Genomic DNA, 72,089 nt, shown 5'->3' with positions numbered 1-72,089 from the left:
TAAAGGAAAACACCACAATAAACCATAAAATTTGGGGTCGAGCTTCGAACCTTTTAAATTCTTTTACAAAAAACTAAGGTGTATTCTTTTTATAATTTGTAAATTTTCATATCCCCAAATTTCAGAACCATAGAGTAAAATAGATTCAATCATAGCATAAAAAAGTTTTATTTGAAGATCAACAGGAATGTTCTGGATTCTAATATTTTTATAAATACTAGACAAAGCTCTTTGAGCTTGTTTAACAAGCTTTTGTCTGGATTTTGTAAATTGGCATTGTACTTGGAATATAATCCTAGATAGGAAAAAGTATCTATGTAATTTCTATATTTTCGTCTTGTAATCTGAATTGAAAATTAATATTACATTTCCGTTTACAAAACATCATAATTTTTGTCTTCTCTACATTAACTTTTAATTTCCAATAATTACAGTATTGTTGAAAAATATTTAGTGCGTTCCGAATAGATTAAACAAACAATCTTGTTAATTAATTACAGCTAATTAATCATTTCGTGAAAAAATAAATTTAAAGTTTGACATATTTAAATATTTTTATCTGATATGTTAGTCTTACTCGCATCTTGACCTAATCCATGGGAGAGGATGGCTAGTTATGACTTAAATTTGAGCAGATGGCGGACTTATTTTTGTTTATTTTAAATTTTTTTATTAATTTAAATTTTCCACTGCTTGTTTCTGATTATAGTTTTCTCTGGTCATACATAATTCGGAACCAAAAATATTTTTGACTTGAAACCTTTCAAAATGCCCGATAGATCTTCAAGGATTCATGAAACAAATTATTAAATTTCGCCCAAAAATAATTACGACTATGTGATATCACAACACAATATAAAATGAAATATTCAATCTATATAGCACATTACCCCCACCCCCTGCATTAAGATTAGTTTTAAAATAGAATTGTATATATTTGTCTGGATAACAAAAATAATGAGAAAAATGTTAATAAACAATAAATCAAGGTACCAGCTTCGACTGCATTCAATATGGAAAATCTCATTTACAAAATTTCTTCTAAAGTGTTTCATTACAATGTTAAAAAAGGGGGTATAAAACAGTATGTTTTAAAAAAGGAACATGTTTTGGTTTCTCAATTTTAACACTCATTCTTTAGCGTTTTATATGAACAAAAAATTGATTATGTGTTATTTTCATTTTGCAGCCAAACATAATTATGCCGTTCGCAACATTTGAAACATACAGCTATTTCTGCTTCATTATAAAATGGCAAACCCTAAACATGATATAGAATCACATAAAGAAATGCGCCCAGCAGAACATGTAGGTAGTTAGTCAGACATTTCATTGCGGTATTTTTTTTTTGGTTAAAAGATGGCTTAAAATTCTTCTTTTCTATTATTCTCATTAACATATTCAGATCTTTTTTTTTACTTTTATAGTTATAGTGGTTACAATTATGATTCCATGACGGAATTAAATACTTAACTACAGTTTAACTAATTATAAAACGCAAACAAATAAAAACGGGAATAAGAGATGCAAGTTTTAACTCCATAAATTAAAACATTGTAAAAATTGTCCACACTCAAAAATCTTCTTCTTGAACTCTACAATGAGTAAATGATTTTATTTTGTAAGATTGTGCAAAGGTGTATTCGGAAAAAAACAGCCCTTGACGTTTGAAAAAACTTTTACTCAATACACATGCATATATAACGATACTAAAGAAGGAGGGAGATGCACCGATTAACAATTGGATACAAAAATACAAAATGTAAATACAAAAAGGATAACATCATACAAAGATGTCTTTCCCAATTTTTAAAATCTTATTTGTCAATCCAAATATGGTTGTATCTGTTTTCATTAAAATCAAGTCTTGTAAAAGGATTTTTATGGTGATGAATTTCTTTTGATAAAATGTAACGAAATGTACCAAATCTAAGTTTAATCCATCACATGTAAAGGTACCTTATATGTTTTTATTTTAACTTTTATAGAGAACCACTGTTTATTAGACTAAGACGCCATCACCCCACTTGTAATAAATATGATGTAACCATTTATTATTATTATTGTTTTTATTTTCGCCGTAGTTACTTTTTTGTTAATACTTCTAATTTTGATTTTAAGAAAGATAAGACATGGTACACCTGGTCATTATGCTTCCATTTGAATTGTCAACTTTTTTTCTGAATAAACTTCCAATGGTTGATTCTAAGATATATTTCTAGGTTTTCTTGAATAAAACTTTGAATAAATTCTGATTTTTTACTGTCATCAATCTCAAATTTAACTAACTATATATGTGTATAGACCAGGTGCACCGGTAGGGTAAGCGTCGTCTGCTTTTCTAGAAACACCCACCGAGTTGCTCATAAAAAGTCAAGTCCGGGATAGACAAACGAGGAAAGGAAAACTATGACCCGTTGAATAAATCAGTTTTCATGGTGCTGATGGATACACCATAACGATCCACGAGTTCATGATGACGACCATAAAACTTCTGTAGTGATGATTTCAATTTTGTAGCAACATAACCCTGTCCCAGAAGCCTATTTGTTCGAGTTCTAGCGCGATACAAAAAGTCTGCGTAGTTTCGGCAAGCTCTGGCATAACGTTCGAGTTGTGATATTAACACTCCATACGCAGGAGCCGAAGTATAACATAGAAACATAACTTACAGGTGGTTATATACAGATATATGATAGCTTACATCTCAATTAAAATTAAAATTAAAATATGGAATAATTCAAAATTGCCTTTTCACTTTACTATATATATTCAGATCTCAGAGACAATAGGAAAGATAACGATTTTGGAATCTATGCCCATGACAGAATATATTATTTTCAAAGCACACTTATAACAAGGAATAAAAATGCAGCTATATTAGCGCTACATGTTAAACACTGACTTATTGTTTTAACACACAGTAATGATTTGCAAATTGATTCAAAATTTAAGTACATAAAAGAAAAAATCGTCTTTCCCCAAATTTGTAGATATCATCTACAGAATATCCAAATATGGTTATAACGAATTTCATGTCAACAATTATTGCAAAAGGTAAGTTTATGGTAAAGACATACTTTTGATAGGAATGTCCTATATATGTAAACTGTCTGAAACATGAATGTCCCAAAATCGTTCGATTGAGTGGGTGTACTAGTAAGTTTGCATTTGAGTGGGTATTCTTGAAAGTCTGCATTTGAGTGGGTGTTCCAGTACGTCTGCATTTGAGTGAGTGTTATAGAAGTCTGGCATATTCGCGCTTATCAAGACATAATATTTATGATATCGTGATGCATTACGATACATTCAACTACGATAACGTAGAGTACAAGTAGCTCCGTCCCCATAGGCAAAGCCTAAAATAATGATAAAATGTAACAAAATGTATCAAATTTAAGCTCAGTCCGTGAAAATGTGAAAGAGTAATCAAGGGAACCCAGGTTAGAACGGTAATCAAAAGAATGTAATCCAGGGACAAAGACCAGACATAGAAAACAGACATACATAAAAAAGAACATAAAGTAACTAAAATCAACAAAGTAACAAAAGTAAATGAGCAACTCGGACTAAAAACTGGGAGTATGGACCAGGTGCACCGGTAGGGTAAGAGTCCTCTGCTTTTCTAGAAACACCCGCCGAGTTGCTCATAAAAAGTCAAGTCCGGGGTAGACAAACAAGGTATATTATATTCTTTGACTTCCATGGAGACCCTCTGTTATACAGATGCGTCGTCCCTGTTTACTTATAAATAATTATGTGACCATCTCTTAACACTTATGTTTTTTTTTATTTGTTAACAAAAGAGTAACTATGGCGATAGTTTTATCGCCATAGTTACTCTTTTGTTAACAAATCTGTTTTTTTGATACCAAGAAATACAAAACACGATACATTAGGTCATCATGCTCATTTTAAAGGTTGAGTTTTAAATATAAACTTTCAATTGTAGATTTTAACTAGTTCAAATCACTTCCTATGAAATCACATGGAGCTAATTATTACTAACACCACTCTCAAGTCATGTGCTTAAATCTTAACTAGATACATGTTTGTTACTTATTTGTGATTCTTTTAGAAGTATTCTTTTTACTATTAATATAATATGCAAATTAGTTTTAAGATTTTTCATGTCCAGTGTGGGACATGCAAGGATTTACGTATTGAATATTGTGATTCAACTGATTAATTGACAAAAAAAAAATATAATCTATTAAAGTTATATATATATATAAAAGTGGTTAAAATGAGACATATACTAATCCATAATTGTCTTATGAGAAACTACATAAAAGTTTCTGTAATGTATTTAGTACCCTAACGAGATGTAATTTCTTGTAAACAAAAATAAACAGAAGTCAGTATTTGAAAGAGGAATTAGTTATGTCAAAGACATAAGATTAATAAATATTAAACCAGCAAACCAATAGACAAAAAGAACACTGACAATACTTCAACGTAAAAAAGATTAAACAATAGGTTTTGTTTAAGTGTGTAGTGTAGGGAAATCAGGGGAAGCAGGATTCATACAGCAATGAAAATAATCCAAGGATATCGAGGAAAAAATAGACACACACAACAAAAACATGAAATAGCCATAATAACGCAAATACGTGAATGAGCAACCCCGACTTCACTAAAAACTGTGAGCATGGAACAGGTGCGCCGGAAAGGTAAGCGTCCTCTGCGTTTTCAGAAACATCCGTCCAGCGTCAGGATTGGACGATAGAGGAAAGGACAACCATGAAATGGTGAACAAATCGGTTCTCATGTAGAAAATCTGACTAAACTTTTTTACCGTGACTATTAATGAGTTGAGAATTTTAGAACATACTTATTAAAAACCCGAAATCTTTTGTGTAAAGACATTTTATGATAGAATTGAACATAAACGTTAATTTTGAACGTTTTTTTAGATATCAAACCTATATACTCGGTAAATACAACAAGTTAATTTTGCATGTTTCATTAGAAAACAATAAGACATTACTTATTTAATTTCATATCTCATCATTTGTTTATGTTCTTACTAGAACCCAACCACATGACATGGATACAGCTTATGACTACATGCCACGGAATTGGTTAATGTAGTTTTATACGTTACGATGACCACTGCGTGTCTTTGAATGTATTGTTTTTTTTAAACTTGTTAGTTTCAATAGGGCTCTTTATTCAATTAAGTGTTCAGTTTCACTTTTTTCTAGATTTTAACTACGACATTTATGATCCTTTAGTTAGTGAAATCCTACAATTTGTCTAATTAGTAATCCCGATCATTGAAGCCTGTAAGTTGATGTTTATCCCTTGGAATTGTAAGCCACCAGTCCTTCCCGCTGGATAGACACACTCCGCTTAATCTGACAATTCTATCCTTTCTTAATCGTATTCAGTTAACCCGTTACATAAGACGAGTGACGAACGACATCCTTTTGTTAAAGTTTATGACGACCAGTTATTTACCCAACACTCAAGGCAATAAGACAAGACGAAACATTAGAATTATCTGTTTATTGTACGATTCTACATATCATTAATGGTTTACAAATCCAATCAATTCTGTCAAATTATTTTATGGCAATGGATGTCGCAATTTGCTTTTTGGTTTGATTTAACATTTAGGTTTTTACTGTCATTTCACTTTGTCTCCAACGTTAAACGATATATAAGTAAAAAAAAAAAGACTTTCGAAGCTTAAATACATTACAAATAAATTTTAATATACTAGTGTAAGTATATAAGTAGAATTTTATAACACGTTTGAGATTGATTTAAAAATTGTTTTTGAAGCAGGTGATTCCAAAAGTTCTGAACGGTGGTTTTGTTTTTGTAATTTGAAACTATGTTTCATATTTCATTAACGATTTAATTTGGTGATCTTTTCAAACTAAAGTTAATATCGGTAACAAATTACTACATGAATCAAGGGAGATACACCAGAATTACAATACCAAAGACAATACCAAAACGTGAAAACAGGAATTAGAGACGATCACAATACACACTTCATATTTTTAAAATGTTTTCCACAAAATGCAACGATCTTGTATATAACAGTCTTTATCAATATCAGACAGACGATGATTCCTGTAAAAATCATTAAATTCACCTTCATTTCTTTTTCACAAACCGATACAGACCACATAATCAGTAACAGTTTATCTTTTGGTTGTTACACTTTTGAAATAGAAAAGTTTTGGATGCGCTACTATTCTTTATTTTGCTGATTTAAGAGGGAAAAAGGTGTATTATTTTCTCCAAAATACGAATCTGTACGAATCTGGACTACAAAAATATGACGTATGTTGATCGAAAAAGCACTGTTTGTTCGGTGGGGTTTTTCTGCACCTTATATAGACTCTGCCATCGACAGTATCTGCATTTTATATGATTATGGTACTTGAAGTTCTCATGGAAGCAATTGTTCATTAAAACCGGCCGAAATTGACGCTAATTTAAAATGTGATGGTTGTCATTGACGGAGCAGGATATGCTTACCTATCAGAAGCATCTGGCATCTTTTGTGGGAGTTCATATTGCAAGTTTTTTTTTTTTGCCTTTTTTGCTTTTCTTGTTCTTCTGTTTTTACAGATAATTGTATTTAATTCCATTTTCTACAGTTTGTATGTGGTGGGTTTGTCATATCAGTTTCCGCGTTTTGCCAATAGTTTTTGGAATCTAGTGTTTATGACTTGCCCATCGGTTTATATGATGTAGATAATAGAATAAACACACACAAAGCATGTGATTCCGTAGGATAAACTCGGCCCGCTCCGCGAGTGGCACGTTAATAAAATCCGGCAAGCACCAAGTTAGGTGGGTTTTATTGAACAAAAGCTCATTTGACAATTTCTAATTTTAGAAGATCTTACATTTTTTTTCAGAAACCAATATATGTATTGCACCAGAACTTAAAGCAAATAGTCTTCCTATTTCCTAATGTATTAAGTAAATGTCTGTCCTTTGTTAGGTATTATAATTACACATATCTTCAACCTTGTTGTTGACATTTTAGCAGGATCGGGTAGCCTTAAAAGAAATGAAGCATACTCTTTGACAACATAATAGGAATCAGGGTCGGGCGACCACTCCAGGCTAAAACACTCTACTATAGCCAACATTCTCTCAAGTACTTTAACAAAATTAGTTATATGTGAAGACATTACCTGCACTCTATTATGAAGAGGTACTACTAAGACGTCATCTTCCTGTCTGAATACGGGTAAACATTAACAGGAAATAGAATTCCAAACTTATCAAGAGAACAAGGTGATAATATTTATTTCATCATATTGAAAGAAAACACTCCAGCCACTCGATTCTACCACCAGCGGCAATCAATATGAAGTCGTCAGTAGTCGAAGATGTCTGCAAAAATAAGGGTCAATGTGTCTTTCAATTTGGATAAAAATATTACAGTTAAAGACAGTTTGTTTCTATTTTTCACTCACCGAGGAGTCGTAATTCGATTGTTCCATTTTACTTCGATAATTGATTTGTGGAAAAGAGAACACAATGAAGCATGTTTTACACGTGTTCGGAGTCATAACGGGTTTAAAATATGTATTTACTTTGATACAACAAAATACCAATATAGCATTAGAGATGGCTGATAAGTGGACTGTTGTCCACCCTTTGCAATTTTATAATATACTCAATGTGATTTGTTCAAAGGAATAGAAAAATAATATATAAAAAAGTACACAAAGACTTATTTTCATTATTTAATGAAAATCAGATTGAATAGCATAGATCCCTTGAGAAAAACGTAAATTTTAAGTAGTCATTTTCTGTAATCTTATTAAGGACAGTTGGGCTTCAAAATTCTCAATAAAAATCTCCGGCAACTTTGGAAGGTCATTGAAGTCTACTAGTAAGAGTCTAGACGCTTCAAGGGGACTTTTACCTATCAATAGTTTGTGATTCTAATTATTTTTGAAAATTCATTTTGTTATTTGTCATTTTCAAATTAATGGGGAAAATAGTGAATTTAATTTAAAAATGACCGTAACATATAATGTGCATTATTTTCAAAATACTTTCCATGCATCCATATCTCACGTAAGGACATTTTATTTACTTAAAGTAGTATATACCTTTTCGTTACTCTTTATATACAGTTTGCCCCCGAGGGATAGCTATATTGACATCTTTGTTTACAACTGTTATTAAACTGATTTTACGGAAAACAAGAACAGTCAGAGAATGGTAATTACTGTATTTCAGATTTTGATTAAGACACTCTCATTTACTTGTGACAAATCGAAACCTTATACAATCGATGAATTAGAAACGATGCCCGGAGTTGAAGCCGTAGTATACGGATTAATCTTGATTCTTGCAGTAGCAGGAAGATAGAGGAAAACCTACAAGTTGATTAAAGACGCAGAAAACAAGTTTCTTACATACTGTCAACTATTTTTGGTATTAACTTTCGGGTGATCAAGACACAATTGATGGTTTCTTGTAATTTAATGACATCTTTGACTTGTGGGTTTATTTCTTATGGGGTTTCTTTTCAACGCTGCACAAAAATTAATTTATGTTTTTGTCAACAGGATTCTCCTTGTTTTCATCAGATGGAGACTTATCTTTATCTTAAGTATTCTCTAACATACGACATCCGGTTTGGTATGACATTGATAAAAATTCTAGAAGATCATGAATGTTATCTGAATGTAAAATCCATTACTGTGTACCAAAAAATAAGAAAAAGCTTTAAAGAGTAAAGAGAGGAAAAATATTGTTCTGGAGGGATAATATTATTTTGTATATGTTACACGACCATCAAACAAAACAAAAAAAAAGAGAACTATAAAAAAACTATAAAGTATCCACCAAGTAACGACTTAACGGACCTTTGTTTTATCAATTAACATAAACTTGACCCAATAGTTGTACATATATCAAAAGTCTTTTGTACATTGGCATTTGTATCTACTAACACTCTACATCATTTCTTGCCCTTGGTCCATGCTCCCAGTTTTTAATGGAGTCCGAGTTGCTCATTTGCGTTTGTTACTTTGTATGCATAATTTATTTATCTTTATTATTTAATTTTCAACTAATATTGTCATATTTAATGTAGGAGTGCCCAGATGAAAGGGAAGCTGAAGTAAATGAAACAAAAAATAGAAAACATGTGCTTTTGATATATTTTTAGCTTGACGTGTTTAATCCAGTGTGGGGCTTTTGTTATTCGAAGCAAGTCTTGCTTAAAATATACAAAAAGCACACGTTTGTTTTGTTTTTATTTACATGTATACACTTTTACCAGGTCATTCCTACAAAAGTTATCGACACACCAAATGAAAATTTTGCATGAAGGGTAATGGGAAACGTTTTTTATTTCTAGATCATTATTTGTAAATACTTCATGATATTGAAAATGTGACTGATAAACTAGTTTTGAATTTTGACCAAAAAAAGTAATTTAAAGATTTTTGTTTCATTATAGTATAGAAATCAAATTGACTAAATAAACATTCTCTTTAATGAAAACATGCCATCAGGCGGGGTTTCCTTCTTCTTTTTAAACATTCGATATAAGAACTTTTTTCTTTTTTTGTTATTTCCATGACATGACGAGAGTCCCACTAGAAGCAGGAACCACTCATCTTTTCAGAGCACAGGTGAGTTTATCCGCGGTTTTAGTGGGATACGTACCAGTAGGTATTTTCAATGTTACATTTGGGTTTTACAACTTGTTCTTCGATTTTTTGTCATTTTGACAAGGATATTCCCCTCAATATAGGCTTGTACACAGCCAAATGTGTAACACATGAGAATCATATGGTGTATATCATATGAATATCATATGAATCGAGTATGCTATGTTATAATCATATGTTTCAGTTTACATACGATCATATGTTGTCATTTTCCACTTTATTTATACAATAGGGAATCCCCATTCTTACACTACACACATTTTTATTATATGAATATATCAGTATGATTCTATTTACCTGCTAATCCAACATACGAAATATTTTTTTTATTTCATCATACTATATAATTAACACTGAAGAGTTCACTTCAATAAGGAAAAAAACTTCATGTATCAAAATTATGAATTAGATGTTCATTGGTCAAATTCTTCCATTTTTCGTGACACGATTTTTGGATGTATACTGCCAGAAAAAAGAACTTCTCATTCTTCAGACTGATTTTTAAATCCCTAAAGTGTGCAGAAATTGCAGCTAATTTGCAGGTTTTGCAAATAACTAAGACTTTGTTTAAAAGTTAATTCTTATCCGAAGACCTAATTTTGCATTTTGTCAAAAATGTCACTGTAATTTGTCAAATAAATGTGTTTTCGGGTCATATGTTTTGCAGTGTTCACGTGTGTTGAGAGTGTTAATTACAATGAACTGGACAAAATGACCAGTGGTATTTGTGGTGAAGAAAAAGGAAGTGATGACAACCACTGTTTACTGCCACGCCTTTCCTTTACGACAATTGTATGCCCGCAAGCCCTTGAAACCAAATGGCCAAAAATATTGTGAAACTCAGAAGCTTGATTATTTGTTTTAATGATTTCAGACATTTTCTTGTTGATGCGCGTAGTGAATTGTTTTGTATAATGACAAGAATAAAATACTTTCTACACGTATAATAGGGATTATTTATCTAATGTATATATTTCTCTTGTTTACGTACCGAAAGTAAAACAAAAAACATGAAAGTTCAACTTTCTAAAGTACTGTTCTTAACATTCTTAAGCATGAATATCAAAAGCCCAAAAAACATGTTATGGGATAAACATACATATTTATATATAATGTTAAATAGTGTATAGTCTATTTACCATACAATACAGCCAATTTAATCTTTACTTCTTCTGTAGTTAGATTATACTTTAATGTGGCTTTTCTATTTACGTTTCTCTCTCTTGACGGACTTGAAATTATTTTTTTGTCAGTTGTGTTGTCTTATTTGTGTTTCTGGGATTGTTTTGTTAACGAATGTAATCTCGTTTATACCTTTATTATTGCTACGATTTCATACATTGCTTTATTCTTACAGAGACGTTATTTTTTTTTAATTAAAAGAATAAGAAAAATATTTGTCAAATCTTTCTCTGCAAAAGAGTTTTGTTGACATGAACTATAAGTACATAATCGAAGGCGAATGCAACTGTCAAAGAGCACGATTTACTTTAATCTATTGTCATTTTCATTGAAAAGTTTAATGATGTATTATTTCGACATGAATTCCCATATTTCCATATAATTTTCCTTTTGGTTTCAATATGAGCGTATTTTATACCAAATTTCTATATAGATCATGTTTGAAAAATAGTTTAGACATGACATGAATAGTTGTTGAATAAATAAGTTTATATCTTGAACAGTTGTTGTCTAAACGTATCACTTAGTAAATACAATAAAACAAGTTTTCAGTTAACACTTTCCATTAGCTCTGGTTTCATTACACAGGTCGTGAAGCCAAACCAAAGCTCATCGAAAAACAACGTGGGATTTTATCATTTTGTCATATTTATGATTTTGGACATAATTCAATGACGTTCAATTTAATATTCTAGGAAAAGTTTCTGTATTCAAAAATGGAAAGTAATGGATAATTATTTTTATGTACGTCATACGGAACTCGACAGTTTAATGTTTTATTTATAGAAAACATCTAGCTGAAATGATCATGTTTCCAAATTCTAACTTCCATGACTAAATAACCATATTTAGTATCATCTGATTAACTCGCCACCAAACAGTATTGTATGTCAAATCTGATAGTTAATGTTACCCTATAGCTGGCACGCGCTGCTCGCGATCAGATTATCCAAACGAACAAATACGAGCGCACGTGCGTTGCCATAGTTGGTGAAATCAGTAATTGGTATCCGTTTTATACAGGCAGTTGTAATTATCTTTCTATGATCCCTATAAACAAGTGTTTTCAGTTTCATTTTTTTGTGTGTTAATAAAATCAATAGCAGCTCTAAGTCACACCCTTTCCAGAATGTATCCAATAAAGCTAGTGATCTCATTATAATAATTAATTGTATTAATATTACTAGACAAATCTAGCCAAAACTTATTTGACTTTGGTCCGAGGTTAGACTTAATTGAGCTTATGATATACCAAAAGGGTAAGTTTAAAGTTTATATGCATTTGCTACATTGTCGTCTCTTCTACATAGTAATATATTAAAATATCAGTGATAAAGGTAAGCTTATATGTATACATTAACTCTATCTATTTTTACTTCTTATCATGGATTGTTTCCAATTATACTGAACTATATAAAATATTATTGGATAACAAGTATTATAAATAATTGTCTTGTTTTATCCCCAGACTTAATTACATATTTCTTAGATTTTAGATCTTTTAATTCATTTATTTTTTATAGAAAATTTTATTATCTTGATTAAGTTGAAGATTAAATTCGCTAACAGAAAAATAAATATGTAAAGTTTGAAAGGCGAAGAAAATTTGAACATATTTGACAACTGAACCAAAGGAATAAACTCATTCCAAGCAAAAAATGTATAATGGCGAACCCATATGAGCAAAATAAATGCAATTCAAGTATTGCTTTTGAAGACAAATCCAAAGATAATTTTCAGGATATACTGTACTCGTCTTCATGTATAATTTTGTAAAAATATCAACAAACTATTGGCATATCAAACAAGCCAGATACAGCATTACTTACGTGAAATGTTGCTTTAAAAAAGTCAATTCTTGTACGGACAATTTTCTTCAATTCAATAATAATGTTTTTTACTTATTACCAGTATTATGTAAACTATGATTTGATTGTTACAAATATCCATTAAAACATGCTTTGATAATATTAAATTATCATATGAACTAGTGCACAAAATGGTAAGTAGTTGTAAAAAAAAACTTGGGTAAGATTAATTGAACTTTAAGGTGATAATTGAAGTTAGGAATATCAAAAGGCAATTTATTTCTTGTCATATATTTAAGAACAAAGTGATAACAGTTCGATACAAACATCAAAATATACCTAATGATAAGTACAAGCCCAGATAATTCATTGTATAAAGATGAGTTTGTTAATTTTGAGTGAGAAAGATTTGTTTTATTGTCTGTGGTCCTTTAATGGACTCTTTGCCTAAAATTTTGTTGTAAACATTATTTTAAGAATTTGTCAGAATTTCCAAAAAAATAAAAAAACAAAAACAAAACAAAACAAAACAAAAAACAACTCTAAAAAGAGAAATAAATGAATATAAAAGCAATTGCGAAACCGAGACGTTTACCATTTTACTAATGAAAATAACGACAATAAATAAATGCATAATTTTGATTAAAGCTACATGCATTTCAACTACTTGAGGTTTCAAAACGTTACAAATCTTGGGCCTTGGGTGGTGGCATCGTATTTATACTAAATTAAAAGCACTTTTAATAGATTATATAAATACATATTAATCCTAAGATGAGATGCAAATATAGTCCTAATTTGGAATGCCTAATGGAGCTTCTTTAATTACTTACTCTATCAAACACAAATTCATTATGAAAGGAACATAGTGATCACTCTTTTTCATTGATTTCATCTCAGCTATTTCTTTAGATAATTCTTCTGACAATATTTGGTTTTTTTTTCTTTTTTTCTTTTTTGGAAGACATTTTGTAATGAAAACTTTCATTTGCATATATAGTTTTGAACACAAATAAAGCACAAGACAATGCGCAAAAATTACTTTAGAATTAAAATATTTGTGTATATAGTTTACATGGCATATATTGCTTTCTCTTTTTGACATCATAAGAATGTTTCAATTAAGATGGTTTTTTTTTATAAAGACATAACAATTAGACATGATGAATTTCATTGAACTTCATCATTTGTATTTTGTATCTTAAACACGTGCATATATTCATTAACAGATATTATAATAAATTCGTAAGAAAAGTGACTTGAGGCCAATATTAAAAAAAAAATCTGTTTAACTCGAAACATTAAGACATGTGCTTGAGAGTAAATTTAGCGCTTTTTATACGACGACTTTTTACTGGCGTATAATGGTATGGCGCTGTCGTCAATATCGTCGTCGCTGTCTGTAGACCAGGGATGGGGTAAACATAATCGGTAATTATAATTATCTGTAATCGATTACATATTGATAAGTAATCATATGTTATCGATTACTGGGTAAACAAGTGGTGTAATCATGATTGATTATTTTTTGGTTGCATTATGATTACATTACCTACAAAAAATGTTCTGTAAAATATATTATTATGGATCAGTATTTTCCTTTTTATGTTATTTATCAAACTTATCATCTTGACTGATTTTAGCAATTTTTTTTTCAATTCGTTTTTTTATACACATGTAATATATTTGCAAAATCCTCTATGACATAACGTTGTCATAAAAAATGTGAAATAATTGTTGAATAAACGGCATTTTTCTTTATTTGTAACTTATTTTGTTGTGGCTTGATGAAATGTTTATGAAGAAATAAAGTTTAATGGAATTCTATATTTTAAATTTATATTTATATATAATTTTTTTAATTTTGCTTCAGAGAAATACGTTTTTTCCATTAAACCTAAAATACATGTAATGTGTTATATCTCTGTAAATAATAATTTAATTAAAAGATTGAAATAGCCTCAAGAAAAAGTAAGTTAATGTACATAACTGCAGCACAAACATATTACTCAATGCTATTGTTTGTAATTTACTTTCCTTGTTAAATTTTATCTCCTGAATAAAACAGACAATTATTCTACTGATTAGAGTAAAATACATTTGGCCCACTAATAAGAGTAAAATAAAACAAATCAATGTAACTGTCAATGTACACTTTTCTAAAGTCGTGTCTATGATAGCATTGAAAATATGTACATAATACAGGAATTATTTCCTCTGCTTTAAAATTATTTAAAGTATTTTGCTAAATATGTCATTACATTAACTATGCCAAGGGTGTTATCATGGTTTGCCCACTTTTAATTAATGGTTTAAATATACATAGTGGGTTGTGTTGTTTTAACAATTATGTTTGTTTTTGAGATCTAGGTATATTTTTACCTGTATTTTACCTGTAAAATTTGATAAAGAATATTATGTTCCACTTTTGAATTAGTAGGAATAAGCATCTTCCCAGATAGAAGTTACAAGTACATGTACAAATAGCACACAAAATGCTTTATGTGTAAATAAGAGCTTTAAACAATAATGATAGAAAAATACAAATATAAATAAATACATAATAGGAAAATATGATAATAACAAATATGCATTATATATGCACTATTTTACTATACAGTACTAATCATTAAGAAAAAAAAATGTATGGTACCATGTCTTGCTGACAATATTTAATGCAAGCAGTCGATGTAACCTTAACATTTCTCAGCATTCAATTTTATTCGGCTGCAGTGCGTGTGACATATATAAAACACAAGATTAAATCAAAATCATCAACACCAGAGTTAAGGAACGAATGTCGCACAAAAAAGTGACGTGTAAAAAGTCGCAGAAAAAAAGTCGCGGGATATAAGTCACTGTTTATATATAGTGGAGTTTTTAGTGAAAATATCAATTGTAAATTTTAAAAATTTGTACTTCAGGATGCCTTTTATATCATCTAATACTGAAATTAAATAATTTTATAGTATGTTTGCATATTAATGTCTGATAAGGTGAAAGTTTAATTTTCAAATAAAAAAGAAATTCCAATTGTCATAGAAGCCATTAAGTTTCTTTCTTAGTATTTGTACTTATAAAGTGGCCACATCAACAAGGACATTTGGAAGACAAGTGAAAAGATGAAATAAAAGCATTTTCTTTAGAAAAACGATACATTTTTCCAAAACAGATGTTACACCTAAATACAAATATATAGTTTTTGGTGGAGATTCCTCATACTTTGTAAGAAATAATTCCAAATCGTCTTCCAAATATACATTTTTGTCCAGTGTGGTGGACGTGTTTTTTAATAAACGGTCGGCATTCCAATGGGAACAAATTGTGCATCTTTCCTTGCTGACCTATTCCTTCACTCTTATTAGGCTGACTTTATAGCCAATCTGACAATCTGATCCGAAAGAAAGAATATCGCTTGGCTAGATCCTTTAATCTCAGTTTTCGCTATATATATGACGTAGTATTTTAAAACATCCTAATTTCGGGGATTTGATACATCGCATCTACCCCAAAGAACTTGAGATGAAGGATACTACAGCCTCATATCTTGACCTACGCTTAGGAATCGATGGTAAAGGAAAACTATTGACCAAACTTTACGACAAACGTGATGACTTTTCATTCAGAATTGTCAACTTTCTTTTCATCTGTGGCAACATCCCTTCAGCACCTGCAAATGGAGTGTTCATATCACAACTCATATATTATGCTAGAGCTTGCCGAAACTACGCAGACTTTTTGTATCGCGCTAGAACTCTAACAAGTAGGCTTCTGGGACAGGGCTATGTTGCTACAAAATTGAAGTCATCACTACAGAAGTTTTATGGTCGTCATCATGAACTCGTGGATCGTTATAGTGTATTAATCTGCACCATGAAAAGTGATTTATTCAACGGGTCATAATTTTCCTTTCCTCGTTTGTCTACCCCGGACTTGACTTTTTATTAGCAACTCGTCGAGTGTTTCTAGAAAAAACAGAGGACGCTTACCCTACCGTTGCACCTGGTCCATGCTCCCAGTTTTAGTGGAGTCCGAGTTAATCATTTGCTTTTGTTACTTTGTATGTATGATTTTAGATACTTTATGTTCTTTGTTGTGTATGTCTGTTTTCCATGTCTGGTCTTTGTCCCTGGATTACATTCTTTTGATTACCGCTATAATCTTGGTTCCCTTGATTTCTTTTTAGTATAAACTGTTTGGTAGTATTTTGTAAAAAAATTAATAAAAAATAAATATTATATGAAGATATGCACTTCTTTCCTTTTTTCTACATTTTGATACATTAAAAGAAGCAAGCAACTATTGCTTCAAATATACATAGAAACATACATGTACATGTATGACACCTATTTTGAAACGGACTATACAAATTCATGGTCAGTGAACCCTTTGTCTTTTTTGTTTATATAACTGATTTATAATTGTCGTACTTAAAAGTGGGCAAACCAGGATGAAACCATACCAAAGAAGTATTTTCTTTTATTTATGTGTGGGAATATTTGAAGTAATTTCATATGTAATCATGAAGTACTCATATGCAATCAATCACATTTCAAATTATGAGTAATAATGATGTAATTGATTACATTTTACCCTATGTTATCATTTTATAATCGATTACAAATGAAAGTAATAAGTCCCAATCCTGTTGTAGACACTGGGTTTTCGTGAGATAACCTTGGCGTAAGTTTGTTGTTCTTTATACAATTATACAATTAAGGTTCCAATCCACAGAATAAGGGTTTGTAATGAATTTTGGGTTGTGTACACAAACAAAGATAATAAAATTTGAAACCTTGAAGTTAGACTAAACTTAACACAATGTAAATTCCCTTTCGAAACAAGAAATGACTTTTTTATATACAAAACTTAACTTAGAATACTCTACCAAAATAATTTTATAAAAACAAAATTATGCTAGTTTACTGATTTCTTCGATTTACACACAAGGATTTATCATGAAATGAACTTGGTTCATAAGAGCTGCTCTAAACTACATCTCTTGATACGCATAGACACTGAAATTTTCTACAGGTTTTTTTTTTTTTTTTTTTTTTGCTGCCGATTTTCTTTAAAGATTCAGTTTAAGCATTGGTCAGTGATATGAAGCTTTTTTAACAATGTATATAGGTGAGAGATGTTTCCTGAACACCACGAACCGTATAGTTGTAATAATGGTAACAGTAATGATGGATGGAGAAGTGCCACACCACATGATACTAAACCTTTCTGTATGGAGTATAATAAATCTCCAGTAGAAGTCAGTGTTAATACCTACCCAGTTGCTACCATAGAAGTGGATCAAGTCCCAAGTCTCTTCAATATTTCACCATGTGCATCGGTATATAAGTATGTATGAAGTTTCAATTGTTCCAATCCACATTTCTGCAAGAAAAAAATGTAAAAAGTCAAGGACATTATTTAGATTTTTTTCGATAACCATATTAAAAGGTTTTAAAGTAAGGCACATATTAAACTGCGACTTCAGATTATCTGTAAACAGTTAGTTGTGCATGAACAGATTTCTGCTGTTTTATACCTTACTTTTTATCGTATTTTTTTCCTGTAACTATGTCATTATGTTTGTAACTGCAAAGTTGAGTAAATGTATTCTGGGCTTAAAAATGTGTAATTTTACTTTTAGAGTATAATAAGAATATCATAATCATAATTCAACAAGATTTAACATTCATTTTATATTTTGGTTTTTTTTTTCACGAGGCATCATCTGCATACAAAATATAAAAACTAACAGCGACAGTTAAAAAAATAATAAGATAATTAATTGGAAAAGGTGAATAACCAATGTATAATCACGAGTGTCGAAGAACGCATAAATTTAACATCTGCGCACAAGTTAAATCTTAATGCGTTCTTTGCACGAGTGATCATATTTTGGTCATTCACGATAACCAGTTGATTATCTTATTTATTATATTGAATTTCTCCATTATTCGTTGCAATTTTCAGCATAAATTTTAAATTTTGGGAACGGGGATTGATATTCGTGTCGTGACGTGCGGGAGAATATCCGAGAGGGAAATTACAGAATTTATTTAACAGTGTGAAATATCGATTTGTTTTTTTTTACATATTCGATAAATCACTGCTATCTATATAATAATACGATATAACTCATTGGTGACATAGCGAATCAGTGATCAGTGCGACTGACGTACATTTTCCTAAGTGATGATTTTCATATACAAATGCTCCCGAACTCGAACATAATAGCATATAATGCATTGTCATTGCCTTCTAGGAAACTTAAGTCAAATCACAATTCATCGCATTTGCATTTACTCGGAAAATGCACATTGGATCAGTGTTATTTCTTTCCATAAATGTTAATACAAAAGATAAAGAACTATCATGCATCTCTGGTTTACATCATTTTGGCGTTTCGTTTAATGACTTAAATAAGCATCGGTACAAATGCTAGTACCTGGTCTATTTGTCCGATATTTTATAGCTTTCTTTAATTTTCAAGTATTAACATTGACTCGCTCATAGGGTCTTTACATAGAAACTAACACACTATATTTATAAGCAGTTTTTGGTATGACATGGGTTGTGTCCTTATTGTATGACTTATGATGTACCGGGGATCTCAACGCAGCATTGGAAAAATTGGGATAAAATACATACGGTGAGGATATTAATTTTGTAGGTTTAAACTGGTCTGGAGCTGGTTTGTCGGTGACTGCTAGTAGTCCTTTGTTTGTTCATTTGTGTAAAGTATAATCAGTTTCTTCATTTCTGTTTTACAAGGGACTCAGACCGTTTTGAACAGATTTCTAGGTGTGTTAAACTGTGTAATATTTTTTCCACAATGGCCAGATTTATAAGGTTCGCTGCATCTGTTTAAAATGTTGTTTTGGGGCCAGCTGAAGCCTGCCCTGTGGTGTGAGGATTTCTTCATCGTTTATTGAAGACCCACGGGTGGCGTCGAGCTGACATTTTCATCTCGGTGGAGTTGTCTCTTTGACATTTTCACCATTTCAATTATCGCTATATTCTGTCTGGATCAGGTATATGAAGCAAACTTCTGTCCAAATGTCTAGCTTATATTAATTTCAATTCATTTAAGGTATGCTTATGTCTGAATACCAAGCCTCAGTTAACTCAATAGGTATTTTAGACAGGCATCTGACGCAAATACTAAATATTTTCTTTTATCTGTAAAGAGCATGTTTTTAACATGTTAATACACATATGAGCCTATCTACTCATCTTCAAGGTGGACAACCATTGTTCAATGATATAAGGAAATTTAAAGAAGCTCCCCTGAAGTGACAATGTCTATATTAACGAGTGAACTTTGTCAACTTTACTTTTCATAATTTAAATATAAGATCGCATTTCAGACTGGTATTTAGCTTTCAAAATAAATATTAAAGTTATACAAAAGTGTCAGAGACTATGTGTTTATACAAACAATAAGATGGGCTACCTTATTGGTTTTATAGTTATATTCAGATAATTCCATTTTTAATTAGCCCACAAATGACCATTAAAGTCCTCCTAGTTTTTTGAAAATTGTTTGTTTTGTTTCTAGTTACTGCAATGTTCATACCATGATAAATATATGCATTGCTATTTATATTTATGTTTGGATTAATGAAGGTTTGGATTATATATACTTTCCCCTTTATCAATATGTGATTATTAAATAAATGACTCTCACTTGGAAGTATATTCGGGAACATCTTGGTAAGTTTTTGTGCGAAAAAAAAAAACAACAAAAAAACGCTTATAAAATAGCATTAGAAAGTATGCTAAAGTTGTGTTTTATTGAAAAATATTATGTTTCCGACAAACAGATAATAGATTATGGATTTTCATGTCAGTAAAGTAATTTTTGTATACATAGTTTTTACTTGTATAGAATTATTATTTTATCTTAAAATTGACGCACCTTCCAAAAAGACGGTACATCTAGATATGTAGAGTTTCCTCAGTAAAGAACAATTCCAAATCATCTTCCAAATATACCGAAAAACGATGTTTTTTTTAATGCTGGAATTGTTTTATCGACAACCTATTTGTCCAGTGTGGTGGATGCGTTTTTCAACAAACGGTCGGCATTCCAATGGGAACAAATTCTGCTCTACTTGCTGACCTATTCCTTCGCTCTTATAAGGCAGACTTTAAAGCTGATCGCATCCAAAAATAAAAATAATAGAAACATCGTTAAGCTATATCCTTTAATTTCGGTTTCCACTATGTAGATGAAGTATTATCGTTAAACAATCCTAGTTTCGTGGATTTTTATACATCGCATCTACCTCAAAGAACTTGAGATAAAGGATACTACAGACACTATTAGCCTCATACCTTGACCTACACTTAGAGATCAATGGAAAAGGAAAACTATTGACCAAACTATACCACAAACTCGATGACTTTTCATTACGTATTGGCAATTTTCCTTTCATCTGTGGCAATATCCCTTCAGCACCTGCGCATGGAGTTTCATATCACAACTCATACGTTATGCCAGTGTTTGCCATAACTGCGCAGACGTTTTGTATCGCTAAACTTCTTACAACTGAGCTTTTGAAACAAGATTATGTTGCTACAAGACTGAAGTCATCACTACAGAAGTTTTATGGTCGCCATCTTGAACTCATGGATCGTTACGGTGTATCCGTCTGCACAATGAAAACTGATTTATTCAACGTGTCATAGTTCATTTCTTGTCCACCTCGGACTTGATTTTTTATGAACAACTCGGCAGGTGTTTCTAGGAAAGGAGAAGACGCTAATCCCACCATTGTACTTGGTCCATGTTCCCAGTTTTTAGTGGAGTCCGAGTTTCTCGTTTACTTTTGTTACTTTGTATATCTTATGTTCCTTATTGTGTGTGCCTGTTTTCAAAGTCTGGTCTTTGTCCCTGGATTACATTCTTTTGATTTCCGCTAGAATCGTGGTTCATTTGATTACTCTTCCACACAAAGTTTAAGACTTTTTGAAACTCGTGGCTAGGATTAACATCAAGTTCATTGTATGATGTTCTTTTTATTTCCACTTACTTATTGTTCGTATCTTCTGTACTGTTTGGACAACTGGTTTTTACCGATTTTGACTGTTGGCAATTTGTGTTGAAATATATCGGAATTAATGAACTGCAATGGAATCGGGAGCTTTAGTGTGCATAAAACCTGGTTTTAAACTACGCAGACTTTTTGTATCGCGCTGGAACTCTAACAAATAGGCTTCTGGAACAGGGTTATGTTGCTACAAGATTGAAGTCATCACTACAGAAGTTTTATGGTCGTCATCATGAACTCGTGGATCGTTATGGTATATCCATCTGTACCATGAAAACTGATTTATTCAACGGTTCATAATTTTCCTTTTCTCGTTTGTTTACCCCGGACTTGACTTTTTAAGAGTAACTCGGCGGGTGTTTCTAGAAAAACAGAGGACGCTGACCCTAACGGTGCACCTGGTCCATGCTCCCAGTTTTTAGTGGAATCCGAGTTAATCATTTGCTTTTGTTACTTTGTATGTATGATTTTAGATACTTTATGTTCTTTGTTGTGTATGTCTGTTTTCCATGTCTGGTCTTTGTCCCTGGATTACATTCTTTTGATTACCGCTATAACCTTGGTTTCCTTGATTCCGGTTTTTTGCCCTGATATTGCCATTTGTTATATGGACTTTTCTTTTAGACTATTCCTTTTGACTACTGTCTAGATTTTCAGTTCGGTAATTTTGTTATAACACTTCATTTATAAATAGTTTCAAAATTCGACAAATTCTATGGTTTGTTTGTTTCATTTTTAAAATACATAAATTATCTTAAAGTTAAATGATTGTGCTGAATATTATGATTTAATTTCCTAACTTAGATTACATGGATACCAATCAGTTCCGTATCGCATTTTTCGAAACAATTTTGTGTCTTTCAAACAGTATTCAGTGCCTGGGTATATTGATAAAAGTTTGCATAAGTACCGGAATCATGGAACAGCATTATACACTGAAGGGACTTTTTTTCTTTTTTTAGTCCACAAAAAATAACTGAATATTTATTATTCAATATTGTCAAGTCTCGGGCTCTCTTTGCTCCTAGTTAATTCTGAATTTTTGTGTAGCTTGTTTTTTTTGTGTGTAGTTTTTAGTTTTGGTTTTATATGTAATGTATTATTTTGTTGTCTACATTGTGTGTATACATTTTAACTGAGTATTTGGATTGATATTTTTACTTCTAAATCTTAAAAGAGAGTAAAATGAATATAATTTCGCTTACTCCTAGTGTAGTGAACACACGTGCTTTATTAATGAACAGCGTAACTCCCTAATGGCAAACCATAAATTCGTTAGTCATCATACAAATTATATTTCCTTCTGGGTAGAAATTAATGTGATATATGTCAGTTGACGTTGTTCTGGTTTTAGGTGGTTCGACTTGCTACCTTCTTCATTTTTCCTTGTGTGTGTGTAATTTCTTGTTGTATTTAATGGTGCTATATGCATATATTTGTGTGTTAGATGTTTGAATTATCGTGATTATGCTCTCTTGTTGTTATCATCTGATCAAAGAAAAATATACATTTGTTTGTATTGTTTCAGTTAGCTTCCGAATAGTGTTATATGTCTAAAATAATAAATAAATGCTTTATTGTTTTTTCCAGAGATTATTCAGTCTTAAAGGAGAAATCACAAGATATTGCTGATGCTCTACTCTCCCTAAAGCACACAGTAGTCTGCCCCTCATACACAGGGAGAATGTCACCGACCGTACACATCAATCAATGTCCTCCAACACCAAACAATTTTCAACATCCTCAACATGTGTCATATGTGAGTCCAGGGAATCAATACCGCCAAAATATGTATTCTCCTCCACCAGGATCTCAGTATGGGGTGTTTCAGTATCCTACGGAAGGATTTCAGAACCAAACCAATATGTTCCCTTCGATGAGTGTTAATGTGTCAATGAGTATGAATGTTGGGGTTCCACATGGAATATCTAACAACCAGTACAATGTTCAGCAACAATGGCAAGGAAACCAACAAACGTCTCCAAATAAATACGTACCGCAATATCAACAAACGCAGTATGGAATGGGACCGGTTTCTCCACAATATCCTAACATTCAAAATCACGCATATCCCCAACCATATTCATTCACATCGGAAGTTCGTCACATTCCAAATTCTGAATCTAAAAATTTTCTATATAGATCAAGTGATACATATAAAGGAGCTTCTCGTTTCTGTGCTGTCTCTCACTGGAAAAGACTTAAGTTGACAAGCAGTCATCTCAATGCTGTCAATTTACAAGCTGATTCTAATAAAGTTAACTTGTGTCGAATATGCGGGAAGACTTATGCCAGACCAAGTACGTTGAAAACACACTTGCGAACTCACAGTGGGGAAAAGCCGTATAAGTGTTCGACTTGTAGCAAATCATTTTCCCAAGCTGCTAATCTTACTGCTCATGTTAGGACACACAGCGGCGAAAAACCTTTCAGATGTCCAATGTGTGATAGAAGATTTTCACAAAGTTCATCTGTTACAACACATATGCGCACGCACTCTGGTGAACGTCCATATCGATGTCGATTGTGTAAAAAAGCTTTTTCCGACAGTTCAACTTTAACGAAACATTTGAGAATACATAGTGGAGAGAAACCGTACCAGTGTAAACTATGTCTTTTAAGATTTTCTCAATCAGGCAACCTTAATAGACACATGAGAGTTCATGCTAATTCATCCTAACTAAAAAAGTGTCTTTGTACAATATCCGTTAAAATAGTCTTAGTATTGAAGTCGACACCACATTTGTTTTGAATAGGAAATAACGGTATAGGAATTTGTCTTCTAATATTGTAAGAAAAGTTTACACTACATTCTCTTGTTTTGTCACTTTAAGCCAGACATTACACTTTTGGCTCAATCTCTCCATTATGAAAAAAAACGAAGCCAACTACAAATTTAATTCTTTTCAGTATGGATGATATCACAAACTGAATTCGCTGAACAAATAACAACGGACGTAAATATTCTATATGATTTATTGACCTCCTAGTAGTCACCGGCCAGTTTCTTCTTCCATCTAATTACCTTTACCATTTCACCATTTATTTTCCTGAAATATTGCCGAAAAATGTGTAAAGTAAGTGTAAACATTTACTAAATAAGATATAGAATCTTAAAAAAATAAAAATAAAAAAATTCTTTTCCAATAGATAGAGAATTAATTTAAACATTACCTTTCTTGACTTTCCCGTCTATACATTTCCCACCAGAGCAGTCTTCCGTTTGGTAAATTCGTCCCTTACAATTCAATTCTTGAGCACAGAACCTGTATCTCTTTCTATTACACTTAGAACTACACAATGTCCATTCTGACCAACTTGGTATATTACCACCAGTTGTAGTTTGTACCGTTATGTGTGTTGTTCTGGTATTAGTGGTCTGTTTTGTGCTGGTTCCTGTTTCCACTGAAGATGTAGTATATTTAGTAGTTGTTTCAGTAGTTGGTGTTTTTTTAGTACTGATGGTCTGTTCTGTTGTTGATTGTGTCACTCTTGTTGTGTCCTCAGTTGTCATATTAATTGTTGGACTCAAAGTACTTGTCGTATATGTTGGCACATTACCAATGTCAATACAATCACCGTCATAACATATCTATAAACAAAATATACGAAATATCTGTGCATTGAAGGAATAGGTGTTTTCAAATTCTAGTTAAGTTCCGTTGCCGAATATTTAGTATGAACACAATCAAACGATTACCTTAAAGCGGTAATCTTGCACGAACTGATAATATAAGCATGCGTCTATACTCACGCCTGTAAAATTACACGGTCTGTCATTATCAGCCTGCGTATTAACTCACACCTGTTGAAATACACGGAGTATCATTGTAAGCATATGTCAATAATAACGAGCTGTCATTGTAAGAGTATGCACATACTCACGTCTGTTGAATTACATGGTCTGCCATTGTAAGCGAATGTTTATTCTCACGCCTGTTGTATTAGGAGGCCTGTCATAAAAAGCCGAAGTATATACTCACGCCTGTAGAATTACATCGACTGATGACTTTTGAATTACTCTGTCTGCCATTGTAAGCGTATGTATATACTCACGCCTGTTGAATTACACGGCCTGCCATTATAAACGTATGTATATATTCATGCCTATAGAATTATACCGACTGATGCCTGTTAAATTACACGGTCTACCATTGCAAGCGTATGTATATACTCACGCCTGTGGAGTTACACGGTCTGTCATTATGAATGTACGCAATCTTATTAAAACTAGCTCTTGTTATTTGTCCACTGCGTTCCCGCATTGAACGCAGGAACGTATTGTACCAATTACAAGAGCTAGTTTTAATTAGATTGGAATGTATGTGTATACTCACGCCTCTATAATTACAAGGATTGCCATTGTAAGCATATTCAGTGACTAACGTTCGAATATTAGCCGTCATACAGATCAAAACTGCCAAAACAATACATTACAAAAGTGAGCCAGTACGAGATTATTGGTCCTCGGTTAGCAATATTGGACTTCGGCTACGCCTCAGTCCATTATGGCTAGCCTCGGATCAATAACTAAGCCAATATTGAAAACCTGACGCAATAATACCATAGTATATAATCATGCCTGTAGTATTACACAATCTGAGATTATAAGTGTATGTATATACTCACGCCTGTAGAATTGCACGGACTCCCATTGTAAGCGTATCCAGCGTAGCAGTAACCCGGATCCAATGACCATGTGCAGTACACAGCACCCCAACAGTAGGATGGACGCGGTACCTATACAATAAAACAATCACACTACTAAGTTTATTTATATAACGCTAAATTATTTGTGTTTGAAAAGAACCTACAACAATACTAGAAATTCAGGCACATTTCTGTCATATTGTTACGCGTTTTAAACACAGCGTACAATGTGGCACCAAAAACGATTCATAATGATAAACATCAAATTTTACAGACTCTACAGACAAGTTTTATAAACAAAAGTTCCTCAATTATCGTACTTTTTGAATGTTTGCCTTCAATTGCTTTTTGATTTGTTATTTCTTTCGATGTTTTATCAGTCTTAACTACAGTTTGTATTATACATTGTTCATATAAAGAAATATGAGACTTAGTTACCCTTGATCCATAAACTTTTGAATCATGCTCTTACCTTAGTTGCCATTGATTTCCCTTGACTTTTAAATCGTGCTCTAACCGTTGTTACCTATGATTTCCCCTGACTTTTAGATCATGTTCTAACCTTAGTTACCCTTAATTTCCCTCGACTATTGAACCATGCTCTAACCTTAGTGGCCCTTGATTTCCCCTGACTTTTAAATTATGCTCTTACTGTTGTTACCTATGATTTCCCCTGACTTTTGGATCATGCTCTAACCTTAGTTACCCTTAATTTCCCACGACTTTTGAATCATGCTCTAAAATTTGTTGCCATTGATTTCTACTGACTGTCAATCATGCTATAACTTTAGTCGCCCTAGATTTCCCTTGACTTTTAAATCATGCTCTAACTGTTGTTACCCTTAATTTCCCTCGACCTTTGAATCATGCTCTAACCTTAGTTGTAATTGATTTCCAATGACTGTCAATCATGCTATAACTTTAGTCGCTTAGATTTCCCCTGACTTTTAAATCATGCTCTAACTGTTGTTACCCTTAATTTCCTTCGACTTTTGAATCATGCTCTAACTGTTGTTACCTATGATTTCTCCTGACTTTTGAATCATGATCTAACCGTTGTTACCAATGATTTCCCCTGACTTTTGAATCATGCTCTGACCTTAGTTGCCATTGATTTCCCTTGACTTTTGAATCATGATCTAACCGTTGTTACCAATGATTTCCTGTGACTTTTGAATCATGGTCTAACCGTTGTTACCATTTGATTTCCCCTGACCTTTTGAATCATGCTCATGACAGAAGTTACCTATACCGAAGTATTTTGAATAATTACTCATGATTGTGTTTACTTTTGAAGCATTCTCTTTACTGTATTTACTTACGGTTTTCCCTTAGTTTGGAAATAGGAGAGAGTAGCTACCCTTGATTTTTTCCGAGCGGATAAAAACTTTATAGAATTAATATTTACCATACAAGGTATTGATGTAGCATCGTTCATCAGGTATCTACACTGTATGACCATCTGATAACGTTGTCCTTGAAGTCTAAATTCTTCTAATGCAGCGAATGATGGAATAGATCCATCATGTTTTAAGCAGTGAACCGTATCGGAAGAGTTTGTCTGATTGGATGTCTCTACCAATTTGTCAAGTCTACAACAAGAACGATCTTAGTTAACAAGCTCATTGGCAATAGCAACAAATTAACAGTACTAGTATACTCCATATCTGTTAACAAATGGCAACAGGCAAAAAGAAAACGGAACTTTTCGTAAAGAATCCCTTCTTCTCCTTAAAAAGGGATTTACTGATTCTACTTACAGCATTGATCTTGTATATCTACAGCACAATTATTTGCTAAACACTAGCTGAACTAGATTGAATACACAGAAAGCAAAAACTGGCCATTGTATAAAAAAAATAACGATACTCTCACAAAAAACATACCCGACTAAATACTCCCGAATGCCTTGTACTGAACACTGGGAGAATTTGTAAGGGTTCGACCTGTATGTTTTGGTGGCTGGTTTAGTATCAGATACCATGATGTACTGTTCTGTCAGTGTACAAGATAATGAGGCATTGTTATCATGTCCAACTCCCATGCTATAATATATATATACATATATAATAAGTTCATTCTACAACTTTAATGTCGTTGTTATCATAAACTTCTATACTTTTATTTTCTTATTACAGAGGTTATGGGGTAGTTTTTTTCATCCAAAAATATTGAGCGAAAACTTTGAACAACAACATATTTTGCCAGAATTCGCAATGATATGGAAAGCTGTTTTTGTATGAATGTCATAGAGTTCAACATATCTGCTCTATTTTTCTAATTAAAATTTTGCATGAAATAAACTGTTATTCCAAAATTCGTCTGAATTTTATAATTTCACTTTTCGTCCTCTGTTTTAGTGAAACACATGCATGAAGAACAATACAATGATGACACATAATGTTAATTATAAAATTTTAAAATTTACTAATAACATTTAGTTCTTTGGATGCTGATTAAATATGTTCCGAACAATTTTATTGCCAATACTCAATTTACTCAACGTAATGTAAATGCACATATAAGTATTGACGTGATAGCTAACCATTATATTAGAATGGGTTTAAAGCCACAGGTACGTGAGGACGGGACCCTATATGAGCCTCTGGACGCCCCGCTCCCTTTTTTTTATCTGACAGAATTTTCACTTAATTTTTTCCTCTTTCTATACAATATGGGTCACTACAAATGCAAAATATACCATCAAACTGCAGTTACTATCCACGTCCAATTTCTGATAAGTTTATAGGTGGATCAAAAACATACTTACTTGTGGACAATTTCGTGTGCTGCATACCGGGATACAAATCCTGTCGCAGGCGACTCCACAATAGACACGGCATAATATGGTTGTCTGCATAGAACACCGGTCTTCATAGCAAATGTATAGCCTGAAGCCACATCATTATTTTTAGTTTTTCATCTTATGCTTCATTTTCAAACAACTCAAACATTTCGTTTCAATTTTAAATATCGATAGCGTATTTGTTACGGCTGCACGGGTACATTTGATTCTACAAGAATTAATCAGGTTCATTGAAACATAATCACGTAAAAAATGCACCGCACCCCCGAATAAGAATCATGATATCGAACATTCACATGTTTAGCAGACATGTTTCTGAATTGCTGAAAAAAGGGCCACATATAAAAAAAATTTCACGTTTTTCAAGTAAAATAAGTGCAAAGGAACAAAGTTATATTGAGAAACAGAAACGAAAAGAAAACTGTTTTTTTTTTAATTTTCAGAACCCATAATTCACCTTGAAACTTTGTATTGAAAAAATGTTTTAGATTCTTGAAACTGAAAAATACGCGTGTTGGATACATCAATAATTAAAACAATAGTACCCAACATGTCTTTTGTACATTGTTTATAAGCTGAAAGACAGCTAAGCTAAGACGTTATAAATATGTACTGTACCACACAAAAGCTTGTTTAAACCTACGGTATTTTGAAAAATAATTACAATAACGGGTGATATTGAAGAAATTCTGAAATTCTGAAAATACCCTTTTTTACAATTTTATAGTAATTATAACCCAAAAAAAGAAAAAAATATCGAAGCTTCTAAATTTATTAGATATGTTAGGTACATCATTATCTTAATTGTAAATGCCTACAATATGAGTAATAACAGTGTCGGTGCGCTTTGAAAAAGAAATTCTGTTTGATACTGGGACCAGTTTTATAGGGGTAGGGGTAATATTTTTAACATTTTTTGAAAACTCTTTTCTTGAAAATTAGTTTTTCGTGGTTTATTTATGTAAAAAGTTGTAAGTTAAAATTACCTATCGAATGATACCATACGAATTGAGACGTTTGAGTTGAGCTATAACTTGTGGAGACAAAATTATGCGACATTTTAAGGGAAAATTGAAAATCCATTTTTTGCATTTTTTGATAAATTCTGACTACGAAAATCCCCACAAGTGACCAAAAGAACTCCAGAAGTATCAATTGGGATAATACTATACAGAAAATACTACATAAGTCATTTTTACTGAAGCATAAATACTATCTATAGGGGTCTTGACATTGAAAAATATATCAATTTAAGCTATGGGTACATCTTTTTTTATTTTAGTGTTACCGCAATGTTATTGATGCCATTGTAAAGTTGACACATTGGGCTTCATGTTGATACCTATATATGTCAGTTTATTTCGTTTTGTAGAAAGGAGAAGTTCGAAGAATAAAAAAAAGTAAAAAAAAAATATTTTTGCCTCAACGAGGTATAAAAAGTAGCCAAACAGTACAAATAATGCTTCAGTTTATATTTTGGCGTACTGATGGTTACAAAAAAAAACAGTATTAATAATACTTTGTACAAACAATGAAACACCTGGTTAAAATATGACAAAGTCCCACTTAAAATTTGCTAAAATTCTTTTAAAATATAAAAAAAATAGGAGATGTGGTACGTTTGCCAATAAGATAGTTACCAACCAAATGCTTCTTATAAAACACTCCTTGAATAGAGAAGTATTTGAATATGATAGTTTACATTTCTATTTTACCTTTAAGTTTAGTCTCCCAGTAGCTGCCATTAGGATGCTTTATATTCCGTACCATATCCTGTCTAAATAAGAAAATGAATGGTTGTTCATTCTTTGTGCATGACTCTTTTCTAGAGCTGGTCTTAATATTTAAGTAACAGTCTTAGTAAGAATCATGCACATTCTGTAATAGGCAATACACCTTAGACAAGGTTACACATTTTATTTTTTGTTATTAATTTGCTTTATGGATCTATATGATGAAATGTATAATCATTCGTTCCAATCTGTTTGTTCTCAGGAGATAATTCACATTGAAAACTCGATAGTTTCTATTGTATTTCAGTATCATTTACATAGTTATCTCCCTTAATTTTGAATTCTATACTACATTCTTTGTAATTTACATCTTCTATGAACATGGGTTATATGAAAATTCACATGTTAATTTCTGTTTACTATAGCATTTTATGCAAAATTTCAGAAATAAAAATATGTAGTCTTTCCAACCCTTAATCAGATTTTGCTTTATTCTTAGCTGGAATACTACTTATAAACAACAAAGCTATGTTACTTCTGTTAACTTTTGTGTCAGTCATTAATAATGGATGTGATTTTTGAATGTTGAAAACTAAATAAATCTTGATTATCAAGTGTTTAATACCGAACTATGAACATTCTGTGAATGACTTAAATACTGTCCCAGTGGAAGCCATTGCATTGTCTGATCCAGAGAAATGATACTAATACCTACCCAGTGATGGCCATTACATGGTCTAATCCAAAGAAAAGATAACTATTGTCCTTAACAAAGTTACTCAAATCATCTATCGCAGCATCACCATCAAGATGCGGCATTTCACCACCTAGATTAACTGGATGTAATGACCATTTATTTAAACCAGTATCATTCTGAGACTGGAAAAAGATAATTCTTTATCACGTTTAACTTATACGTAAGAAATGTACAGAATCATTAAAGTAATTATACAAACATGTTCCCACAACATATATTTTAGATTCTTAGTTATACCTTATATTGCAATCGAAAAAAAATTCATGAGCCAAGTTTACTGTAAATCAATACATAACTATAACATAACGGCTGCGGAAAGCAAAAAAAGATGGTCCGACCCATTCAGAAATGAACTGCCTAAAGATGGCGTTCCGCTGTGCAACCCCTAGTGAACAGGAAATCTTATCATCACATAATATTCTAGGCCATGTGTAAATAGGTCACATGTTTTTTTTTGTTTTTTGTTTTTGTTTTTGAAAGCCCATTTGGGTAAAAATGTATCAACTGTGAATGTATCACGAAATATAGAGTTTAATGTTAAAAATTAAATTCGTTATAATTTGATACTTCCCAGTAGTTATTATTTATGATAAATTCAGGGGCAAATATTAATGTAAGCGTTTGTGTATGAGTCTCCTCTGTAATAGTAAACAATAATTCTAGTTTTAGTGAAAATTAATTTACTTTGTTGTCGGGGCCTTCAAGAGCTTACTTAAAGGTGTATTTACACGTATTGAAGACCTTTTGGTGATCTCCGAAAGTATTTACTATTTTGCATTTAGGTTATACCCTAGTACATTTGTTACAGTTCGTCTTTTTCTATTGTCTATTTACACTTGTAACAATAACCATCAATACTTACAACATTGTACTTGGCAATTACCGAATCACAATACACTCGAAGTTTTATGTCAGGGGCATATTTCCTTATATTAAACATTCGATGATCGATCTGAAATAGAATGAAAGGTTGCTTATTGTCATCACATTCGATACAGCATTTCTGATTTATAACATAACATTTGAAAAAAGTCCAACTTAAGTACGAAACTTAGAGCAATTGGTAGAAACTAACAGTCGTCTTTCAACAGTAGAAATGAGACTATGGAAATCATAAATGGAATATATTGCTGTAATAATTATTATAGATTACAGTGGATTTAAGGAAACATTCAAATGTACACATATGCATATTATATACAAAATAAAAAGTCTTACTCCAGCGCATATATACAAAATATACTCTTTCATCAACTCTACGGCTATCTCATCCTCTTGCTCCACTCCTCCCTGGTATTTAAAGCTACAACACAACTTGTATTTCAAAAATGCATAGCACAAGTGTAAACGTTTTTTCGCAATAGAATATTTAAATTTACTTAAAAGTAAACCATTTTAGTTATAGTGATGCAAAACAAAAACAGTACAATCGAATTTTTAAAAAATCTTAAACGAGTTTTGAAATCACACAAAGTTTTAAATCGTACAATCGAATTTTCAAATCATATAAATTAACAAATTTTGAAATTGTCCAAACGAATTTTGGCCCGTGCAGGTCCGGTTGTCAAAAGAATAGGCCTGCAGCAGCGCTGAGCTAGTCGTAAAAGACGACTAAATAGTGCTCAGAACCCTAGCAGGGGGCTAGGGTGCTATGCCCACAGAGCAAATGGGTTGTGTGCCCCAGGTGGTGGAATGGGGTACCCCTGTTGTGTCACATGCTGGGGTCGTCAGGCTATGATACGGAAAACCTGACCGCAAACCATAGTGGTGCACCGTGTTGGGAAAGATGCCACGTTCCTCGCACGTTAAAAAACCCTACTGTGGTATTCTCCGGGAGTAGGAACCATAGGGCTCCGCCACAGACGGCTAAATTGCCCAACCCTACCCACATCTCCCTATTTCCAGTGGCAATCAAAATTTCTCGACCCCATTATCCTTGTGTCCCAACCCATTTTTCATTTCATGTTCATTTTATCATCCACTTCATGTTCATCGCCTGAATATAGCTGAAATATTGCTGCTCGGGCGTTAAACCCCAACAAACAAACAAAACAAAACCAACGAATTTTAAATCAGTTCAAACGATTTAAAATAAACATCTGATTGTCACGAATAAGCTGTCGAACTTAATAGATCCACCCTCCTTAACAATAAAGTTACCAGTGTCGATTACAGTGTACCACTCTAAACAATTAATGTACCCATAATACACAAAAAGAACTCCCCATTACCAGTACCTACTCATTTTAGAGTCATACCATATCAGTATGTTATCATCTTAAATCTTCCCCTTCGCTCATATTCATTTTAATAGAGACCGCCTCACCGGTGCATTATTTTAAATCGTCCCCTCTTTACAATAAATTACTGTTACATACTGATTAAAGAAGTGGATATCGTGTGTAATGCCTAATGTTATCACATTCTCGCCTTCGTCGTATAAACTCTGGGTTGCTTCTCGTTTTGGTCGTTTCTTCTGTTTTAGTTTTTTTAATTTCTTTTGTTCTCTTTCAAGTTTTTTACGTGCCGTTTTAGACAAAATATCCTCTTTTTTTAATCTTCTATTATTGGGCATCAAGGGTGGTAGGTTAGGGTCTGGGTGTCCATTTTTATCTAGTCCTGTGAAGAAATACGAAAATATATCGTCAAACAGTATATGTCGGTACAACCCCACCTTTAGCACCTGCGCACTGTCTCTTTTCTTTTGCTGTCCCTTCGAGACAAAACACTCATTTAAAAACGTTTACGCGATGATTTAATGGCTGAGAGATTATCTAATTGACATCAATTATATAAATACACACATTTACACATACGATGACATAAATTTAATCCATGCAACTTCCATATGGGGGAGGTTAAACGGAACAGCTGTTTTTTGGCTACGCCTAGGGAAATTTTTGTCACAAAAATTACCGTATTTGTCATATTAGAAAAGAAACAATTCCTTCCGGGGTAGATTTGTACTAATTTTAACATGGAATTTGGCATTTATATTCTATTTTAAATAATCGAATTAAATGCCCTACCCATGTTAAAATGAGTACAAATCTACCCCTCCACAAATTATTTTTTAAACAAACGCATATATGTTTGTAATATGTTTACGACTAACGAATCAATTCATGGAAACACACCAATAGAAATCATACGTTATTGAAATGTTTTCCATCAAAGTGTTTTTAAACATATTTCAATTGTTTTTATAAGCACAAAACTTCCACAAAGATCATCAACATAGTTTAATTCTTGTATTTTAAAACATACGAAAATACATGTTGCATTTTCCTCTGTAAGTACACATGTAGTAGTAGTGATTACCTGGTATCCTTGTGTCATGCTCAATCGGTTCTTTGCCATCATATTCAAATCCTGGTAATTTCTTGATGTTATGTGGAACTTTATCACTCATTTTACTATTCTCTTTTGCCTTTTCTTCGACAGAACCAGCTATCTCTATTAGTTCATACTCTGATAACAAATCTCCACGCTACACAAAATACGAACATATATAAGACTATGGTAGATTTATACAATGTTTGTATTTTCGAAGTACAATTGTTTTTAAAAGGTTTAAAACATAGTTTAAAACAAAACAATGATCTACAGTGGCATTTCGAGAGGCAAAGCATCTACCTCTTATCTCATTGACACCATAAAATCTTGTCAAACTTTTAATTTGAATACATTGTTCGTTGATGTTGTTCAAAATAAATTGCTTACAATTTCACATTTTGGGTTGGAACAGTCATTTTTGAACATACACGTCACCATTATACCAAATCGCATTGCGTCTTCTACGTATGTGTACAGTCCTGTCACCTGTAATGATAAAGGTTTTCGAATAATTCAGTAATTATCAAGATTTAATCCCAATATAAGCTTTTGGTTGGGTTACTCTACCGGTTTACTAAGTTTGCATGCAAACATACTTTATTGCAGCAACGTCTTCAGTGTTATAAGACATAATTAAAGCTAAAAGAAGTTGCAAAATTCTATAAGCCGTTTTCACATTAATTCGACATTTGATATATCTCAAGTCATATATCATTATTATAATATATCTGTATTTCTCCAAAACCAAAATACAATGGTACAGAGAATATAAACAATGGAACAGAGAAAGACAGAAATTTAGGAAAATACAAAATTACAAAGGTAATACAGAGGTATCTGCATTTAGCATATAAGTATAAAACGCTTAAATTAACAAACAAGTAGCCCAGGTGATTACATTTTAGTTAATAATTTAGAAAATAAAAAATTAAAATCATCTATATGCAAGACTGTTGAATTTTTGAAAAGAAAACTTGGATTAACATCCCTAAATACATCAGAAAAAAAATAAAGAAAAAAACTTGAAAAGTATTACATAAATAAAATTAGAATAAATTTTGAAAATATTAAAGATAAGAAACAAGGAAAACTTTACTTTTATAGCACCATCTATAATACAAGTAACTACAAAATTACCTCAAATTTTCTTTTCCTAGAGTTTTAAGAGCAGAACAAAAATCAGAATAAGCGCTCATTCTTTAGAAAATAAAAGTCGGTCGTTATAATAAGACAGCAAATGGCAGACACTTCTGCAAATATTGTAAAGCAGAAGTTGAAAATGAAATTCATTTTATTTTGAACTGTCCTCAATATGATACACTTAGTGGAGGAACTTTTTGTAACATATTTGAATCAGTTACTGCAGATCTGAAACTGACCAGGAAACTGTCTAATCTCACCAGGGAACTGTCTAATCTCACCAGGAAACTGTCTAATCCAAACAACCATACTACTAATAAATCAACTGGCAAATTTATAAAAGAAGCAAATGATATTAGAAAAAAATGACAGGACAGTACAGACATTTTAAAACTTTTAATAATGTTTGAAACTTTCATGCAATGATTTTTGTATTCTTACATTACTAAATTGTGTTTACTTGAATGTGTTTTTATATCTTCTATGTATTGTATGTTTGTTTGTTTATGATATACGCCAGAATATGGCAACATCATTATTTGAATTTGAATTTGAAATAATACGTATAAATTTGCAGAGATCGTTTAAATCTGAAATGTTTCTATTATGCATTAATTCGTTGAACGTCTTGTCGTTCTCTAAATTTTTTCTTATAAATTTTCTTCCCTTATTTTCAAAATATGAACATAAAAAGAGATAGTTAAATTCGTCACCAATATTGCTATTGTTGCATCTTAATTTATATACAAGACATCGTACATAAATTCACTTATATTCCATAACTATTATATTATTCAAGATATCTTATACACTGTTTATGATATCTTATTTTTGATATGCAAGATATCTCAAATAACATATAGAATTTCTTAAGATAGATGTATCATACATATATATATATCTAGCCTAGCTGGCCGAGTGGTCTAGGGCGCTGGACTTTGTGCAGGCGGTGTTGCCATAGATGTCACAGCAGTACGAGTTCGAGTCCCGCGGAGGGAACGACCAAAAATTTGCATCGCAAATTTGACAGTTCTAAGATCGTTGGGAATTTTTCAGACCCTTCTATATATATATATATATATAGTGATTAAGATGTCTTATATAATACAAAGAATATCTGATATATTATATGACCTGACTGACGAATATGAAACGGATTGCCATAAAATCTGAATTAATTAAGGGAAAAACAAACGGGCGTCAAGTTTTCAAACCATTTTTGAACAACAACAAAGGAACAGATGAGTGCTGAACCTAAAACATGAACCCCCGGTTGTTAGCAGTGTTTAAACTTAAAAAAAAATATAGCTAATCTTTCTAGGAGATTATAACATCATGGCATCTTGTAACATCCTCCCAGGTCAGGGTTTTGAGTCCTCCGCTCCCTCAAACAAGGGAACAACCCTAATTTAGGAGGGTGATCCTGTAATCATTATATAATAAGACAGACAATGAAGTGATATATAAATGTTACCCTATCTTTGGTTTTCTTTGAGTTTTTGATTGTGTAGAATCCGACATTATCCTCTGCTAAAACTTTCAATTTTTCTGTCAACAACATTTTGTTTCTTTCCAGCTTCAGCACCTTCCTGTGTGATTTGTAAGATATAGGCAAGGAGAGCTCATCCTCCAAAGTACATTGTGGCGAATCGTCGGTAGCTTGCCTTTTAACTCTTGAATCATGTTTCCCGATACCAGAAAAATCCACATAAGCATAACCTTAAGATCATAATAGTGAGTAAATCATTAAACAGCATGTCAATAAAACTTCCATGAATACAAATGTCATACTGAGAAAAAAACTGGCACATGATGTCCTAGATTGGAAAGCCAAATACTGCATTCAAGCGTATTGGAACTTTTAGTTTCGATGTAAAAACAATATCATAACACAGCATATAGAGGTTAATTACGACAATTGGAAATTGGTTACAAATCAGCATGTTTATTTAAATATATGCAGATACTTAATATTATAAGTATCAATAGTAAAATTAATAGCTCACTTGATTCATTCTTCGTGGCATTCACGTCTACTAATCTGGTCACTATGAATCTGTTTTCTAATTGTTGAAATATGAAATAAACGATTGATATTTGCGCCCATTACATGCTTTTTTTCATTATATAGTGGAGTTTTTAATATATAGATATAACCTGCAATGACAAGAAAAGGTGGAATCTAATGTGTCTCATGAGGCAGTTAGCATTAATAGTCAAAAGGACTTCATGATACTGAAGAAAGAGTGTAAGTCAGACTTTTAAACCTACCGATCTTACATTCTTGGTTATATTTCCTTGTGAACCATGACGGAGAACATTCAGAGATTCAATATGATCATGACATTATAATCGAATGCTTCCTACTCACCCGACTCTGAAGAATGAAGTAACGGGGTGGAGAATGTAACTCCTATGTAACCAATTACATAAAGAACGAGCATCATCCTTCACACGAACTATCGAATCGACAAAAAAATACTGCTTTTATTATAGGTCCGTCATGATCATGAATAAATTAACATCTGACGTTCTGTTTCAGAAGTACTCATAAAAAGTACGTGAACTTTTAATATATTTTTTTTATCGGATACTTCTGAACAAATGGACAAATCCCCCACTTTTTTAAGAAATTCGCGTACATATATATATTATGTAAAATCGAACTTGGTTGCATAGTATAAAACATCAATTTCAAGTCAACCATGATGGTTCAATTTTTTGTGTGTTAAGTATTGATGTACACCATTGATGAACAAGTAACTGTATTGTGCACCAGTGTTGTACCAATTTTGTACCAATGTTTTACCAATATTATGATGAAAAACTACGAATACCTATAAATAATTCATAACCTGCAGGGGCGTAGCTGCCTATACGCAAATATGCAGTTGCGTACTTTCGGAAAAAGTAACAAAAATAAAAACACACATTTTAAAGATGAAATAAAGGTTATTTATCACATATGCATACCATGAACGTAGTATAGGCCCTGAAAAACTGGCTCCAAAATCGTTAAAATTCAGGAGTTTCCCTCAGGGCTTTGCCTTGCCGGACTCACTGGGGGCCTTGAGCGACCCCCACCCCTCCCCAAGACTCCTCGCCGTAATTTTGCGTACAACTAAAACAGGCCTGGCTACGCCCCTGACCTGGACGACTTGAACGAAGAGAGACAACCTTACAATACATATAACGAGAATGGATGTCAAAGAGACAACTGTTGAACTATCCCACCGGGATGAAAAATGTCAGCTCAAGGCGACCCATGGGTCTCCAATGAACGACGAGGAAACCCTAACACCACAGGGCAGGCTGCAACTGGACCCAAAACAACTTCGTACAAAGATACAGCAAAATAGTTGTTTGTTCAGTCATAACTAAATTACGTTTTTTTTTCAAATTTCGATGCCAATATAAATATCTCTATCACTCACTAACAACAATTATTATTTTCAGAAGACAGTTTATTAAAATTAAAACATCTGTTTTATATTTATTCAAATGCGGATAGAATTTAAAAGTTGTGATCACTTTAATTTTGTAAGGGTCCGAGTATATATTGTTATATTTTTCACAAAGACTTGGAGTTATGAGTTAGATCCATTAAAATAGGCAAAATTACATACTAAAATGCTGTTTAAATATTTTTTTACATTTTACTGTACATGGCCATACACTAAAATTAGGATATGGCCATGGATAGTAAAATGTAAAAAAAGTTTAAACAGCATTTCAATAATACTATTTTTGCCACTTTGATGGGTCTAACTCATGACCTCAAGTTCCTGTGATATTTTTTTTCCAAAGTTAATTTCCTTAAAACTTAATAGATAAGGTTCTATAATTGGTATATCTTTTGTTTCAGTGTTGAGAATGATATTGGAATTCCCAATTGTGAATAAAGTATTTGTCCTTAAAAGATTGACACCAGATACCGTGGATTCAACAATTAGTTTGAGCAAGTAGTTTAAAAGGGTCAAATAATTCTAAATATTTTTAGAGTGTGACCCAAAGCTTATTTCATACTGAAGTATTTCACAATAACTTATTTTTTCCGTATTTATAGGTCTTCGTTTTAACCGAACAAAGCATAGTTTTTATTTTGAGGAAGCAATTATACTTGTACAGCTCTTAAAAGCTAACTACTTCTAATATTCAAAATAGCTTATGTGAACTATTATCGAAGACCAAATTTACAGTAATTTTAATTTGATTGTTTGCCTATTTGATTTGACTTTTTTCATGTTATCAGCTGTCATCTAAAGATATATTGGACCAGGCATTATTGTATATGTATTGCATTATTGTAAGTTACTTACACTTCCCGGTCAAGTTTAACTTAAATTCTTTAAACATATTGGGACGACTCGAAGCTAGAACGAACTGTGTTGGAATATTGTCTTGGATTACCTACCCTAATAATGACATTTCCGGTTCACACCTTGCCTGACTGATTCATCATCATGTTAAAACAAAAGTGTGGTTTTAATTAAATACTTAAAGTTGTCATACTCATATAGTTTAATAAATGAACCAAGATGTCAACCATGAACCGAATTATTGTAGAGATCCAGGTTGAAGATGTTCAGAAAAGACGTCATCCAAGTAAACACTACGTAAGTACCGTAGTACAAACTGAATTTGGAAATGAAAGATATTCGATAGTGTGCATTTGCGTTACATTAAGATTGATTATGATGATTGTCCTCTGCAGTAAAAAGTCTTGAATATTTTTTTCTGTTTGTTTGTTTTAACATTAAATTATATGTTTTGTACTTGTCCTGTACATACCTGCCAACTTTTGAAAATCCCCAATTTGGGGAGGGAGGTTACACAGGACAATGTAAGAACAGACATTTTTGGGACATATTTTGCAGAGTGTATGGTAATGTAAGAATGAGACAACAGCTATAGTATTGAAGACCTTATGCACTGTTACATATTGAAGTTTGTAAGCCCCTTTTTATGGTGGATTCCTCCAAACTTAATTGAAATTCTGAAGTTATAAGTAAACAAAAATAAGTTAGAAAACTTTAATTTTCATTCAATTGTATTTTTTTGCTTTACATGTATTTTTATTGGTCAAAGTTCCGGGTTCAGCCAAGAATGCCTGGTTCAGCCATAACCAGAAGTGGGTTTTGTGTCCTCCAAGGAGTTCTGATCAAATATCATGTACATCTTTAAAATGTTTTGTCTAGTCAGTGTTTTGATTACATTTTAAAACTAATAGGTAGAGATGTAGCATTTTGGCCTGACGAAAGTTTCTCAAGTGGTTTCAAAGGGACCCAAGAGATGGCACTTTAGCTTGTAATTTGCTAGACATATACCCTAGGCTTTCAGATTTGTCAAATTGTTTCCACACACCTAGTACAAATGAACATGTAAATATTGTATTTAACAAGAGGAAAGAGGAAGTTATTTTCAACGTTTATTTCATATGAAGATAGCTTATGTACATGTATAATTGGATCTAAAAATGGGCACAAGAGAAAAGCACTTTTCCTCATATTTCTCTTGTGCCCTTCCATTTCTTTATTCTAGCTAGAACACTGTAAAACATCTAGGTATACTGTTGGTGATGAGCAATTTTCTAACTTGCATAACTTAATAACGACAGATCAAAGGTTTAAATTTTGAAATTCAATAACAAAATAAAATCTTATGCCATTTTTATATATGTCAGTGTTTGCTTTTTATATTTTTGTTGTAAGTTTTAGTGAATTTTTTCAATGTAAATCTGGAAGCAATAAAGACTTTATATTTTAGAAATCCATAAGTAGAAAACTAGTCATGTATTTTTATTTTGTGATATAGGTATTCCTGTTGTATCAACTTATAAATAAAAATACCTTGAGTAAACATTATAAATGAAACAATGAGATTTTATTTTTGGAAATTTTGTGTTACATGTAGATTGGGAACAATAGAATTTTATTTCTAAACTCAAGTAAAAGTTTACAAAATTGTTTGTGAATAACTGACTTAAACTATACATTGTACCTTCTGATATAAGAGCCGGATTCTGACAGGTGCTTGAATTCCTTGAATAAGTTGAGATTTTTTTTGTGAAAAATCATGGACTTGAAAGTAGTTGAAACTTCCGGAAGGTCATTGAAATCCTTGAATAACTTGAAATTTTTTTTTTAGAAAAATCATGGACTTCGAAGTAGTTGAAACTTCAGGGAGGTCATTGAAATCTTTGAATAATATTGAGATTTTTTAGAATGATGAAGGATTTGAAGGTAGTTGAAACTTCAGGGAGGTCATTGAAATCCTTGAATAACTTGAGATTTTTTTTAGAAAAATCATGGACTTCAAAGTAGTTGAAACTTCAGGAAGGTCATTGAAATCCTTGAAATATCAAAGTATTGATGAAAGTGCTGTTTACATGAACTACACTTACTTTGTAGCCAGATTGTTGATTGTCACTTAAATTGAGAAAAAAGACATTTTGCAGACATCATAGCATGTTTCCTTGAAGATTGTTCAGTGTGATTCCAGAATGGTTCTAAATATAGAATTACTGAATCACCATGATCAGTTGTCTTCCCCTGCCAAATGAAGTTAGTAATTTTACCAATATTAATTACATTATTGTTGAAATGAAAATTTGTGCATTTTATCAAATGAAACCTTGTTGCTATGTTCATGATTTTGAAAGTATCAATGAATCAAAGCATTTTTCCTGATGTCAAGACAATTACTTGTATATTTTTGGTCCGATTTTGAGAATTTTTTAAAATTGGAATCCATATGAAAATCCCTGCCTGCATATTTAATCAGATTTCAGATATCTTTTACAGGTTATGAGTTATAAGGGGTTAATGGTATCACACTCACAAAAATTAGATTTTTTATATTTGGTCCATTTTCAGAACTTTTTTTATTGGACTCCTTGAAAATCCCTGACTGCATTTGTCGATCAGATTCCAGATATCTCGTATGAGCTTTAAATTATAAGGGTACTAAGGCTTTTGGATTTTTGGTCTGATTCCGTAAATTTTTAATTGAATTTCAAACTTTGTGCTATATTGTGTCCAGAGTGTAACCATAATGTTAAGTGTGTCAAAAGATGTTGTGTCCATACTTGCTTCAACTCTTCAGGGTTTGACCTCTGTAGTCGTTTCATGCTGGGCTCGGTGAAGCTGTTTAACTGATTAAATTATACCCTTATATCCCTGCAAACAAAGTTTAGGGGTTATGTAGGAATCACCCTGTCTGTCTGTCCACATTTCTTGTAAGTGCAACTCCTCCTTAATACTCAAGAGATTTTGATGAAATTTTATAGGAAGGTCAAGCATCATATCTAGATGTGCATAATGAAATATAGTTAGTGTCAGGGAACTCTAAAGAAGATAAATCAACTTAAGGGTATTACATGTGAAAACCTCGTAAGTGCAACTCTACCTAAACCTTAAAACTAAACTTTATGTAAAGGTTGGGAATCACATGTAGATGTGCATGAAGGGATATAGTTATTGCCATGGGACTCAAAAAGGAGGAATCCAATTAAAGAGTTTTACATGTTGAAACCTCTTGAGCACAACTCCTCCTTAATCTTTCAAGGGATTTTGATGATTTTTTTTTTGAATGTTGGCCATCGTATGTAGATGTACTTGAAGAAATATCGTTACTTTAGGGAACTGCAAAGGGAGAAAATTGAATGAATTTGTTATACATTCAACTGTATTTGAAGCATGGGTATTCTCTTTGTGAGCTGACTCACTGTATTTCTAGTTCTCAAAACTTGATTTATCTTTGTAAGCAGCTCTGTCTTTGCTGCATAATTAGCTTAATGTTTTTTCCTGTTTTTGTTCTTGAGTGTGGGATAGAAGGAATCCAGATCATTGAGTTAGTACATAAAATTCCACTGGATTCCATTTCTTTTCCCTGATGTTGTTTCTCTCATCATCCAGTCTATAGCAAAAAAAAAAAAAAAAAACAGACAGGGGGGAAGCAAGCAGTCTTGTCTTACACCTAATTAGATGTTCATAATTTTGTATTTTGAAGTTGAAGGAGCATTGATTACTTAGCATACTTTATCTATTAAAATCATTTTTTTTCATACCAAATGGTATACATGTATTTTTTTTCATACCAAATGGTATACATGTATTATTTTTTATTTCTAGTCAAAACATTTCTAGCTCAAATAGAATGATTGCAGAATAAATGAATATATATTTCTATGTGGGTTTAAATGTCATGGTAAACATATTATGCGTTGTAATTCTGAATAAAATGGCACCAGTATTTTATGGATGTGATTTTCTTATATCTATAAGTATAGTTAATATGTACTTGGTTCTTCATGTGGTAAGAATCTTACAGAATTGCACCAGGTGTTTGCATAAGTCAAATGGGAAAAAGGGTCCAACCTATTCTCTTCAATACAAAAAATATTCTTTTTGAATTTTGAATATGACCTTGTGCCAATGTGAAAGTCTCCTACCTAAAATTCTAAAAAATGTTACTGTATCTGCCAATTGACTTATAAAACTTCACATTTAAATGATGATGATAATGAGCAAATTTTGGATGAAATTGTTGACATCTTGCTTGATAATACTGACAATTTTATCAAAGAGTCTTGATATTTGGCATCACATTTGTATAGGTAGTTAAATCTACAGTTAAATCTTGCTCATTTATGGTAAATGTATGTGTACCACCAAATTTTGTATGTATGACCTTGGTAATTCTGTTTAGTGTATCAAAGTTATTATTTTTAGAAAATTCAGACCTCATAATAGCTGTGTACTTTCAAACTTCATTAACCAAAGCAGACTTCTGAACTTTTGCATAGTTTTCAATAGAATTTGAAATCACCATTTTGTATTAATATCATTGCTAATTTTCTAAAAACTGCACTGTATATATGATGTGGTTGTATTGTTTTGAATAATGAACTGACACCAATTGTATCATTGCTGGCTTGCCTTACAGGCAACTGAAAGTCTTTCTTTGACAGAGTATATCTGATACTCACATATTACAGAAGATAAAATAAACATTTATCTACAATACATATTGTCTAATAAATACATTGTACTACTTATATGCAGTACAACCATAAACATCACAATATTCATTTTGTTGAAATATAAACAAATTTTATTCCATCTAGATGTACAATGCTCAAATGTCAGTGTATTTTTGAAGGTCTATGTCATCAAAGTGACTTGGTCAGATGGAACTAGACATGTAGTATATAGACGTTACAGTAGATTCTTTGATTTTCAGGTTAGTAACTAGCAATATTTTGGTTTGGTTTATTTGACACTTTGTTAGATTTGAAAAAAAAAAGTTTGTGTATTTCTTTACAAATGCAATATGTTTACATGTCATTTTTAAAAGTACAGGCTGTCTATTTTGTACTGCATTCTCTATGAACTTGAAACAAATTTCATAATCTCATAAATGCTTGGGTATTGAAAAAGTAGACCATAAGATAATTTGCCAAAATATGGGTTCACTGGACCCTATAAGTATTGTGTAAGATTTACAGCAGCAAGCCTTGTTGATCAATACCATTATTTTTAAATGCAACTAAAAAAGATAGTTTGTTGAATATTGTTACTATAATAACTTTTTTCAGATGAACTTATTAGAAAAGTTCCCAATAGAGGGTGGAACTATTGACCCAAATGAAAGAATCATACCATTTCTACCAGGTAAGGCAGAGTTTTCATTACTAACTTATACATGTACAGTGAAACCTGTCTAAACCAAATCTTGAATAATCCAAAAAAACCTGTCTAAACCAAACCCTTAATAATCTGAAAATTTATCTAAACCCAACCCTTAATAATCTGAAAACCTGTCCAAACCAAATCCTGAATAATAAAAAAAATGTCTAAACCAAACCCTGAATAATCCAAAAACCTGTCTAAACCAAACCCTTAATAATCTGAAAACCTGTCTAAACCAAACCCTTAATCCAAAAAACCTGTCAACCAAACCCTGAATATCTGAAAACCTGTCTAAACCAAATCCTGAATAATCTGAAAACCTGTCTCAACTAAACCCTGAATAATCTGAAAACCTGTCTAAACCAAACCCTGTCCGGGTGTGAAAAGAATAGGCCTGCAGCAGCGCTAAGCTTTTTGTATGAGGCGACTAAATAGTGCTCAGAAACCTAGCCGGGGGCTAGGCGCTCTGCCCACAGAGTAACTGGGATGTGTGCCCCAGGTGGTGGAATGGGGTATCCCTGGCGTGTTACATGCTGGGGTTGTCAGGCTATAATACGGAAAACCTGACCGCAAACCATAGTGGTGCACCCTGTTGGGAAAGATGCCACGTTCCTCGCACGTTAAAGAACCCTGCTGTGGTATTCGATAGGAGTAGGAACCTTTGTGCTCCGCCACAGGAGGCTAAATTGCCCGACCTGACCCATCCATCCTTTTTCCAGTGGCAATCAAAATTTGTCGACCCTATTATCCTTGTGACCATCCTTTTTTTTTCATTTCATATTCATTTTATCATCCATTTCATGTTCATTGTCTGAATATAGCTGAAATATTGCTGCTCAGACGTTAAACCCCAACAAACAAACAAAAACTGAATAATGCAAAAACCAGTCTAAAGGTTACAGACCACCAATTCAACCAATGAGCATTTGGAACGTACACAAAAATAGTCCTACGCAGAAATTACCCCTGTTCCTCATAGTGCTGTGAAAAAAGTTCTCATCTTATTTAAAAGATTTAAACAGTTTCTGAAAGGAAAAACATTTCTGTACATTTTATAGGTGCGTTTTGCTTCTTGTGATGTGAAGCCTAATCTCCATAATGATTTTTAAATATACCCCTATCTTGTGAAAACACTGGGATTTCCCATGCTATTTATAGACCCTTCACTTCCGGTGACCAGTACTGCACTGCAAGTCTGCTAACCCCACATGACATTCTGAGGATTGTGAGCTGACATATGTAGAATCATGCTGATATATAGTCCTCTGCAGGTTAAAGTTAAGGTAAAGTCCAGAGAAGCCATTGAATATTGTGAAATTAGCATAGAAGCCTATGGAAAGTGGAATTAGTGGTTTTTAGCCTTAAGAAGAAGCCATGGCAAAATGAAAAGTTTCTTGAAATAGCTTTAAAGTATTTGAAGATCTTGTTAACTTTGCCATGAGAGGAATACACTACAAAAATCCTTCAAAATATGCATTTTTTTAAGTTATAGGTCCAAATTATGGAAAATTGGTCTTTTTGGCTGATTTTTATGTCCTATCTTGTAAAAAGTGTAGACTATTTGGTAAAAAAATATCAAATATTAAACTTTGAGGGCTATATTTACCTAAATATGGTGGTAATAAGCACTTGAAATCAAGTTTTGTGTAGATTTGAGCAAAAATTAGGTTAGAAATGAGGAAAAACTCACTTTCATTACTGTGGTTAAGGCCATATCAGCATTCCCCTATGGCAAGATGGAAAATCCATTATTGAGTACATTTTTTGCTTTAGGTGCCCTTTACTGGTCATGTTTTAATGTGAAAACACTGTATTTACAAATTTAAAGCCAAATATTTCACCTTTGGTGAAAATTTAAAGATTTAGGATTTTTGACATGTGATCAAGAAAAAGGGGGAGGCATGTCAGAAATAAATTTTTAAAAATAGACCAATTTCTCAGAAAATGATTACTTTTAAAACTATTTCTTCATTAATATTGTTAAAAAACAAGTTGTGATTGATATTTTTTATTTGAAAAGTCAGAAAAAGTTCTTTGTAAATATTTAATGCATTTAAGTATGGTAGAATATTGTCACTTTTTGGCTCGCACAACTTGGTTACCCTATATTTAAAAATCAAATATTTAAAAAAGTGCTTGTCACATTTCACTGAAACTTTGCAAATGCATTCAGTATGTGTGTAGGAAGATACCTGTATAGTTATTTATTTTTTCTAAGACAAAAAGTGACTCTTTAGGTTACAGACCACCAATTCAACCAATGAGCATTTGGAACGTACGCAAAAATAGTCCTACGCAGAAATTACCCCTGTTCCTCATAGTGCTGTGAAAAAAGTTCTCATCTTATTTAAAAGATTTAAACAGTTTCTGAAAGGAAAAACATTTCTGTACATTTTATAGGTGCGTTTTGCTTCTTGTGATGTGAAGCCTAATCTCCATAATGATTTTTAAATATACCCCTATTTTGTGAAAACACTGGGATTTCCCATGCTATTTATAGACCCTTCACTTCCGGTGACCAGTACTGCACTGCAAGTCTGCTAACCCCACATGACATTCTGAGGATTGTGAGCTGACATATGTAGAATCATGCTGATATATAGTCCTCTGCAGGTTAAAGTTAAGGTAAAGTCCAGAGAAGCCATTGAATATTGTGAAATTAGCATAGAAGCCTATGGAAAGTGGAATTAGTGGTTTTTAGCCTAAACCAGATACTTCTTTAGGTCCCTTTGTATTAATTTTAATGTATTTTAACATGGGTAAACTGAACTCCTTTCTAAACCAAACAAAGGGATTCGGTTTATAGAAGTGTCATTGTATATATAATTTAGATGGATCTGTGAGATAGGAATAACTTTGGTTTCTTTATGAAGTAAAAAAGACAATCTGTACACATTTGTCAAAAATGGAGGCATTAAGTGTACCTCTGGAGATGGAGTACTATAGACACACACCTGAGAATTGTATGATGGAATAGAAATCCTCACAAGATAAGCATAAATTTATTCAAGGTCTGAGGCTTTCAAATTCCTTTTGTTACAGTTGATCTATTTGAGCCCTACATTGCCAATGCAGTTGCCCTTTTGTTTATATTTAGTCTGTCTGTTTTTGTTAACTAAAATTTTGTGCATGTAAATATTATGCATATGTTAGTTTGGTCAATTAGTGGCATTTTAAATACAACACCTTGTAAAAAAACTTAAAATTTATTGTACATGTGTCAAGATTTAATGGAGTCCGATATTTGTAGCTTAGAAAATGATTTTTTCCTTTGTATACCCATTTTGTGATATGTTTTCCAATGACTGTCTGTCTGTTTATGTTTTATTGGTTTTGGCTATATACCTAAATGTAAGTTTGACTTGGTACTAAAGTTACTTTTTTATGTGTTGGGTTAGGTTGTGATTTTTATGTCTGTACAAACAATGAATTGTTGTTTATTATAATATTTTCTTCACTAGTATGTTTACCAGTACTTCTTTCTAACCCTCTTATTTGTTGATATGAAAGTGGTCACATATTTATTCCCTTATTACACCAGTAATTGCCCACAAAAACTGTATTACTGTCAGATTTATGGAAACAAACTTGATTAGTAAGTTGTGGTGACATCAAACTGATCATACTATTTTTAGTGTGGGTGATTTTTGTTCTACTTTTTCTTTATTTACAAAAGTTGTATGACAATCAGGTATAACTCCATACCAGTCTGTGTCAAATACTTACTTCTAAGGAATAACATTGAACATGGTAATGTTTTAAGATGCCTAGTAGTTGTAAGTAAAAATAAACAATTGTTCTAACTAAACCGATCATTTTATTAATATAGCTGAATTGTGGAAATGGACATTCTTAAAATTTTTTATTTATCATGCATTTCCATTTTGTTCATATGTTTATTTTCTATCGTCACCTTAATTACAATTGGTGATAATTTTTAAGTATAAGAAGTTGAATTAAGAACATGGTTGGTGTCTGTTCATCTGTTCCCCATACTAATTCTATTTTCATTATTCTTTGTCAACACAGAACTTACAAGTCTTGATTTAATGTACTTTTTAAAATACTGTCTTCTTTTAGGGAAGATTTTATTTGGAAGAAGTCATATTAGGGAAGTTGCTCTTAAAAGACAAATTCAGATAGATGAATACTGTACGGTAAGTGTGTTCTCTTTCCTACAATATATAATTCGGAAATGGAAAATCTGTTTGTAAGTGGGGAACTAATGTCATAATAAATATAAGTGGATTTCTAAATTCTGTATGTTTAACAATGGTTTGGATATACTCAATAATTCAATTAAAAAAAACTTCTGTAAAACAGTTGCGTGATAAGTTCTTCAAAAGATGCATTTTCTATTTTTATGAAGAAAGTGGAGAGGGTAGAAATAAGTATTTAATAAACATAAGTGTTACATTGTAATAGTAAATTTATTCTTTGATGATTAAACCATTAATTGTATTTGTAAATCATGATGTCATATGATTCATCCAGACTGACACCTTATCTAATTATGTACATCCACAACACCTATTGTTGATATTGAGAGGAAAAAGCACAAGCTGTCAATACTTATTGGAGCAGATAATTCTTTCTGTTTTACATACACAAAGGATTGTCACTGAAGTATAATACTATATCATTTCTAGTTATGTAGATATCTAATTTGACCTTGAGGTTAGAAAGTCAACAGTGTCTGCTAATGATTAATTTATATAACTTGATAAAACAGGTCATATTTTTTTTATGTTGACTCTTCAACCTTGAAGCAGATGATCAATATTTCTTTGAGTACTTTGATATTGTCAGAACAACTTTTTACACCCTTTCAATAGTGAACTATTACTGAAAAAAAGAACTTTTAATGATTCTTTGTTGATTAATTTAATTAAAGTGGTAAATTTGAAAAAAGAGAATGAAAAACTTAACCACAATATTTTTATCCAACTTTACAGGAGATGTTTGCAATTCCTATACATTTATAATATTCTGTTAATTATTAATACCAACAATATAGATGACAAAAAATTTCCATTTACAAGTGATTTTGTAAATATACTTGTTTAAAAAAAAATAGTAAGATATTTTTCCTGCTACATTTTTTCACCAGGAAGATGTTTTTTTTATTTTTCAAAACAATTTCCTGTTCAAGTGTTAGGTTTGGTGGTTTTGTGGTATTAAATATACACATAAGGGAGATAATTCAAATTAAGATTTTGAAATACACTCATCACTTGACTAGATGCATTGCCAATATTTGTTTCAGTTTTCTTTAAGGCTTCAGTCAGTGACTTAAGTTATTGCTTCTATAACTTGAAAAATTTTCTGTACCGAATTAAAGGCGGAAATGGGCTATGGCCTTGATTTTTTTTGCACAGAGATTTCATTTATAACTCTGAGCAAGAGTTGAATGACCCTTTTGCCCTTTTTTTCTTTTTAATAAAAAGGTTTTTGATCTATTATTTTCATTGTTTCTTATAATATATGAGTGCAGAGGAGTAAATTAAACAAAAGGAAAAATAAGCTTGAAGATTCAAATTTTGTGAAATTTACTGATTTGTGGTAAATATGCTGTGTTAACTTACTCTAAGAATAAATAATACCAAGTTAAATGATGTAAACAGTATATCTGTTGGTACTCTATTGGAAACAAAATTCTATGTATTGTAAATCAATCATTTGGAAATTTTAATTTAACATTTTTAAAGCATTAAAGCTTTGTAGTAAAATGAAATGAATTAGTAGATTTGTAAAATGTAGTACTGTTTAACTATTGATTTAAAGTTTATATCCTTAATATTTCTGGGAGCTTAGTTTTTATGCAGTATATATTTCAGCCAAACTGCTTATTAGTACATTTGTATATCCAACATCAGTATCCATTAGAATGTTAATACTGAGGCCAATTTTGATATATAAAATTATCGATTGAAGTGGTATGTTGGGAAACAAAATTAGCCTTGTATATGGTTTGTGTCCATCAAGGCAATATTTTAAGCTCTATTATTTGTCATCTTTAAGCCTGTGTTTATTTTACTTGTATGTAGTTAGTGTCCATCTTTGCAATGATTTTAGTTTGCACATTCTAGCATTGATTAAATTTTAATTTAAGTAGTTTACCGATATATAATTTTGCAGAAATTGATCAAGTTACCTGCTAATATATCACAAGATGAAGACGTCTTGGATTTCTTTGATCTTGAGCCTGATGACCTTAACCCCCAGGAGCATGAAAAGTAAGTGTTAAATTTTCCTCAGCTAAATCTTGTTAGCTGTTCATGAGAACGATTTCAGATTTATTATGCAGCTTCAGCACATTCTAACTGCAGTAGGACTAGCCTTCTGTTTACCAGATGTCTGTCTGAAATTAACTTTACTAGTGTTGTATGATTTTCATAAAACGTCTGTCTGAATTAAGGAATAGTTCTGTTAGAATATTTTTGTTTTTGTCTGGTAAAACTTAAGAAATAAGTATTGGAATGATATTGATATTAGTTGGATGAGTTGTATGGCTTTTGGCTCAATTACACACACCCTTTATCATGTTTTGTAGACATCTCTCTGAAGTAAGTGTTATAATCAAATTGATCTAAAGAACTCATGGATTGGTTTCATATCCACTTCCAATTTACAATATCCTGTATGATATACTGTGTTTTAAACATCATTAAATTTTCAGGGGTGGGTGTACACACTTCTAAGTTTTGTTTTAATTTTGTTGTTTGTACTTATTATTTGTTGATCCTCTTCTGCTTCTTGTCTGTTTATTATAAACAAATCCAGTATCCATTATTAGTAGAACACAAACAATTTTTTGTGGTGTTTTCATTCAGTGATGTCAGTGAAACTTTATACATTAATTTGCCATTGAAATGTATAAAATGTAATCATTCTAAAATGCTTTTCAAAGGAACTCATCCACTTAAGTGTTACTCATGTCCTGAGTATTATAAGTATGAATAGGCTGTAGACTAGATTTATTTTGACTGAGTAATACGGATGGTCATCATGTTAGCAAATATTTAAATACAAATTTACTGTATGTAGTTAAAGGGTGAAAGATAATCAGGGATATCATTTGGTGAACTCTCTCACAAAATATCATGAAAATACTAGCATTATGTCCCCTTGATAAAAACCTTTGAACTTTCAGTGTTATGGATTTTGTTGGTCTAGTTTCAGTTTTTAAAGATGAAAAATCTTTCTTTGATGCAAATGACCAGAATGTCTATAGAATTGGTTTAATAATTGTCATTCTTAGCACTTTCATAGATTGGGAATTTCATCATATTTAAGTGTAAGAAACCTATGTTTTCAGCATAGATATTCGAGAGGATCATAAGTATGTCATAATTTTTTTACTTTATTTTTCTTTATAATTTACTGTTAGTACTACACATTCTACATAGTATTATTTCATGTAAATAGTGTTCCAATCAGCTTATGGCAGAATAATCCAGGTAAAAAAAGAGCACTCCTGTATGTTAGACATGTTAGAGGCAAATTTGAATGTATCATGCAAGCATTAACATATTTTAGGGAAAATTGACAGAAAAGGGCAAGATCCTTAAAGGGTAGGGTGCCTTTGCTTATCCAAGACAGTCTGTAGGGAGCACTATCTACAACATCATTTTGTATCATGGAATGTTATGTATAACACCTGTTATGTATACGTGTATAAGTATGATGATCATACCAATTGTAAAAGATAATACCTTAATCAATCATCATTAATGTGATGCATAGGGTAGTATTTAGTGAAAACAAATTATTTTTCTTATATTTCAGTAATTTTGTCTACAGACAGTATTTTTATTACATGAGAACAATAAACAAATAAAAAAACAACAACAGCAACAAATCTTGTTAACTTATTTTGAAAATTTGAAATGGTTTAATGATTTCAAACTTTTGAGTTTACAATTTTAACAAAAAGAGTTATTGTGCATGATATTATTTGGTTGAACTTTAAAGTTTCTACCTTTACTTCTCATCATAGCTCCAGTTTTAACTTATTTCATCACTTCATAAATATTCATAAGTTGTCATATTTGTTTACAAAAGAACACTACATTTTAGGACTAACAATGTCCAAAGTTTTCCTTTGTCTCTATCAAAATATATTGTCAGGAAGGACATCCTGTTTCTGGTGCATTTAGTAAAAAAAATGATTGCAGTATGATTTTTCAAGTTTAATCTGCATACACTTGTCATGTCTTTATTCATGTAAAGGTAAAACGTGAGAAAATGTATTTGTGCTAAAACCTCATTAGTATGGAGGAAGTTAAAAAAAATCTGTGTGTTTTTCTTCTTAACTGTGATGTTAAGATAAAATAAAGGAGGAAGTTTATAATATTTTTCATCAAGTTGTACTGTCCTAAAGTACATTTGTTGCTGGAAAGGGAGTGAACATCCTATTTACGATAGAAATGATTATAACTTAGCTATGAAGGGAGTTAAAGCTTTTATGTATAAAATTTCTGGAAAACTTGGTGCTGAGGAATTCAGTGGGCATGAGGATAATCTGTAAGTTGTTCAACTTGAATGTTTATTACCTGTAGACAAAATATTGAAATACTGTTACATGCATGTTCAAGTAGTTTTTATGGAACAATTTATTACCTGCATCCAATAAAAATTTGACTGTTTGTATTGAAGTAAGAGATTTACAGTGAAGTTTTAGGAATTTTAAATTATATGTTGTACATGCATTTTATTATAAGACAAAGTTTTTTTTTGTCCACTAAAATATAATCTTTATGATAATTCACACAATGTGGTGAATGAAGATTTTCAGGAATTATAAGTTGAGCAGGATAGAAGGGCTTTACATGTATAAAAAGTAATGGATGTACATGAATGGAATCATCACCTATATTTGATGGTGAATGATGTTAAGAAATGTTTACATTTGAAATCTAAGTTTTTCCAGTAGGCAATTAAAAAGTTTGAATAAAATAAACAGATAAGGAATACCATGCTCCAATTAGACAATAAGTTACAATGGATATTTTTGAGTTATTTTTCAGCTGGAGTACTTATTGATTTTCAAGAACGTACATTTATAGCTTAAGGAAAATATGAGCAATATTATTTCCACTTTCTTCCCATAATGTAAAATAACATTATATAGATAAAGAAAACATGGTCCTAATTAAGTATGTACATGTTGATGATGTACTCTGTGATGTGTTTATTCAAATTCCATCATGAATCAGCCGAGCCCACTTGTTTAAACACTTGATAATTTATTTATCACATACAGGCATTTCTTGTTCATTTTATATTTTGCCAACTTCATCTTGATGTACAAGTTAAAATTTTTGTGGATTGAGGACAAGTATATCATTGTTTATCACCCTAGGTAAAAAAAGGGAAATTATTACTTGTTACATGTTTATTGGATGGTTGTCATTGTTCAAAAAGTGAAAATAATAAAGAAACAGGACCAGATAAAGAATTTCTCAAGAGAGGTGTTCTGACCAGAAATTTATCAGACAGGGGGGGGGGGGGGGTCCCAGGGAAAAAATTGCTCATATTTGCCCAATTTGCACAAAGTTTACATAAGTTTCCAACAAAAAGTGATTCCCTTCCCATGAAGCATCCCCTGGATCTCCCACTGAGAAATATTGAATATTTTATTTATTTTCTGTACTGGTGTATAGATTTCAAGTACCTATTATAAAGTACATTTTTTGTACAACCATAAGTAAAGAGTTTCTATATAACTCCCAGTAGCAGTCTTCTATCTCAATGGTACTAATCAAAATATCAGTAATAGAAAAAATTAAAGATTAAAATTAGTGGTACAATGGTTTATATAGAAATATGATCTGATACAAGTATTAGTCGCCATGCCTTTAAGGTCTTGTCATTAACTGATCAATCAGCTTTACCAGGAACATGTCTTGCCACAACTTCAGTCTAAAGTAACAGACTGAACTCTTCTGCATTGATATATACCACCTCTGAGTGCATTATCAACCAGAAACTTGTAATGTTTATGTGCCCTCTGGACATGTAATAACTGTTCACTGAAATAGTTTGATGTTATGATTTGAAAAAAAAAATTGGTGATATTGTGGATAATGATACATATTGTGATGGGATTTATAAAGTTAAAAAGCTGGTTATTGAAACATGAAAATGTCAAGTGAGAATTCTTCTGTATCACAAATGTTATCTTATATTTTGTGTAGATCTCTGTGTTCTCGGTAAGTTTTGGAGGTTGGTTTTAATGATTATGTGTTTTCTTTTTCACTTTTTATTATATGACAACAAAAAATTTGCGGTTGTATATTGGCATGGCACTGTCATCTTAGATGTCCATGTCGCTATTCTCCGTAGACAATTGGTTTTCATGCGAAAACTTGAATATTAGTTGGTTGAACTTTTTAAAATTTTATAACAAGGTTCCAAACCACAAAAGAAAGGTTGGTATAAAATTTGGGGGTTATGGACGCATCTATCAAAGAATTAGGGGCTAAAAAGAGGTTGTAATTGATTTTTGGGAATACAACTTGACCATTTTAGAAATTAAGGGCCAAAAAGGGGGCAAGAAGCAGGCATTTTCCTGATTTCCCGACATTGACTTGACTATTAATGAATAAATTTATTTGAAATTTTATTTCAATGTGACATACCGCAAATCGAAAGACTTTTTGGGGTTAGGATATGAGCCGAGGAAGAAAAGGGAGTCACTAAGGGCGAAAACAAGTTTTTTGCTGATTTCTGGATGATAACTTGAGTAAAAGGGAATGGATGCTTTGAAGTTGTACCACAAGGTACCATACCCCCAAAGTAAGGTTTGGATTGATTTTGGAGGTTTTTACTGGAACCAAAAAGTAACCACTTCGATTACAGTCAAATACCTATCTTGTTTCTAATATCTAATTGCAATCAAGATATAAATCTGTAGTAAGTTTGAATAATGTGTCCATACTTGCCCCACATATTCATGGTTTGTCATATCAAGCTGTGGTTGCAAATCATTTTATTCTCCTAGTGGTATTTATGTCTCCCCATAATAATTCACTTACCCTTGTAGCCAATTATTTCTCACCATTTTCAGGGGACATATACTGATTTTGTCTCATCCATTGGTCAATCCTTCTCTCTCTTTCTTTCAAACATTTAGCTTCCTTTATCTCAAAACTTTTTTACCTGATATGGTGGAAACTTTATCATTTTATTTAACTCAGTACAAGGATTAAATGACACATTTAGGTTTTTGTGTATGTGTTTTGTTGTTGTTTTTTTTTTTAAAGCAAGTGAATACATGTAGGTCCCTAAATAGAATGACCATTACTGAATGAATTTCCATGGGTAGCTACCTTGACAGTTGGTAAGATGATTTAAATTTTCTATGACCTATGGAATAAAAAAATGTTTAAATCTCTTTGTTAATTGTCCAGTTAACTACCAAAGACATTTCATTAGTTGGTGATCATTATATTTCTTTGTATAAATATTTATTCTCTGAAACAACATTAGGAGCCAAGAAAGATACATTGAAAATATATATATTTACATGAAAATGAATGTAACATACAGAGGTTCAGTCAAGGATAGACCAAATGAATTCTGCAAACTTAACCATTATACGCCCTGTAACACCAAATGAATGGGGTTGTCAAGTAAATCATCTTAATTGTTGTGGAGACCATCTTGTGACTGAGTGAAGATTATTGCATTTCATTTATGATAGCAGCTTTACACTGTATACTTCTATACCTCATACTCAGTTAAAATCCCGACTTAAAAACATTATACATCATTGTTTTTCCAAAAAAGATGGTACACCTAGATACAAAAATATACATTGTAGTTCTTGGTAGAAATTCCTCATACTTTGTAAGAAACAAAATGCTGGAATTTTTAATTGACAACATATTTGTCCAGTGTGCTGGACATGTTTTTCAACAAACGGTCGGCATTCCAATGGGAATAAATTGTGCTCCTTTACTTGCTGACCTTTTCCTTCACTCTTATGAAGCTGACTTTATAGCTGATCTGATACGAAAGAAAGAATATCGTTTACCTAGATCCTTTAATCTCAGTTTCCGCTATATAGATGACGTATTATCTTTAAACAATCCTAATTTCGGAGATTTGATACATCGCATCTACCCCAAAGAACTTGAGATAAAGGATACTACAGACACTGTGAAGTCAGCCTCATACCTTGACCTACACTTAGAAATCGATGGTAAAGGAAAACTATTGACCAAACTTTACGACAAACGTGATGACTTTTCATTCAGAATTGTCAACTTTCCTTTCATCTGTGGCAACATCCCTTCAGCATCTGCGTATGGAGTGTTCATATCACAACTGATACATTATGCCAGAGCTTGCCGAAACTACACAGACTTTTTGTATTGTGCTAGAACGCTAACAAATAGGCTTCTGGAACAGGGTTATGTTGCTATAAGATTGAAGTCATCACTACAGAAGTTTTATGGTCGTCATCATGAACTTGTGGATCATTATGGTGTATCCATCTGCACCATGAAAACTGATTTATTCAACGGTTCATAGTTTTCCTTTCCTCGTTTGTCTGCCCCGGTCTTGACTTTTTATGAGCAACTCGTCAGCTGTTTCTAGAAAAGCAGAAGACGCTTACCCTACTGGTGCACCTTGTCCATGCTCCCAGTTTTTGCTCATTTGCTTTTGTTACTTTGTATGTATGATTTTAGTTACTTCATGTTCTTTGTTGTGTTTGTCAATTTTTCATGTCTGGTCTTTGTCCCTGGGTTACATTCTTTTGATTACCGCTATAACCTTGGTTCCCTTGATTACTCTTTTAAAATAAATAAATTGTTTATAATCCTCCAGACCATAACAAATGTCTAATTTGAAAATAAGGCTATTGAAAACTTTTTGAATGTACATGTACCATCATTCTTAGGTGTTGTAAGTGAAATATTGATGCTCTGTATGTCTTCTTTATTGTTACAAACCATTTTGCTGTTATTGAACCCTTGTATATTACAATATAGGAAACAGAAACAGAAGGCAGAACACATTACAGGACCAACGTTAGCTGAGCAGTACATTGTGATAGCTGATTACATGAAAGCAGATAAATGGGACCTGCCCCTGAAGGCTGGCATGATTCTTGAGGTTGTAGAGAAAAGTGATAGTGGTAGGTGTCCATATCAAGATGCTAAATGATGAGCATATCTTTTTTGTGATGTTTAAAGAACTAAGGAAGTGTATGGCACTGTTTCAAGGTGGGTGGGGAGTATTGCTATACATTTGTCTGTAACAAAAAAAGTTTTATTCTGCTATTCTGTCCTTGAGTCATTTTTAGTTCACCTGGCCTAAGGCTATGTGAGCTATTGCCATCACTTGGCATCTGTTGTTGTTGTTGTTAACAATTTTCAAAACTCTTCTCCTCTGACACTACTTGACCAATTGGAACCAAACTGTTATGAATGTTCCTTGAGGTATCCTGCATAGAACTGATGTGGGGATTTTTAATACATGGAAAAACATGGCCACTGTTACTAAAAATAAACAGTAGTTGTTCACATATGTATCCAAAACCGTTAGGTTTAGCCAAATTCTGATGTAGGTAAAAATGTTCAGCATAATTAGATCTATCTGAGGTCAAATTTTCATTTTAATCTGTGAAGCCATATTGGTGTTATTGCCCTTTTTCGAAGTTTTTTTGCTATTTTTAATGATATTTAATAAAAATTCTGACTAGGGTAAAAGTATTCAGCATGATGAGATCTATCAGTGGTCACATTTTCATATTAATCTGTTGAGCCATGTAGGAGTTATTGGAGTTATTGGCCTTTTTATACATTTTTTTGCTGTTTTAAATGTTATTTCCATCAAAAATCTTCTCAGACTCTACCAGACCAATTAGAATCAAACTTGGTATGAATGTTTCTTGGGGTATCTTGCATAGAACTGATTTGGGGATTTATGATCTCTGGAAAAACATGGCTTTCATTACTAAAAATAAGCTTAGGTGTCAGACAGTAGTTTTTCGCATATTATATCTCCAAAACAGTTAGGTTTATCCAATTTCTTTCAATTGCCGAAATGATCCTTAGTATAAGTCCTAAAAATTTTCCAGGGATAAAAGTTGTCAGACTACTCCTTGTAAGAGTTGCCCTTGAATCGTGTAAAAAGGCCAGATGAACGATTTCTAAATAGTTGCATACATTGAGTTGTGTTTTTTATCAGTCCCCTGTACCACAATAGCTTTAGACCTAATTTAAAAAGAGTTTTTTTTTTTTTAGTTTTTGCACAAATGTTTTTGTACAATGGAATACAGGTCTGGCAGCGATTTTAGCAAAATCCTATTTGAGCTGTTCTGAACATTTGGCATCCCTCCTTTTAGTGCTTTAGGGATGATATTAAAACTAATCATTTGTTTTTTTTCCGAAATTTGTGCAATTGTTAAGTACAATAAAATTTAGATCAGGTTTCCCCCTTTAAGACAGCTGAATATTACGGTTCTATAATGTTAAGGTGCTGGTGTCATTAGCGTAGTCATTGGCCATCAACTGAGCATTTGGTTTTTGCACAGTAACTTTCATACTTCATTATGGATCTCATTGAAATTGTAATATAAGGTTCTATGCAAAGGAGGTCCAATTGATTGATTTGGGGGATTATGGTTTTTTTATGTCCATACTTGCCCCATCTGTTCAGGGTGTGAACTCTGTGGTCTTATTATGCTTTTTTTTATTATGCTGCACCATGTGAAAGATTTTATAATAGTTGGGGTTTTTGATTTGCATAATTTTTAAGCCTACATTGTGGTGGTAAATCATTGAATATCCTGATAGATTTTCCATTATTGGTATATGGATATTCTTTGATGGGTTACTGGTCAAATTTAGGTTTCTTCCACTGTAACTTTTAATAAAATAACAAGCATTGACTGTCATTAATAGAATTTATTTTTATTATGCCTCTGCCTGTAAGTGTGGGAGGCATTAATTTCTACTATGCCTCTGCCTGTAAGTGTGGGAGGCATTAATTTCTACTATGCCTCTGCCTCTGGGTGTGGGAGGCATTAATTTCTGTTTGTAAGTACATGTGTTTGCTTGTCCCAAGTTTTTTTGTTGCTTAAATTTCTGAAAACCTTCATAGAAACATTTAAAATTTTGTATACAGCTTCAGTGTAATGGTGTGTACTGGATGTAAGCTTTCAGTTTGGCATTGCTTGGCCAAATATGACTACCACCTGACAGTATTCCTGACATAATACAACTGCCTTTAATGTATAATACAGCATTAATTAGAAAATGTATTCTCTTACTATAAACAAGTACTTCTTAGTACATTGTACTATTTTTTTTATATCAGTACAATATTAATTTCTGTAAACTATTGCTGTAGGTTGGTGGTTTGTTAATGTAGATGATAAACAGGGCTGGGTACCAAGTTCTTATTTAGAAAGAAAAGATGGTTTAAAAGAAAACACAGCTATTAGAACAAATCTTGGTGAAGGTGAGCAGTGATTATTTACTTAAAATATTAAATAGTAGATTCCTGATTGATCACTTTATATGATTAGAAAGACATTTAACATTCAAAGGTATAGTTCTGCAAAAACACTTGATACATATGTACATGTATATTGATTTTAACAGATTTTTATGACAGATGAAAGACTTCTGGTGTTTTTTTTTGTGAATTGATGAATTATATTAAAGCTGATTGTAGTATGTTAATGTTACTTTGACAAGAAGTTGGTGTATTTGTCTTTTTAATTATAGCAAATGAATACTAATATCTCATAAAAAAAATTTCATTGATCATGTTATGACACCCATGTGAATTACATTTAGAATTTCTATTGTATGTAAATAAAGATGAGAGATACCTATGTACAGAAAACTACAGTCCTCAGAACACAGATGAAGTTGCTCTAGAAAAAGGCACTGTGGTAGATGTTTTGGAGAAAAACTTGGATGGTTGGTGGTTTGTTCGGTAAGACCTTACTTTTTTATGACTGCACATCCCCTTCCTCTTTCCTTTGAATTTACATCAGAAAAAATGTTTTTCTAAAATTTGCAATATCTAACAAGAATTTCACTGTTTAGAGTAGTAGTACTTTCTTGGTAGTCTTCTTGTAGTATGTTCACCTCAAGTGCAGAAAGTCTGGTGTTCAATCTCTAGGTTACACCAAATAATTTGGTAGTCACTGTTTCCCTACCAAACATACGTAATATAGAATTTATTGTGACAACTGGTTGGGTTGGAGTCAGAATAATTTGTCCCAGTAGGGTAACATGCCTACCTGTTAGCTGTTACTTCTGTGAGCTACCACTTAAAAATCTGGCTCAGCAAGTTTGACTAGCTGAAAGCAGGGTCTGTATGATTCTCGCCTGGAATTGCATAAAATATCTGTCATAAGACATAAAACCACAATCAATCAATCATTCATTACTGTCTTAAATACATGTATAATACCTTTGTAGTTTCAATTTTCATTTCTCTTGAATGAATCTCAGTGTAGCATTTTAGATTGTTTTTCTTTAAATTCAAGTGTTTGGTCTGTTAAAGAAAGAAATATGTAGTAGTTTTACATCAAATTTACAACCAAATTACCCTTGTGGCTAAATTGTGTACTACAAATTATTTTTTTTTATCTAGTTGTTTATTTAAAATGCTTCTAAGTACAACTTTGTGTTTTTCTTTATTCACGTTTATCTCATAAACACTGTAACGAGGAAAAAACAACTGTTGTATATTACTAAAATTGATGTGATAAGTGAGTTTAAGTAGACAGTGTGGCTAATCATAATACCAATTATGGTTTACAGTATTTTTTCTGTATTGTTTTCTTATATGATACTTAATAACATTATTCATTGTATGTGTTGTTTAATTTCATTGGATGATAAATGCCATTATTTTTTTGTCTGTCATTATCATGTGAAGTATACTACACAGTAAGATGTTAAGAATAATTTTACATATGTAATGTCTGTTTATATATTGTATATCATTATTTTGATTGAAAAAAATAATAAAAGAATATTTATAAAGTATTATATATACCTGTGAACCCTCCTTCATTAGGGGAGAGTCTACCACAAAATCAATTAAAAATCTCCTACATATAAATGTAAGATTTGTGGATTAAAATACCTATATTTCTGTGAAAAATACTAAATAAGTGAGTTATGACATGAAAATATTTGCTTTTATCATTTATTAAAAAATATCCCACATGCTAAGGGAGGAGAATCTTCTACATGAATTGTTCCAAAGGTTAACAGGTATACTGGTAAGTATACTTTGTTATACCTGCAATTTATACTATTAAAGTAATCTTTGTCATTCTGTCTGTTTGCGGCTCTTTTTAGCTCACCTTGCTGAAGGCATGTGAGCTATTGCCATCACTTGGTGTCTGTCGTTGTCGTTAACAATTTTTCAAAACTCTTCTCCTCTGACACTACTTGACCAATTGGAACCAAACTTGGTATGAATGTTTCTTGGGGTATCCTGCTTAGAACTGGTGTGGGGATATTTGATCTGTTGAAAAAACATGGCTGCCATTGCTAAAAATAGAACATAGGGGTCAGACAGTAGTTTTAAGCATATTTCTCCAAAAGCGGTAGGTTTTGGTAAATTCTGACAGAGTAAAAGTGTTCAGCTTGATGAGATCTATCTGTGGTCAAATTTTTTTTTTTAATCCATTAAGCCATGTTGCAGTTATCCATTTTCAACATTTTTTTTTCTACTTTTAATATTATCTCTTTCAAAAATCTTCTCCTCTATCACTACTTGACCAATTGGAACCACACTTTGTACGAATGTTCCTAGGGGTATCTACATGAAATTGATGTAGGGATTCTTGATCTGTCGAAAAACATGGCCACCATTACTAAAAATAGTACATAGGGGTCAAACAGTAGTTTTTAGCATATTTCTCCAAAACCATTAGGTTTAACCAAGTTCTTTTTATTTTTGAAATGATCCTAATTATAAGGCCTACAAAAGTCTCCAGTGATCAAAACTTGTGGGACTACTCCTTGTTAGAGTTATTGCCCTTGAAAGGCAAAAATTTTGTTTTTAGCAGTTTTCAGTCAATATCTTGAAAACTATAATAGATAGGATGAAACTTTCAATTGACGAAAATGATCCTTATGATAAGTCCTACCAAAGTGTTTATTGAGTCAAAATTGTCAGAAAGTTTCGTATAAGAGCTATTGCCCTTGAAAGACAAAAAATTAACAAAGCTCTTGTTCAACCCCTTTAACATATTTTATTTGATTTTTACGGAACTTTATATGAAGATTTTGCAATATGTGTAGATGAGCAAGGTGATTATGATGGATGTGTGTAACCAATCTTACCAACAGCTGCTTGGCATTTCAATGAATTTTCTACATCTTAATTGCCTTGTTAGAAAGATAGCAGTGAATTATTAAATACAGTGCAACAAAATTTGATACATCACATGTCAAATAAACTCAGTAATTTCACTCTGGGACTTTCCCCCTGCAAATATGTCACAATACCTTCCTCTTGCACCAATAACAATTTATGATGTCACTGTTGATTGAAAATTTTAATCTGCAAATCACAAATTTAATGAAATAAAATTTATTTGAAAATAACACTAAATTTTTGAGAAAATCTAAATAATTAATAGGATTTTTTATTGTGAATGAATTTCTCTATATTATTATATAGTATTTTTTACTCATTTTACTTCTCTTATAATCAGAGCTAATGGAGTAGAAGGAATTGCACCCAGTACATATCTTGTTAAAACAGAAAAATCTCACATGGAGAGAGTTGCTCGAGCATCAGGTGTACAGATTGTAAGCCGCTTAAGTGATGTCAGTGATATCATGAGAGAAAACTTGAAAGCAGATAGTACAAGTAACAGTCGGAGCAATGTACAGCATATATTAAAGAAGCAGAGATCATTAGAGAGAGGAGGATCCTTACGACCTCCTCCAAGGTTAAATTCTGTCCAAAAGGTGTGACTATTTTTGTTTTTTATCAATAAAGCTCATCGTCATTTCTAAGGACAATGAACAATGGTTTTACACTGTGCAAAATAGAGACATAATATTTACCATAGCCCCACTTTAACTTAGGGAGGTTAATTGTGATCATGTTGTCTGGTTGTTCGTCTGTCTGCTCCTGTTTAGCTCACCTGACCAATGGCTAAGTGAGCTCATGCCATTACTTGCCATCCGTCATCATCGTTGTGGACATATTTTCCAAAATCTTCTCCTCTGAAACTACTGGACCAGCAGGTTTTAAACTTGACGTGATTGTTCCTGAGGGTGTTTTACACAAAATGGCCATTGGGATTTTTGATCCAGGAGAAAATGTGGCGACCATTACTGAAAATAGAACATAGTGGTTAGAAGGCAGTTTTTGCAAATAACTCATAAACCATTGCCTTTAGCAAATTTCTGTGAAGGTTATTTTGTTCAGCATTAGAGACGGACCTATGCTGAAATTTTCAAAACCATTCATTGACTGCTGTAGGAGTTACGGCCCCTGAAACAGTTTTTGTGTTTTTTTTTTCACATGTACAACTTTGAAAATTTTCTCTAAAAACATTTCAGATCGTTTAATGAAAATAAGTATATTAGTTCTGTGTGTATTGTGCTCAGAATGACTGTTGTGATTTAGAATCCGTGAATAGATATGGCAGCCTGTACTAAAAATGAAAGACAGTTTTTTGAAAATAATTCAAAAATTGTTTCCTTTAGCAAAATTCTGGTTCAGGTCATGAAAATGCTTTTAAAATCATTTCCTGTATTTGACATTTCAGTTGATTTGAACTTAGCCTGTCTCATTCCTCAAGTTTTTCAAATGAGCCAATGGTTAAGCAGGTGAGCGATTCAGGCTCTCTTGAGCCTCTAGTTTTGTGACATTTTCCTCAGCAACTACTTATCACAGTCACTTGATATTTTGACTGAAACTTTATATAGGTATGCCATGTTATGGAATTCAATGTTGGACTGAGTGACATCAACTTCCTGTTTGACGTTTTTTTTTAATAATTTGACCACACAGTTACAGGGATAGGATCATAGGAAGCAGGTGTATCTTTCCATATTTCTTGTAAGCCCAACTCCTCTTAAATTGCTCAAAGCATTTTGATGAAATTTTATTGCAAGGTTGGGCATCATTTTTAGATGTGAATGAAGGAATATTGTTACTCTTTGATTACTTCAATGGGAGGTAATCCGACAAGGGTTTTAAATCTTAAGACCTTGTAAGCCCAACCCTTTCTAAACTGATCAATGTATTTTGAGGATATGTAGATGTACATGTTCTTTTGCAGGTTACAAAAGGGGGATAATTGAACTGAAGGGTTGTACATTTAACTCCATTTGAAGAGATATTCTCTTTTTAAGCTTGTTCAAGGTATTTTTGGTCTAGTTTTACAATGATATAATTAGTGCTTACTTTAATATTGAAAAAAAAACCATTTGATTTTAAAAAAAAGTCATGTAAGTATAAAAATAGGATATCTAAGTTGAATAGTCTTGATCTTGTAGGCCTCATCAGATGTGATAAATAGCCTGAGGAAGGAAAATGACCATTATGTTACTATAGCAGAGTTCCAGGACAATGTAGGTGATGGAATATCATTTTCCAGTGGACAGGTGGTTGAGGTAAATACTCCAACAACTTCATTCTTGCAGGGGTTATCTGATTTTTACAAACTGTGTTTTGACCTCAAATTAAAGAGGGGTGGTTAAGTTCTTATTAAACTAGTTTTACCCCACCCCAGACATGTGCCTGTCCACAGTCAGATGTTTGTCGTTAATGTGTGTTCATGTCATTATTTGACTTTTTAGTTTATTTTGAAGAAGTGTCACCGTTATGTTTCCATGGATTTTATTACTTTTGTTGTCGAGGCCTTTCAGAGCTTACTTAAAGGGTATGTTAACACTTACTGAAGACCTTTTGGTGATCTTAAACGATGTCACATTTGTTGTGTTTCACCATATCTGTTCTTTTTTCTATACATATACTTTAACATGGCAGGAATTTTCTTCATACTTGCAATTTCTACATGGTGTTAATTCTAGATGTCTAGATTTTTACAAGAATGATACAACTGAATGCATTTTATATATTGATTATCATTTTAAAGTTAGAATACATACGACTTTTGTATTATGATAGGTATTACAGAAATCCGACAGTGGTTGGTGGTTTGTTAAGATCAATGGTCAGGAAGGTTGGGCTCCTACAACATATATACAGAAAAACTATGGCAACTATATAGAGGAGGTAAACTATTTTGAAGTTAATGTCAATTTTGACTTATTTTATTGTCTAAATTATGATTATTATATTTTTGATTTTATTATTACAGATGTGGGAATTAACATGATACAACAGACATTTTGACAATATTGTAAAATAAAATACATGTAATCTCAATTATAAATGAAGGCAATAACGTCCTATATATCCTGAATTCAACCATTCTTTAAAAAGTAAGACCTCATTTAGACAAGTTGACTATTAAGTTTACTTCTCAGTTTTGGAGATGTGATGTTTTAAAAGACCTTTGTAAAAAAAGGCTTTGAAATAATGTCTTGTATTTTTATATTTAAGGAGGACAATGTGTACAATGATATTGGTGATATAGATGATGATTATGAAGATGCTGAAGATAATAAGGAAGATGGAGATGTTGAGGATGATCAGGATTCTGAAGATCCTAATGATGACGAAGATTATGAGGTACCAGACACCTCACAAGATGATGTGTATGAAGTTCCTGAGTCTATTCAAAATTGTGATGACTGGGAAGATAATAATAATGACTCTGTCACACAAAAACAGGACAAAAAACATGTTGATAAAGGTGCTGTTAAACGTCCAGTATCTAAACCTCCACCTCCACCTCCAGGAGGAATGAAACCAGAGGCAGTCAAGTCACCTCCACCACCAGGAGGAATGAAACCAGAGGCAGTCAAGTCACCTCCACCGCCAGGAGGAATGAAACCAGAAGCAGTCAAGTCACCTGCTTCTCCTTGTGCTCCTCCTAAGAAGTTGTCACAGAAACCAAGCTTACCTCCTAAAGAGAATACAGGAGTTGGGGGAAATAACTTGCATGTTTTGTTAAAAGCAAAAATATCAGTGCCAAAACCTCCTCCAAAAAGTCAAAAACCTGTAGAAAAAGAAAATAATGGTTCAAAATCCTCAACTGACAATTCACCAGAAAGTATTGTTAAATCCACTCCTTCAATTGCAGAGCTCAAAACTAAATTTTCAAAACAATCTGAAAACAAAGGAAACGGTCCCTCATCTCAAGCAGTAAAAAATAAGGGAGACAACTTAACAAGGCCAGTACAAACAATGTATAAATATACAGATGTGATACCTAAAGATCAGAGAATATCTTCAGTAGGGGTTCTAAAGGCAAAATTTGGAAATAGAAATGATTCACATGGAGACAGCAGTAGTGATAACTTTTCACCTGTTACTAGTCCCAAATCTGATACTGGGTCTAAAGGATTCATATTACCACTAAAGGGTTTAAAACCAGTATCTCCACCTAAATCATTGAAAAAAGTGAACAGTAATGTTATTACCACTAGTGATGAATGCATACCCAGTAATTCAATGGGAGATCTAAAGGCAAAATTTGAAAATAGACAATCAGAGGTTTCTCAGAAACCTCCTCTAAAGTCCAAACCAGTGACAAACCTGAAAAGAGATTCAAGTGTAAGTTCAGAAAGTGACTGTTCCTCTGTTGATATAAAGCCTAGTGCAAAAGCAAGTGCATTAAAAGCTATGTTTGAACAGCAAAAGGAAAAACAAAAGTTTGAACCCAAAACAAGCTTACAGTCAAACGAAAGTAAAACTTCCAACATTGCTGCAAAGTTATGTTCAAAGTTTGAAGGAAGTAAGCCTTCTTTACCTAAGCCACCTATGCACCAAACTAGCGCCTCACCACCGATTCCATCCAAGAAGGGGCTTACTGCGGTTCAAACAAAATCAAATTTAGGGCAATCAAAGGTGCCTCCATCTTTGCCACATAAACCATTGAAATCAACAACCTCCAAGTCGCCTGTCTTGCCAATAAAATCAGACGTGAATAAATCTAAACCTGAGAAACTTACTCCACCGACACATTTAAACTTTGACAAAAATCATAATAATATGGACAGTAAACACACGGGAACAAATGCACTAGCAAATATTCATGGCAAATTGAATCCAAAAAGTGGTAGCCAAGATAGCAGTGAGCCACCAACACCACCACAAAAAGATTATGGACCTACCTCTTTAAGTAGGGCACAGTATCATTACAGAACTGTATGTGACTTTATTTCTGAGAATAATGGAGAGTTAGGTTTCTGTGAAGGAGAATATGTTGAAGTTTTAGAACATGGTGATGATTGGTGTCTGATCCGACTTCATGGAAAAGAAGGTTGGGCTCCAGCATCATACATAGAACCATGTAACTCTGAAATCAGTGATGATGTGTTTCATAAACAATACCGTGCTATATCAGATTTTGTGACAGAATCTGAGGGGGAAGTAGGACTTTGTGTTGGGGATGTTATTGATGTGATAGAGGAAACAGATAGTGGATGGTGGCGTGTAAAAAGTGGAAGTAGTGTGGGATGGGCCCCTTCATCATACCTGGAATTAGTCTAGATTATCATATACTATGAAAGTACTTTAATTCGTGGATACCAATTTTCGTGGATTAGGGAAGAAACCCAAATTTGTGGATTCTTGAATTGATGGTTTTGAGGTTGTCAGTATATACTTCAGTGGAAATCTCCTTCCATTAGGAACCAAATTTCGTGGTGTACCAAACTCACGAAAACCACGAAAATTGGTACCCACAAACAATTATACTCTCACAGTGAATCAGATTCATTATCAATTATTTTTTATGTAACAATTGTTTAGTTTAAAGATAATGTCTAGCTTCGATTTTTTTATTTTAATATGCTTATATTTATGTACATGTATGTTAACACTCGGAATTATTATAAGTTTCATACTGCATAAATCACTACAGGTAGATAATACATGTAGTTAGTACAAGTTACAGGTATACATTTTTTAATTGCAAATATAAGCCTTTGAATTGTATATCAATTCCATATTTCATATTATTATTGCATAGGTGTGTGACGGACTTGAGCATTGTACAGGCAGTACATGTTTGTTCAGTGTCATAGATACAATCTACCAGTATATGTATGATCAATGTCATAGATATAATTTATTTCTCTACTGCAGATCTGACTCACTCTAAATATTCTTTAAAGATTTTTAATTTTTGTTTATTGTGTGTATTTGCATTGTAATTCTTGTTTATGATAAGGCTCCATATACCTATAATTTGTTTATGAACTTAGTTTATAAACATAACTCAGTTGACTGTTTGGCCCTTTATGACAGATTTTTATTTGTTACAAATTTTTTAAAGGTTAAGCAAATCCATGTTTGATCAATAAATAACATGTAACTGATATAGCATTTTCTTTGTAAAAGGACCCAAAATTGCCTTTTCTTTGAGTATAATCCACATTCTTTGCCTTTCTGATAACCTTTATGTACTTCTAGTTGATATTGCTCACCCGTTCATAAGACTGTATGGGCCAAATATTTCTTTTCTTTAATTTCTTGCCAGAATAAATATATTACTAAAAACCTTTTTTGTGCATTTTAAATACTGTAATCTGTTAATTGAACATAACTATTGTGTCAACTTTTTTTGCTGAAATGATTCAAATTATATTATATGCTTTTAATATATTTTTGAGATATTTATGTAGTTTGGATAAGAAGTGTCATTATTTTATAAAATAGTATTTTTTATGAGGATTCTCATTTAATACAAAGAATTAGTTTAATGATATACATGTATCATGGTATACCATTGTTTATCTATATGCCACATGGATAAAAAAATTAATCAAAAAATCTTTGATAGAATTTACTGAGGTTTTTTGTAACAGTGTCATCACAGACAGATGCTTCCTTTCATTTTATATTGTTTTCTGATTTCTCATTCCAGAATTATTGGACTTTAAGTCTGATGGAAGAGGTTGTATCATCTATTTATTTGTTGTTGATCTAAATCAGAAAGTGTATGCATTGTATTTAAAGTGTGTTTTATCTAAGTATTATGAAATAGAGCTGTTTTCTTCTTCACACAAAAGTAGAATTTTATATGTAGGGATTAAAGTGCAATATTTATTATTTTGACCATTTCACATGAACTTGCATTGAATAAAGTTGTTATATATTATTATTTTTTTTATCTTTACAAGTTTAAGACAAATCTGCAATATTTATAAACTACATGACTTTCATCAGTTGCAAGTTTGATTAAACTTATATTCTTCTTTTTTTGTCCATGATGAGAGCTTTTTTTTGAATTCACAATACTATACATGTGTTGTAGGACAAAGTTTTCCATCAAATTTAAAGGAACATTAAACACAAGATGGAAGTAGCATGGAGCTCAACACACTAAACTATAAATTTTACTGAAGCTTCAGAACAAGTTAGAAAGCTTTCCTACGAATTTCAGATAGGATTGTTGAGATTTTACTGAAGCTTCAGAACAAGTTAGAAAGCTTTCCTACAAATTTCAGATAGGATTGTTGATAAAAATTGCACCAAAGAGAAAGTTGATGAACGACTGAGCTAAAAAGGCATCAACATGGTAAGAACTATCACATTCTGCTAAGAGTTGATGATATTTATGTCATAAAAAACTCAATAAAAAGACAACAAAAAACATTATGGTAAACAAGATGTTGTTACACCTAAATAAAAGCTGACTCCACATAAAGATAAATACCTTTAAAGTTGATGCCAAGATTTATGTGACCAAAAAAATAATCATTTTGAACTCGGGTATCTTAAAAAAAAATTACACAAGTAATAGCTGTCAAAAATGGGATTAATCAGTAAACATTTTTTCTTCAAATCAGATATTGGTCTGATATTTTCTTTGTATTTGTTTTGTAATGTACCGTTTGAAGTTCAGTAGGTAACTTTGTTTCTCTTAATGTATGCTGATGACATTCTCTGAAACAGTTGGAGGTCTACAAAGTATGTTAGATACATTATTGATATACACCAATAAATGGGGTATGACAGTGAACACATCCAAAACAAAAATTGTTTTATTTAGAAATGGTGGTCTAGTGAGGGATGATGAAATGTGATATTATGATGCAAACATTTCAGAGATAATGGATGAGTTTTTTTAGATAGGTATACTGTTGAATTATAATGGTAAATTTATGAAA

The 72,089-nt window shown here is 32.1% G+C and overlaps 3 protein-coding genes across 7 annotated transcripts; 2 read left to right on the top strand and 1 right to left on the bottom strand.

Annotated features, from left to right (window-relative positions):
- Positions 1-12,072: 12,072 nt before the first annotated feature.
- LOC148622779 (uncharacterized) lies at positions 12,073-24,394 on the top strand. Its single transcript, XM_088572973.1, has 3 exons — positions 12,073-12,112; positions 17,792-18,010; positions 23,305-24,394. The coding sequence occupies exons 2-3, from the start codon at positions 17,799-17,801 to the stop codon at positions 24,392-24,394; spliced, it is 1,302 nt and encodes a 433-aa protein (XP_088429099.1). The 5' UTR covers positions 12,073-12,112; positions 17,792-17,798.
- A 376-nt stretch (positions 24,395-24,770) lies between these two features.
- On the bottom strand, positions 24,771-38,210 carry LOC148622778 (uncharacterized). Its single transcript, XM_088572968.1, has 14 exons — positions 38,143-38,210; positions 37,611-37,855; positions 35,384-35,482; positions 34,982-35,150; positions 34,039-34,279; positions 32,879-32,963; positions 32,523-32,612; positions 31,619-31,782; positions 30,886-30,947; positions 29,135-29,255; positions 28,251-28,409; positions 27,773-27,956; positions 26,344-26,454; positions 24,771-25,306 (listed from the first exon to the last, which is right to left on the bottom strand). The coding sequence occupies exons 2-14, from the start codon at positions 37,695-37,697 to the stop codon at positions 24,878-24,880; spliced, it is 2,001 nt and encodes a 666-aa protein (XP_088429094.1). The 5' UTR covers positions 37,698-37,855; positions 38,143-38,210; the 3' UTR covers positions 24,771-24,877.
- Positions 38,211-40,548: 2,338 nt separating this feature from the next.
- Positions 40,549-71,080, top strand: LOC148622777 (uncharacterized). 5 transcript variants are annotated; one of them, XM_088572963.1, is made up of 13 exons: positions 40,549-40,752; positions 45,299-45,379; positions 45,735-45,810; positions 49,909-49,985; positions 51,967-52,064; positions 53,147-53,170; positions 58,830-58,975; positions 61,195-61,305; positions 61,671-61,788; positions 64,538-64,796; positions 66,339-66,455; positions 66,973-67,080; positions 67,411-71,080. In XM_088572963.1, the coding sequence occupies exons 1-13, from the start codon at positions 40,675-40,677 to the stop codon at positions 69,463-69,465; spliced, it is 3,348 nt and encodes a 1,115-aa protein (XP_088429089.1). In that variant the 5' UTR covers positions 40,549-40,674; the 3' UTR covers positions 69,466-71,080. The 5 variants fall into 5 exon arrangements, with proteins under 5 accessions (XP_088429089.1, XP_088429090.1, XP_088429091.1 ...); XM_088572964.1 differs by lacking the exon at positions 53,147-53,170; XM_088572965.1 differs by lacking the exons at positions 40,549-40,752; positions 45,299-45,379; positions 45,735-45,810; ... (1 more) ...; positions 51,967-52,064; positions 53,147-53,170 and adding an exon at positions 54,159-54,354.
- The last annotated feature ends 1,009 nt before the right edge of the window (positions 71,081-72,089 follow it).

The sequence above is a fragment of the Perna viridis genome, chromosome 3 (genome assembly GCF_037379345.1).
Source record: "Perna viridis isolate PV_CMFRI_1.1 ecotype Kerala chromosome 3, ASM3737934v1, whole genome shotgun sequence".
Lineage (NCBI taxonomy): Eukaryota > Metazoa > Mollusca > Bivalvia > Mytilida > Mytilidae > Perna > Perna viridis.
This window is presented reverse-complemented; position numbering and strand designations above follow the sequence as displayed.

What these genes read in the sequence shown, in the direction of transcription:
- LOC148622779 (XM_088572973.1), top strand. Translation starts at nt 17,799, where the DNA reads ATGTTTCCTGAACACCACGAACCGTATAGTTGTAATAATGGTAACAGT. An exon ending in CCATGTGCATCGGTATATAA is followed by an intron (nt 18,011 to 23,304) that starts GTATGTATGAAG and finishes TGTTTTTTCCAG; the next exon opens with AGATTATTCAGTCTTAAAGG.
- LOC148622778 (XM_088572968.1), bottom strand. Translation starts at nt 37,697, where the DNA reads ATGTTGTTGACAGAAAAATTGAAAGTTTTAGCAGAGGATAATGTCGGA. An exon ending in CCAACCCAAAATGTGAAATT is followed by an intron (nt 35,151 to 35,383) that starts GTAAGCAATTTA and finishes TATTTTGTGTAG; the next exon opens with CGTGGAGATTTGTTATCAGA. An exon ending in GCACACGAAATTGTCCACAA is followed by an intron (nt 28,410 to 29,134) that starts GTAAGTATGTTT and finishes TATATATTATAG; the next exon opens with CATGGGAGTTGGACATGATA.
- LOC148622777 (XM_088572963.1), top strand. Translation starts at nt 40,675, where the DNA reads ATGTCAACCATGAACCGAATTATTGTAGAGATCCAGGTTGAAGATGTT. An exon ending in GGTTAAATTCTGTCCAAAAG is followed by an intron (nt 64,797 to 66,338) that starts GTGTGACTATTT and finishes TTGATCTTGTAG; the next exon opens with GCCTCATCAGATGTGATAAA. An exon ending in CCAGTGGACAGGTGGTTGAG is followed by an intron (nt 66,456 to 66,972) that starts GTAAATACTCCA and finishes GTATTATGATAG; the next exon opens with GTATTACAGAAATCCGACAG.